This window comes from Phragmites australis, chromosome 13 (assembly GCF_958298935.1).
Source record: "Phragmites australis chromosome 13, lpPhrAust1.1, whole genome shotgun sequence".
NCBI classification, from domain to species: domain Eukaryota; kingdom Viridiplantae; phylum Streptophyta; class Magnoliopsida; order Poales; family Poaceae; genus Phragmites; species Phragmites australis.
Genome location: NC_084933.1, coordinates 3,756,189 through 3,828,277, shown reverse-complemented (window position 1 = coordinate 3,828,277; position 72,089 = coordinate 3,756,189). Strand labels below are relative to the sequence as shown.

Here is a 72,089-nt window from a genome sequence, read left to right as displayed (position 1 = left end):
TATAGGTGGAGTTGTTATGCACTAGGGTGAACTTGAGCACGTTGGTAGCTACCCACATAGTAAACCATATAGAGGGGTCATACTCATGGACACAAGGTGCACTATTGTTTGAAGGACCGAAACTTTGTTTACTCTCACTTTATATAGTAGAGATAATAATTTTATGCATAACATTAAATGTTTTCGATTTTGTAATTGTAGCTTCAACCTGATAGTCATTGGCATTTGGTGTGAGCTCTTAGTGCGGTATGCGGTAAGCTTGCAATCTGCGGTAAATAATAAAAAACATGTTATTATTGGGACCATGCTAAAATTCAATAAGAGACACAGTGAGTGATTACTCGTTATCATTTTTAAGTAATATGCCGCAGTTTCTACTTAAATAATTGCATAGTAACTAAGAAAGTTCACTTTATGACAATGTGTTTGGAGACTTCAGATCACACGATATTTGCATTCAATCAAAATCATCTTGAAAGTTGTGAACTGCAGGGTGAGTAGTTCTAGAACCATCTAAAAAATTTTGTACATAAACATAATTACTGAAATAGAAATTATCAACTAACCCTATAGTATAGTTAATTTAAATGTCTTTGTTCGGATTGTGCAGCCTTCCAGCAGTCGTTAGTCATGGGCAATAGGGACCTCAAACGCATCATGGGCAATAGGGACCTCAAATTCATTTGTTGAAAAAGGTGGGCGTACCTAGCAACAGTGGTATGACCTACGTTGGAGACTTATAGCTACAAGTTAATCTCGAAGGATAGTTTTGTAACAGATAATGCTAGATAGTGCTAATGATTGTAGTTTACAATCGGACATGCTATTTTGTATTTGTTTTCTTGGACATTTGCTTCATCATGATTTCTATATTATTTTTTTGTTGTGTTGGGGGAAATACCCCAGCCCACAGGCATTACCAAGGAGTTGCCATCTAGCGCTGCTCCGAAGCCCTAAGGCTCCGGGTTCCCCACAAAGACTATAACTCATGGAGGCCGTAAGGGCTCGTCAGGCCGTTCCTTCTCTAGGCAGGGGAGGCAACTAACCTCCAGAGGAAATATCAGCAAAGAAAGAACACCCCCAACAATCATCTGACACGAAGTGACCGCAGTTAATGCCAGTGCAAGTGGAGGCTATCCTAACACCCGGGATAGTGCGTTGCTGTAATTAACAACTAGCTCAACATTGCACCCTTATGGTTGCTTGCACCATTGTATTTGCCATAATAGATAATATCTTCTAGGTAGGGGTAAGTATACTTTTACCAGGACTCGGGCTATGTAAGTTTGACCGATCTTGGGTCCTTGCAGTACGGTGTAACTTGTACCGTCATCTCTGTAGGGGCATATTTATACGTTTACACCCTGAATGGCACTATAAATACAGACCCCTGGCCACCAGACCAGGGGGACAAAATCTTTTGACGATCAATACACAAGGTGTTTCTTCCTCTCCACTTCTTCTCCAAGCTTGAGCCATTCGTGTGAGTGTGCTGTTGTCGTACTTGTTCGTGGAAGAGATTTCTTCCACCATTAGCGCGCCATCTGTGGGGATTGAACTTAGAAGTATAAAGAGAGGTAGGATACCATAAAAGACCGCCAAGGTGCTAGCCCTAGTAGCCGTCACCATTGCCACACCCATGAAGAAATATGCATGGCAGCTACGACCAAGCACACCATGTGCCCCCGCCAGCTGCGCAGCTGGGCGGAACGGTGACCCTCCGGCCAACGATGACCTAATCGATTGGGTTGGCACAGAGGTCCAGGCAGGCGCGGAGTCCTTCCAATAGTGGTGTGGCAAAGACCTTGCCGCACCACGGGAGGTTACGGCCGAGACTGCAGCCACATAGGCTGCTCTCCAATGGTTCTGGGTTCTCGAACCCAAGGGTATTCATGCCTGAGCCCAGCTCTAAGGCATCTCTTCTGACAACACCTGGGACACCCTTACCAAACTAACATCTTCAGAGAGTCTAGCTGCCCAGCATCCTCCTCAACCCCCTCCGGCGGATGAGGATTCCATGGGGGCCAGGACTCTGGGCGCGCAAACCCCGCCAACGCCATTGGCACAGCAATCGTGATGTCGGAAGCGTGAAAGAGGCTCCGAGTTCATCCCGGTCGAGAAATATTTAGACAAAAGCTACACAAAGGTGAGCTTGATCTTCTCAACCTTGTCATGTCTTCTCGCTTCATTAACCTTCCACTTGCCAACTTCTGGGCTTTTTGGTTTGATCATCCTTGGCTTAGAATTGTGATCATGCCCCTCGGTAGCTAAAGTGTGCACCACAATCTTGATTAATTTTTTTACCTTCAGGAGTTTCTCAAGTAACACTTTTCTTACCAAGCTTTTGTTTTCCCCCAAAAGCTTAGGTTCTTCACCAACGATTACATTCTTTTCTTTAGTTGATTTGACTTGATTTGGCCGAACTAGGACGCTCTTGTCTTGGAAATCGACCACATTAACAGGGAACGGTTGCTTGTCTACTTGTATCTCTGCAAATTTCAATCGTCCTTCATTCACGGCCGATTGAATCTGTCGATGCAATCGTTGGTTTCATGAGAATAAGAATTGTGCTATTTACAGTAAGCTCATCTCTTTAATTCATCTAGTGGTGGAATTACATGACCATGCTACAGCTTAATCTGTTTTTCTTGCAGCAAGTAATAAAAAATTCTATCACACTTTGCTACATCAAAACTAAATTCGACTTCTTGTTTATTTTTGAGAGGTATTGGCTTAAGAGCAGAGCAAACAAATGGTTTAGACTTAGAAGACCAATCCCATTCGGCTACACACACATCAACATCATCATCATCTGAAGTTTCGGATTCATATTCAAGTATGTGAACATTAGAACAATCGACTCGGACTTTGTAATTTGACCTCTAAAAACTCCTAGACTCCTTAGCATGGCTCTCTTGAGCCAGAGTTTCTTTGTAACACTTGACTAACATCTAGGAAATCATGATTCTCTAGCTTTTCTTTAAGTGAGAGAGCAAACCAGAATAAGCTAGATCTACAAAGTCTCTGTCAGATATTGTCACATTAAAACATCTGTTCCTTGTATATCGAAACCATCGAATATAATCAGTGATAGGCTCATTGTGTTTTTGTTTAACCGATATTAAATGTGGCAATCTAAGCTCCGTATCCCTAGTATAAAAATACTCATGGTATTTTTGTTCTAATTGAGACCATGTATAAATAGAATTAGGTGCCAAAGCAGTAAACCAAGTAAATGCAGGACCGAAAAATGATAAAGGAAAAAAATCTCAGTTTTAATGCATTGCTAGTACTAGCTTCACCACACTGCAAAATAAATTGACCAACATGCTATAAAGTGGTTCTACCATCATCTCCAGTGAACTTAATAAATTCAGGCACACTAAACCCTCTAGGATACTGAACATTTTCATAGAAATCAGGGTAAGTTCTTTGATATGCACGTGCTCTACCTTTGGGCTCTATTCCAAACTGCTCTCTCAAAGTATTAATCACTTGCTCTTTAACATTTTCAGGCCCTATATATGGCTCGGTCGTAGGCTGAGTAGATGCTCCATCAACTAGTTGTTGTGGCCTAAAAACATTGGGTTGTGGTGTTTCATAGGCATCTATAGTATGGTTCGGCTGTGCATATGTTATAGGTTTCTAGGGATGGCAACAGGGCCAATCCCCACCGGGGAATGCTTTCCTATCCCTATCCCCATTTAGCTGTTAGGGGAAGTTTTCTCCCATCCCCATCCCCACGGAGAATTTTGCAAGGATCGAGTCCCCAATGAGGATATAAAATTGAATCATAGTTGATTATTTCTATATATAAACATTAGTATAAATAAGTAATTTATTGATGCATACAAGGGTAATTGATACAAGATGGGTTAAATATCGTAGGTTAGACAAAAAAAATAAGAGTAATTTATTATTTCCCCTACATAATGTAATGTTTGTACATTTATATACTAAGAAAAACATGTATATGTGTGATATCGGGGAGCGGGTAGCATCATTAAGATGATACAATTTTTCAGCTCCTACAAAAATGGTCTCACCTGAACAATCCCAAGCAATAACAGTACCACATTCTCACTAGAAGAGATTTGATGTTCCATGACAACCGGATGATTTTGTCATTTTATCTAAGATTTAACATCAATGTTCAGTGGACAGGTTATCTTATGACTAAAATGAATCATCATCTAAAATATATCTTTTTATGACAAACAATTTTGTCATGAGTATAACAAGAACATCCATTACAGAATTGCTCAATGAAAGACCACAAAAGCACACAATATTAATGCTAGAAAATGCTATCCCACACAAACCACTACACCAAGCATCTCATTAAAGATCAATATCAGTCGGAAGCTTTTATAACATCATCTAGAGAGTGCAATGCTCTCACAGAAGTAACGACACTACATGATTCAAAATCTATCCAACAATACCACAATACAAAATATAATTATGTTCATGTCCTATCAAGTAGTCAGGAAGATCAGCTAGAACCTATGATCAGCTCATGATAAGATGAAGAATTGCATCAGTTTTAGCTTGCTTCCTCCTCAAAAATTCCATCACTCTTCGTACTTCCAAGTTAACTCCTTTAATTCTTCAACGTGCTTCTTTAACTTTGTTCGTTGGCCAAGAACTGAAATGTGCAAGGAAATTATTTGTGGTCTAATATAACCAACATGGTTACAAAGTGAAATTTTGTTTACGTTTTTCCCGTGGAATCTCGCCTTGAAACCAGCCTTCAGCATTATCACTAACTTGTTTAGGAACTTTCGCAACTAGAATTCCACTTGTTTGTATCATTAGTTGGGTGACACCTAGGAGCAATTTGAGAAATCATGAAGCCTACATAACTCATACAAATAGATACACATTAGTTTCAATCATCACACAAGAACCAAATTGAAAAGGTAAATTGAAGTGCCAGCTGACTAGATTTAGTAAGTTGTATTGAATAAAAAAAATCAAGTAACCCAATACCTTGAGAAAGACAGGAAAACATAAGCTTCCAAAAATGCAATACTGAACATTATAACAGTACATGATCACCATTTCAAAACTGGATTGATTGAATCAAACTTTATTATGTCCATGTGAGGTACAAGCATAATCTACGCATGCAGTGGACTTGGATGCGTCTATCTGCTCAGGACATGTAATTTTGTATTAGTTAGGATAGAGATGTGTTTTCAGAATGACTGAAGGGCTGCATAAAAGATAAATTCAATTATTCAAGAATAATACAGCATGAACATCTGCACCGCATTTAAGGAAGCACCTACAAGGCAGATGTACATACCATCAGCTTGTGGTTCTGCTGCAAATCATTAAGTAGGAGAGAAACTACGATAACTGAAAATAGGATAAAACTCAGGAATACAAACCATTCAAAACAAGCTTCTACAATGATTAGTCGTTGTATTGCAATTCATTAACTGTGTGTTGATTGATCGATCCATTAATGCTAGCGTCCACTATTGTTCCCTCAATATCGGTTCTAACCCATTGTTGATTATTCTTTGTATTATTGAACATCTCCCCAAGGTGTGAGACATGGAATGGCTCAGTTTTGATATCATCTTCCCATTCATCATTGCCAGTGTCATATGTGCCTTTTGGTTTCATCTTCATCACCACAGACCACCTAGGATTTGTTAGGTCCTCAACATAAAAGACCTGATCAGCTTGGTTAGGAAGCATGGAAGGTTCATGCCCAATCTTTTCTCTTGTATGTATCAGATGCGAGAAAATGACAAGTGTGAAGCCATACTTGTATTTTTTTTATTCCTTTTCCAGAGAGAACATCAATCCATTCACATTTAAAATGTATCACTGGAAATTTTCCAGAGTAGTTGAGCTCAATAATATCGATTATCCTCCAATAGTAAGTCACATCACTTAAAATTGGTCTGGCATCACTTGCACTAGCATAGATGGATGTTTTTGCAGTTATCACTACTCCTCTATTTTGCGTCACTCCATCCAACAGTTTTGGCCTAAAACGGAAGCCTCAACTGTTGAAAGCACGATATCTTTTTGCTGCTTCAACTGGGCCACGAGCTAGCCATATAATACTATCTTTAATACTGTGAATTCTATTTTCCCTCTCCAACTGCATTATCTATACAGGTATAACAAATTTAGGCGGATACTTGAAAGATACATGGAAAGGATGTGACATATGGCACTTACATGACCTCTAAACCATTCATGGACCTTCTCATTTTGGATTTGCTCAACTTTATGGCTATCTTGATGCCCATTGTGCTTAGCAGTGGTGTCTTCCGCATGAGCTCTGTAATGTATCTTATAAAAAAAATTGATGTCATCAAAAAGTTGAATTTTTTTTATGAGTTTGTGATATTACCGAAGATGCACAATGGCATCCGTACAATTAAATAGCACATATCTATATGCTTGTACTTTAGCCAAGCCTCTTATAACATAACTACTTGGCTTTCCAAGTGGCTTTCCCAAATGAGGAAAAAGAGTTGATCCCTGTCCATTACAACATTCAAGTGACTCATCATTATCATCATTCCATGAAAGCCTATTGTGGATGGTCTAAAAACCTTTAAGAAATCTTGAACAAAGTGTCATGCACTCTTTTGCCAAAAATGCTTCAGCAATACATCCCTCGGGATGAGCTTTATTACACACATATGACTTCAACTCACCCAGATACCTGCATAGATCAACATTGCAAAAAGAACACGTTAAACCATAATGTACTGTAATAGATAAAAAAAACATAGCTCTACATTTTGTAAGGCAAAACATACCTTTCCGCAAAATACATGGACCGGTAACAGACAGGACCGCCTATTTTTGCCTTAGTTGCTAAGTGAATAACCAGATGCACTATACCAGTAAAGAATCCAGGCGGAAATATCATCTCCATTTGACATAATGTCATTATAATTCATTCATCTATGTAGAGAACTTTTGCCCTTATTTCTCTAAAATATCGACATATATCAAATAGGACAGATGTAACATTTTCGGGCAAAACACCTCGCAAAGCAAGTGGTAGAAGTTGTTGCATTAGAATATGGCAGTCATGACTTTCTAGGCTTGAAATTTTCCCTTGAGCAACATTTACACATATGGAGATGTTACTAGAATAGCCATCTGGAGCTTTTATATCATGAAGGACTTTACAAAACTGTTGCTTCTCTTCTTTAGACTAATAGTACTTATTATTAGCCCCTTTTTGCTGATGTTGGTCTGACCTGATGTTCATTTCTTGCAAATCTTGCTGTGCTTGTAGATTGTCCTTCGTTTTTCCCTCAAATCCTAAAAGTGTCCCATATATATTTTCACAAACATTTTTCTCTATATGCATAACATCTAGATTGTGTCGGAGCAAATTGAAGTCCCAGTAAGGCAAGAAAAATAGGCCACTAACATGCTTCCAGGTTTTTGACTTCTCAAAATCACTATTTGATTTTATCTTATACAAAATAGATACTCTGGAATAGGTAATAGGTTTTGATCGATGCTCTTCAGTTCCATCAAATGAGTTAGCGTCATTGCAGAACTCATGGTCAGCAGGTAGACATCGTCGGTGTCCCATGAAACATTGCTTGTAGCCATGATTCAAGCATTTAGAACATGTTTCTTCATCGCAAAACACACAACAAAACTAACCATTAATGCTGAACCCTACTAATATCCCAAGCCTAGGGTAGTCGCTAACAATATGCAATGCTATAGCATGAATTGGAACACCTCATCTCGAGATGAATCATATGTAGGCATACCAACCTCAAACAACTCATTTAGGTCATCATTAATTAGCTCCATAAATATATGGTAGTCCTTTCCTGGGTATGATGGACCAGAAATTATTAGAGTTAACATAAGAGAAGAAGCTTTCATGCATAACCATGGAGAAAGGTTGTACGGTACTAAGACAACGGGCCAGCAAATGTAGGTTGAACTCAACATCCCAAATGGGTTAAACCCATCACTAGCAATTCCAAATCTCATGTTTTGAGGATCTGATGCAAAGTTTGGGTATCAGGAATCAACGCCTTTCCAGGCCTCTGAATTAGTTGAATGACGCAATGCCCCATCCTTTATACGCCCCTCATCATGCCATCTTGATGACTTAGCTATTTCTTTGTGCATAAAAAATCTCTTAAGCCTAGGTCTGATTGGAAAGTAGCGTAATACCTTATTTGGGGTTGCCTTTCTTTTTTTTCCTTCTTTGTCAAGGTTGTTTTATCTGCCTTATTTTCCACCTTGAAGCTCCATATTTTGAACATAAGTCATCATCTTGCTTGTCTTCCCTATAGAGCTGACAATTATTTGGGCAAACATGAATTTTCTCATAACTAAGACCAAGCTTTCCAATGATCTTCCTACCCTCTAGAAATGTTCTTGGTATAATCGTGCCGCTTGGGAGCGCTAGTTGCAAAAATTCTATCAAATCTTTAAATAATTTATTGCTCCACTTGTTAGTGGACTTTACATGAAACAAGAGCACAAGAAAAGAAAGTTTTGATAGTTCACAACCATTCCATGACGGTTCATCAACATCTCTAAGCAAATCATAGAAAGCTTGTGTTTTTGCATCTGATCCAGCTTTAGAAGAATTTGGGGCATCAGGTTCATTCGTTAGAGGTCCACTGTCTACGATTCCAAAAGCCTCGTGGACTAGCTGGTGCATATTATTAATGATGGTTGTTCTGTGTGACTCTTTATTAGTAGAGATATATGATGGTGTTTCCCCATAGGAACCCCAAATAGTATATCCAAGCAGCATTCCATCACACACTAAGTGTTGACACACTTTGTCTCGCTTTTATAACCATCTATTGACACACTTGATACACAGACACCGAATCTTGGCATCATACTTTTTCCCCTATATGCAAACTCAAGAAAACTATTTACCCCAGCTATGTAGTCATCACTTGGTATAGGAGAAAGAAGCAGCTACGTAATAGCTTTTAAGTCCATTCGTTAACTATAAACCAAAAATAATAGTACTTCATTAGTTCAAATGCTAGCCATTCGAATTTGTAACGGAGATTGTTGTGCCATTTCAAGTTTCAACAAACACATAAAGCAAAACAAGGGAATAATCATCAACGTAACTATAGCTGTGATACCACAAATGCAAATATATTTCGCCAGTGTGCGCATAGTATAACATAATTAAATAAATCCATGCAATTATTTTTATCTTAACAACAAATTGTCTACAAACTGCACATCTAAATCTGAAATAGCAAGTGCGACTATGCCTATCGGCAATCAAGTTTATGTCATTTAAGCACGGTAATATCTTACTCTAGTATCGAGATATTACATTTTCTTATAAATGATGATATACGATTCAAATAATAGGACGAAAAATATTTCCGTGCAACAAGATGATGGACAAAATTTGCATGATAATTTCCTTATAAGTAATTCAATATCGACGCCACATGTGCTATCTGACAGGATCAACAAATAAGACATCTTAGTATGCAAGCTTAAGAAAACCATGTACCCCATCCAAATAGTCATCATTGGGTTTAGGAGAAATCAATAACTTTTAATAGTTTTTAAGTCCTTAGATTCATTATGTATGAGAAAATAATGAGTGCAAGCTTAAGTCTGTATGCATACGCAACAGTGCTCGGAAGAAGAACTAAAAGTTTATAACAAGAACATCCCCATATTGTCTGCTATACCTCACAGTTTTGATCTGAAGAAAATATTTAAGATTACCTTGGTAAAGGTCCTGCAAAAAATATCGTAATAATATTCACGTCCAAATTTTCCAGGACCGCTTCTATGTCAAAATTAACTTCTCTGCAATCAGTTGAAGTTGTATTTTGCAAACATGGTCTTAACATAATATCAAGTGCATGTGTTCTGCATTCCTACATTAGAGCAGTGTCCAGGAGGAGAGTTAGAAGTTCAGAGCAAGAACAACCTCTTAAATTTGGTATGAATAAAAAAGGAGTAAAGATCGGACTCATAGCACTCGCCCAGATTACAACCAAAATTCTCCAGTGATATTGCAGTCCACGTGTTTTCCAGCAGCTTGCTGATCAAAATAACCTTCGTGTCATCAGCTATCCTAGGCACACAAATCCACGAAAGTTGTACCGTTCACTTAGAATAAGAAGAATATGATTTAAGACGAAATTAGATGTCATTGATGTAGCAATCTTAACATCTGAGGAGCAAATTAGAAAGCAGTAGAGAGAGGGAGAAGTGTGAAGGAGAAATTATTGAGGGATTATTGAAGCAGAAGAGAGGGAGATCATAGGCAAAAAAATTTGCAATCAGCAGTATAGCACAGTTGCATAAATAATCTGAAAATTATGATTTATATGCATAGAGTCCCTTCACAAGTTCACCTTATTGCCTACTTTTATTGGTTCCAAAAGTGACTAAGTGAATGATTACAATACTGATTCACAACATTCACAAAGAAGTCAAGAACCCAGTGCAACAAATCTTAAATCCTAACTTGAGCTAGTATATAAGCTATGTAAAATCAGGCTAAACAAACATGTATTTGGGCTCTCTAAACATTAATGAGCTAGCTTATTCCGAAACACACAGTCTCTACTCCTTTAAACCACGACTTTTGTCGTGCGTCGCGCGTCGCGAGCAAACATAAAGCGCCCCTCGTCATCACACGTCGTCGGGCCAAATTTTTTGAAACTGGGTCGTCGGGCCCAACCCACCACACCACCACTCCGAGTCCTCCGAGCCCCCTAAGCCGCAGCCGTCCGCCAACCCTCTCACGCAAGAGCCACCGATCCCCTCGTGCCACAGCCGCCTGCCAGCCCTCCCACAAAGGCGCCACAACCGCCCCGCGTCCTCTGCAGCTCCCACGCACGTCGCCCACGTCCCCTTCCGGCTGCAGCTCCCACGCACGCCGCCATGGCCGCCGCACTCTCCCACGCCATGGCTGCCGCCACAACTACCGCGATCTCCCATGCCATGGCCGCCGCCACGTCGATCCATGCCCTCCTTCTCCCCCTCGCAACGCCGGTGTTCCACTGGTGGTGCTAAACGCCGGCGACGGCGGGGCGGTCCAAGGCGAGCAGATGGTTGCCCAGGAAACTTGACTAGGAGAGTTGTATGGTCAATAACCGCCATGCACACAGCACGTCTCCAGCTCCTGCAGCAATTGCTTGTCTTCGTGGCAACCGCCGAACCCTATGCAGTAAAAGAAGGTTTGCCCGCTCCTTCCATTCTATGCCACGGTCCTCTCTCTTACACCTGCTTCCACTCTACTACTGGTCGTGGAGGGTAGGTCGCCGGGGAGTAGAGAAGGGTCACCGAGGAGGAGGAGGGGAGAAGGGTAGCAACCGAGTTGGGGAGTCCATGCTCTCTTTCCAGTCACCACCAAGTTGGGAGCCTTCGTCGCTTGCTTACTGGCTCGCAAGATTACAAGTCAATCTCTATGTTCTGGTACGATTGCTTGCTCCTTTGTTTTCTCCCTTCTGTATTTGGCATTAAATATCAAGAACTTTTCTAGCTAGAGCATTGATGCTTGACTAAAGACTATCTAGGCCTAGGAGCTAGAGTTGGATTACACTATTATCAAGTGCTGATGCTTGTAACATTAGATTTATAGGGTCTTCATGCAGTCTGATTGATTTTCAGTTATAACCATTGGTTAGCACTTCATACTTTCTATGGTTTAATTTCATTTTTTCAGTCATGAGATGGGAGTAATTGGTACTACTATATTTCTAATGGATTTTGGTGCCACTCCAATTTGGTTTTTGTTGCGGAATAGAGACATGAACGTGCTGGATTCGTAGAAAAATATCTTTTTTCTTTTTGTAAAAGTTCATTAAACATCTGAATGGGTATGGTAGCTGTCAACTCTCCTGCATGTTTTCATTGAAAGACATGAACTTAATGTTCTGCTTCATCTCTCAAGCTATAATTTTTTTAGCACATCCATGCTTCACTCTGAACTATGTTCATCTAAATTTCTTAACTCTGAACAATCATAATGTCCAATAATAAGAGAAACTGGATTGTATTAAGGTCATTGAATTTTCCGTCTCGTATTCTGATTCATGTTCTCCGTCCAGTTGGAGTGAATCATTTTAGCTTCATCCACATATAACAAGCAAGTAGTTAATGCTTTAATTTTGTACATAGTTTCATTCAGTATTGTGTTCGAAATTTGCGAGGCGCAAATCAAATAATGAATTTGTAAGAACACTTTGGCCACCAAATTGCAGGTTTTCATATCCATGTAAGAACACTGTATAAGAATGTGAGCTTTTAATTGATGTCAATGTTCATTTTACATGCAAGTGCCCCTTCAAAAATCTGGATAGCTTGAATGTCTAATAAAATCTCGAAACAATTACAAAACAAAAGCATTCTATTAGACATGCATGTATGTATCTGGATAGCTTGAGGACCATTCATGGCTACTTGATTTGATATTTCATCTTATTCCTAGGTGATATGCATGTCTGCTAATGTGCTCTTTCCCTACTTTGTCGTGAACCATTGAGCTCAAAAGGTGAGTCAAATTTTTTACATTTAGCTGATTATATATCATTAGTAATCTCAAAGTAGAATAGTGTGAATTGTTGCCTATCTTAGTTAGCATCAAAAGGAGGATGATATGATGTTACATTTCTTGTTCTTCCTCCTTGCTATGCTTAGAATTGGGTTAACATGTTTAGGTTGAGGACTTTTGAATTGATCATATTTTTGTAATTGTTTTGAGATTTTAACCTATATTTGTTTCAAAACATAAGCATTCTATTAGATGGAATATACCAACTAGGACTTGTCGTCATTGTATTTTCTGATTTGCGTACAAATGAATAATTCATTTGTAAGTCATGGGTGCTATGACCTTTTGTCATATTATTCAATCACTTGATCATCAGGACCTACCATCTGTCAACTTATTCAACAAAATTTTTTTGTTGAATAAGTTGACAAATGAAAATTGAAAAACAAAAATAATTTAGTCTTATTAGGTACCCGTGCGTTGCAATAAAAATACATAATCTCTTCAAAATAATCATATTTTGCATACTAACCATGTGTCGAATATTTGAATTTGCAAAAATGGAACATGTGAAGCATTCCAACATTTTGTCGAACCCAAACGTGAGATTAATTTCCATTTATATTCTATACATGCAAACAAATATCATCCAAAGGATACCCTCAAATGAATTGCTATTAGGATCCCTAAAATGAATGCTACTAAGTAGTTCAGTTTCAACCCTGAAGCTATCCAATAGAGCCAACAAAAAAAAAACAAAATTTAGCGAACTTTTCAACATCAAGACAATTGACAGAGATCGTTTGATACGATTAGAAACCAAACCGAAGTCACTTGGTAAGCTAAATTGTCCACAGAGAAGTGCTAGTTACTGAAGCCGTCACTACATTAAGCAGTTCTGTAGGTATCTCAACTCAGATGACAATCAAATGAAAAAATCAAAACAAAGATTCAACCAAGGGCTAAATTGATTCTTATCCCCTAATCATATAACTTGGAACAGTGAAACCATTCACTTCAATGCATATGTTAAACTAATGCAGAACATACCGCTGTGATATGACAAATCATCTTTGACATCTGACTTAAGCTAAAGAAATTTATACAATGAAAGAATGGCAGATGAAATATCCTCAATCAAAATTGTCAGAATGAATACACTACTAAGGTTCAACCATGATTTGTAGGATTTTGACAAGGTATATGGTCCCTTCTATGACCTACCTAGGTACCATCACCTAGGCAGGTGAACTTTGCAGAGCTGAGAAGTACCAAGGCAAGGCCACCCCGTCGAAAGAATTAATACACCAAAAGTGCCACCAGCTTTCCCCCCAAAAAGGGGTGATCTGCAGCTTATTGCTCAGGGAAACATCTTGCCTTATCCTCAAGTCATCCGCCTATTTTTCATATCTCATTCACTTTCCGATCGCATAAATAGTCATTGAGATCAAAAAAAAAAGTGAGAATGTTGTAACAGCTAGCATATAAGAATGTGGTTATATATATAAGGCAACGACCCGAAAATAAAAAAAAGAAAGTGTGCTAAGTTTAAATTGTGTCTTACCAAAATCTGTAGACCAAAATATGACAGAATAAGAGAGATCAGCTCAAATGAGCTATTGGATAAATAAAAAAGGGGTAAGAACATATAAGTTCTAAGGGAACTGAATGCTACCTTAGTGCTGGCATTTGTTAGAAATAACATTATGAGAGGATTAGGCACATCGCTTAGTAATTTTGGGGCGGCATAAAAAATTGAGTCCTTGCTGTTAAGCTTTCTGAGCTACTCTTTCATGAAATAGGATATATAGAAAATTTGTTAACACAATTCAATAGAATGAGGTATGATTTAGAAAATGATAAAATCATAATACTTTTGGATAGGTGGCATAATCCAAAGCAGTACTACTTACGGTTTGACCAACCCAGCCCTCAACTTTCCATTAGGCAGAATAATGTGCAGACTCGGGCCATGTATATATAGTGACTCCAAGCTAATTAACCAAACGTGTAAAATCGATTTTACCTTAACATAGTTCAACTCATCACTGTTTTTGTAAGGATCGTGATTACAAGATAAATAGAAGAAAAAAATGCTAAGTTCAAGGTATCCAGTGCCTACCAATTTAAAAGAAAATCGGCATAACCAGAAAACTGATAAAGTGTTAGAGGAAGCAATAGTATGACAGTTAAAACTTAAAAGTGCAAAACAAAAGCACATAAAGAACTAAAAGATCCAGGGAGTTTTTTTAATATGAATATTGCAAGTGGTTGGCTACTAAAAAACAAAATACATATTCTTCTACATCTACCAAAAGAACTTCTTATAACTTGCATAAAAGATTGTAGTACTGATTATAAATTAAACTTTGAAAATAGTATCCACATCATGAAAGAATTTTAAATTAGCTAACTTAAACAGAGTGAGTATGCAGAGCTTTCATATACTGCAGAAGAAACAGACTTCATTCTTGTACTAACACCTCCAGAAGTAGGTTGTATCCATTATTAAGAAGAGCAATGAAACTTTGACTATACTGTACAAGAAACATTGTACTTATCAAATCCTTGTACACGAAATAGGAAATATTGTGTTAACACAAACAACTACTACCTGATTTATGTGCATTCCATTTCCGGCACAAACTACAATGATGAACTAACAATTTATGTGTATTCCATTTTCGGCACACTAAATTTAGGCGTGGCAATAAAGAAAATGAGAAATCTATAATAATGAACAGACAATTTATGTGTGAATCATTTTTGACACTTTGGTTTATCAGCCTATGGTGATAAACTGAATACAATGTTACAGGAAGAACAAATGTTTTTGCATCACCCATGAGTAACAAAGCATTGGGTACATAAGCCAATCAATTTTGAAAACACATATGTACAGCAATGGCATACGAATGACTCTTTGCAAGTTTTCCTTGTGGATCACTATAACAAAATAGAGTTTCAAATAAACAGTATGTTGCCATAGGTATTCAATCTGAGAACAGTACAAATCGCATCTGGGATCTCTCTTGATGCACACATCAAGATTGTACTTGCAACTTTTCTATATGAGCAGTTCAATCAATTTTGCTGTACTAAAACAATCTGAAAACAAGAACAAAAATTGGAAAACATATGTACAATGTGTGTCAGTTGGTTTTTTAGAGAGATGTTGAGACTTTGCTTCCAACCAAATATATTTTAACAAAGGTTTCACTTTCCTGAACCATCACCTTGTGCTGCTAGCTCAATGGCGCCAATTAATGTTACCCGAAAGAGAACTTACGCAGACTTCTCCCACCGCCCAGTGGTTTCTAGGTGAGTTCAAATTCACCTGTCAAATTTAAACTAAAATGATTTGTTAAGAAATAAAGATAAAATATTTTTTATGATATAGATTCAAATTATTCGATGACATTGAAATTTTGGACTTGGAGACATCATGGAGTGTCATTGTTATGATACATGTCAAGTTCCCGGTCCAGCCTCGTCATCGTGATAGCCAACACTTTATCCTCATGGATACCTGTGTAAGTTGCTTGTATTAATTAATGGATAGAGAATAACAATCGTGTTATAAGAAAATTTCATCACTACATAACATTGGTTGTTATTAAATTTTAAAGGGGTCCAAAAAAGAAGCAATTGCATCGAACAACAACGTTGAAAGATTCAATTCTTTACTCGCTAAAGGATGTGTTTATACCCTATATGAAGTGAGATTCGATCCTAACTGGGAGGAGGCGGTGCAATTTCAGAATATTGGGCATCGATATGAGTGTGTCTTGAACGATCGCACTAGGCACTACAAGGGTTAAGGGTTTTGTGGCGAAAATATTCATCACAAAAGGCTTTTTTTGTCACAAAGCAGTGTTTGTGACGATATTTTCGTTCGCCACTAGTCGCCACAAATACTCAAGTCACAAATAATATAGTGATGATTTTTTATTCCATACAAATAACTGTGCTCATTAGTGATGAATGGAACTCTCACTACTGGTCTATCCATTTGTGACGATATTCGTGGTAACAAAATCGTATATATTAGTGATGAAAGTTTCCATCACTTGTGATGATTTTAGTGGCAAAACTTGTCATCACTTATATTTTTATTAGTGACGATATTTTTGGTAACAAAATCGTATAAATTAGTGATGAAAGTTGCCATCACTTATGAAGATTTTAGTGGCAAAACTTGTCATCACTTATATTTTTATCAGTGACGACATTTGTGGTAACAAAATCATATAGATTAGTGATGAAAGTTGCCGTCACTTATGATAATTTTAGTGGCAAAACTTGTCATCACTTATATTTTTATTAGTGATGATAGCAGTTCTCACGGCATCACGTTATTTATCACAATTTAATCGTCACAATTATTATAGTAATAGTGATGACATATATGGTTACTACAAAGTAAATATTAATGACAACAATTTCTTCGCTATATGAGTTTATTGTGGCAATATTTCCTGTCACACATAGACAACTATTTGTGGCAATTAAAGAGATGTGATGTGAGGATAATTTCATCACAGGAACACTAAGTTATTTGTGACAAAAATAATTTTTGTTATGACAATTGTTGTCACAAGGTAAGAATTGCATTAGTGTGGAATATTTTTTGAGACTAGAGATTTTATCACTAATATAGTTATTACCTACTTATGACAAACAATTTATCGTAATTATTCATATCACAGACAAAAATAGCGTAACAAAAATACTCTATGACAATATCATTCTTACAAATGTGCACCACGTGCCATAACACATTTTGCAATCAAGCGATACATAAAGTTGAAGAAAAACAGACTTCTAATAAATAAGTCTCATGCTGAGATAGATTGATCCATTTGAAAAATGGACTGTAACACTAACAACCCTCAAAATAACTCTCAAGACACGTATTTTAAAAGCTCGAAATGATGACTAAAACCACCGATGAAAATTCAATAAACTCTAAACTAAATGTGCACAGCACGTCTCTTGGATATCAAATTGATGCATGGACTTCATGAGTACTACCCTTGGCTATCCGCATTGCCCTGTAAAACAATACAATACACATTGTTCAGTATGCAATTATAGGAAGAGAAACTATATAATAGTATAAATTAAAGTCATGTACATAAATCATACTTAGCTGATTTGTCCATTCGATGAAGGCTGCAAAAATGAATTTATGCGTGTAAGAAAATCAGCCATTTGTTGATCAAGTTGCTGCCTTACTAGACGTGCAACCTCTCCACTTTGGGTATCTCGCAAAGAATTCAGCTCATCACGCTGGGACTGCTGCTCTTCTTGTAATTGTGCATTTGATTGAACCATTGCGCAGACTTGGGCTTCCATGACCTGTGCACATTGTTCAGCAGCCTGAGCACGTTGCTCAGCAACCTCGGCACGCTCTTGAGCAGCAGCTGCACGCTGGTCCAAAGCCTCGATTTGCTCACGTAATTTGATCATTTCTTCACCCACTCGGTTGACAGCACGAATACCAACACCACGTGAATGGTTTGGTTTTCTGCCAAGGACTAGTGCAAAGTGCTCAACCATAGGCACATGGGCAGAAGAAATTTGTTCTTCATGTGTCTGTGCAACTTCATGTAGTTTAGTCAGCAATTTATGATATAAACAAGGTAAGTATGTAGTCTGTGCTACAAAATATTAAAAGAATATTTGGAAATTCCATCTCCATTTTAGAACAATAGTTCTGACCACTGATTCGAAAAGAAAGGAAGCCCTGATATCCAAATTGATAGGCAGAAATCAATCATTTCAAAGAACAAAGAGCATATCCGAATTTTGGGATACTTTACACAACACAAAGATCACAAATACAGTAGCATCAGCAACCAAATCAATAGCTAGTACTCCAATAAAAAGTAGCAGAAGAGGCGTACCAATGTTTCTTCACCACTTGGAACAGACCAAGTCCCATCAGCCTTTTGATATGTTACCCTCCAAACCTGCATAGCAGTAGGTAACTTTTAAGTTGGACTATGATACGCTATACCCATGCTACAAGGTTCAAGATTAATAATTTTATCAGAGCAGGTATGATGCAACAAATATGTTCTACCCAATTTCTGACATCGACTCCTTGTCACATGCATCTACGATATATAGCAAAATCTAACAGATTGACCAACTATTCACCAAAAGATAGGAGAGATATGATAAATGTTTGCATGGTGCTTACCTGATGCTTCCTACGTAACACTCGCAGAACTCTGATTGATCGTTTGTGATTTCAACCACGCGACACTCCGAAGTGTCGTTTTCTAAATACAGATGACAATGTATCGTAATGAGTATGATGACATACCATGAAGGATACTCTGTAGTGTATGAACAAAGTGGAGATGCAATGCATGATGGCACGAGTGTTAAAGCATTAATGATTTCTTAAGTGAGATTAGTGTTTAATCATTTACTAATTTTTTGAATTAATTAAGCTTAAACAAAGCTTAATTTTAATTAGAAAGTAAATTATGCTTAGCATGAGGGTAAATATTTTTAATGAACATGACATAAAACATGAAGATTAACAAAATCATTTTCATCAATTTTGGTTAATTATGGATTTACCAATAATTAATTATGGATTAATGAATCTTAAAACATATTTTATTAATTAAATAAATCTCCGTACATATTTCATAGTTCTTAGTATTTTTAACATGAAGAAGAGTATGATAATACAAAGCCAATAAAATTGGTTTCACAATTTTTGGAGCAATATTCAATTTTCCATGCATTTTCCAAATTATCGATTGAACAATAAATCAATTTTTGCATTTCTCCTATTTAACCGAATTAAGAAGCCCTAAATACCTTTTACACCCAGGGCGAGGCTAGCCACGGCAGCTGACAGCGGGCCCGAGCGCTTTGCCTGTGGTCAAACGGCTTGGAGGCCATGGCTAGCACCTCGTCAGCGTACAAGCTATCACACCGACGACGAACGGTGGCGGGTTTTGGCCGGCCGAGGACACCAATAGAACAAGCGCGACACGAAGAACCCATCTAGGGCACAAGTGGACGACAGCACAGTGGCGCAACGGTCTGACGCACCGGTGGGAAACGGCAACCCAATCGGCCTGGCCGAAGGTACCTATGGCATCTACTGGAGTATGCGTATCCAATGGCACACCTATTGGCCAATGAGCCCGGATGCAGCTTGGTCGGATACGTGACTAGGCGGATGGCGGTGCATGCTCGCACGAGAGGCGCATCGGCCACGGGCTAAGCCCAAATTGACATGCGCGAAAGGTAGAGGGGGCATGCGGAAGCTCACCGTGCTGCGCATTCGAAAGATAGAGCCACGAAGAGATGGCGCGATGATGGGGTGGAGAAGAGGCCGCCACAGATAAAAAGGATGGCGACATGAGCTCAAAACCAGTGGGGAAGCGCGTCGATTCAGCCAGCGAGGGCAGCTGGACCTTCCTCCTTGCTCCGCGGGGCTCGAGCTCGAGGGGTTTCGTTGGAGGCGTGGTGGATTTGGTCGACGGTGGCGTGTGCGTGTGCTCTGCTTTTGCTTGGCCAAGTGAGAGACGGAGTAAAGAGAGAGGAGTGAGGGGGAGAGTGAGAGAGAGACCAAGGGGGAGGGGACAAGGGCGGCAACCGACATCCCTGGAAGTCACTCTGTGGCGTGACTCAACGGCGTGGCGCGTTGGCTGACCTCCAAAGTCCACAACGGCGGCGGCAGAGAGCAAAGAGGTTGAGAGAGCGAGGGGATGACGAGTGGGGCCAGATGAATAGTGACCGATGTGAGAGAAAAAGATTTTCCTCCTCTGTTCTGGTCCAAAGTATGCCTTCCCAAGGTCAAAAAAATTGTGGACCAATTTTTGTGTGAAACTATAAATAATGCGCAACCCATTTTAATTGGTTTGACCTAAAAAGGACGAGTCGAAATTAAATGAAAATTCACCAAAGTTGCATCCTTTTCAAACTTGTTTCAATTTTAAGCTACAATTTAATTCCCAAAAAATAATAAAGAATCATTAATTTTCTTCATATCACATGGACAAATTTCTAAAATTATTTCCTACTCTAAGTTGCATAGCAAATTGTGAGTTCCTTCACCATGCATCACATATTATTAAATTTAACAATTTATGTTTAAATTTAAATGCACTCACATATTTACTCGAAACTTCAATTATGATGATAATGATGCTTATTTATGTTTAATGACAGTTTAAGGATTTTGGGCTATCACAAAACTCCCCCCTCCCTCCCTTAAAAAGAATCTTGTCCCGAGATTTGGGTGAGGGTCGGAAAGTGTCTTTCATTCAACCTCCCTTAAACCAGCCAAGCGACTATATATAGGCCACACTCCAAAATATGACCGTTTCTGTTGATTTGACACCTCTGCGACACTAGTGGTCAGACCGTAGTTCAACTGGCAGTCAGGCCGCCAGCCATTCAACGACTATAAAGTCATGATGATGAATTCTGACATAGGTTGATGGTCAGACCTCGAGCAGTAAATAGAGTGCCAAAAACTCTCTGTTCCCGAGTTGTCAGATCGGCCATGCCTGGTGATTAGACCGTGAGTAGAGCATAGAGTGCCAAAACTCTCTATTTCCGAACGATCTGACCGGCCATGCTATAGGAGGATACTGATTAGAGGGGGTGAATAGAGGATTTTAAAACTAATTGCTAAGCGATCAACCAAACTTGCGGAAACAAACTAAAGATCACTAGAGAAATATGAAAACAACTAAGAGCTATATCAAGATTTGCAATCCTAGGGTGACATGCAACAATTTATATTCTAGGAAGATAAATTGCATAAAGTAAATTACATGAAAGTAAATAGCTCAAAGGATAACACACAAAATTTATCCCGTGGTATCGGTGATTTGCCGATCACCTCTAATCCACATTGAGGTGAGTTCAAGCTTCTAACAGTTTTTTTATCAAGTATCCAATTCTCACACGAGAAAGGGCCCACACTAAGCAACTTGATCTTAAACCAGCATAGAACAAGAACTACTCAATACCTCAATTTCACTAGAGTAGCACTTTGCCTATCCGGTAGGCGTGCTCAAATCCTCTCACAATCAGCGTCGTGGCTCCTTCACAATCTTCTTTGAAGGGCTCAATAGCATATCAATCTCCAAGCCATCTAGGAGACGACAACCTCCAAGAGTAACAAGTCAATGATGCTTGCTTGAAGGATCACTAGTGCCCCAATACTCAAACTCTTCAAAATTATACACTAGATACTCTCACACTCTTAAAAATGCAACCACTAAGCCAAGAGAGAGAAGGAATGCAAGAGCTCAAATGAGTTGTAATGAAGTGCTAGCGCCCTCCCTTGAACCAGCCAAACGACTATATATAGGCCACACTCCAAAATATGATTGTTTCTGTTGATTTGACACTTCTGCGACATTGGCAGTCAGACCGCCAGTCAACTGGCAGTCAGGCTGCAAGCCATTGAACGGCTATAAAGGCATGACGATTACTTCTGACACAGGCTGACGGTCAGACCGCCAACCCTTTCGCTCAGACCATGAGCAGGGAACAGAGTGTCAAAACTCTCTATTCTCAGGCGTTCAAACTGGCCATGCCCAATGATCAGACCGCCAGCCAGAGCAGAGGGTCTGAACCCCTATGTTCCTTGGCGGTCAGACTAGACCGTGCCACGGTCAGATTGGGACTGAGGTTCGAACACATTGCAAACATAGTTATACAGCGATCAGACCGCTAAGGCCCTTCGATCAGACCGCGATACTTGAAACTTGAACATAACAGTCTTTTCTATACAGCGGTCAGACCGGACATTCCGGTGGTCAGACCGCCACAACTCATAAACACTAAAAGACCGTCTTTCTTTGGTTTTTCTCAAACTAAATTTTTCACTCTATATGAAATGCAAGTTTGAGCAATTTTAACATTTTAGATGTCTCAAGTAAACGCACATTACCCCTTCTTAATAGTATGACACTTACCTATCAATCCGATCACCGGCAAAAGAAAATGCCCTACAATTATACCTTTGCCTTGAGCTAGCCATTTTCATATTTTCCACACATGCTTCTTCTAGTTTCGCAACATCTTTATGACTAACATTTTTCATAACTCAAATAAACATGTTAGTCCACAAATTTCTTATTGTTATTAATTACCAAAACACAAAATAGGGGCCTAGATACGCTTTGCCCCTTTTTGGTAATTGATGACAATAATACTAAAAGTGATGTGAATTAAGTTTTAAGCCCACTTTTAGCACATGGCAATAGAAGACTTGGTGGTGAGTTTCCATAGCAAGAATTTCAAGAATATGAAATGAAAGAATATAAATGCTATCAAAACTCATATTAAGGTAAGCTCCCCTGCATATGTGCCCAGAATTAAAGAGAAGATATATGGCACAAGTTATAGATTTTAATAAAAAAAATTAGCGAAGTTTACCTTGATTTCTTGGATCTGAGGAAAAGGATATAATCAATGAGATTTCTAATACAAATATATCATTCAAAACATTTTCCTCAAGACATCCAACGAGGTTAGAACATATAGATAGAGAATAATATGGAAATAAACAAATAAATATAATTCATTATATTACAATACTTAAACATAGTCCATCACATAATTCTCATGCAACCAAAAACCAAATAAAGATGCAACATAGTTTATCACATTATATGTAGGATAGAGTCTTATGCATAGAAAAGATGAAGAGATAGATTATCTCTCGCTCTCCCTCTTTCTCACTTCTTCCAACTTCTCCCCCTTTGACATCAAGTACCAAAAAGATCTAATCATCCTGAGGAGAAGCTGGAGGAGGCCTTGGATAGATATTGTAAAAGTGATCGGAGCAAGTGTTGAACCGTTGCTGAAGATTTTGCTGTCCAAGAGACAAAATATTAAACATTTCATTCTAATCTTGGTTCTGAGCATACAAAGTTGCAATATCTTCATGAGCGAGAGCTATGGCCTGCTGAGTAGGCTGATATATGTCTGCTCAAAGTTCGCCTGAAAAGTATCTAAGCTCTGTTGAAAACCCTATTGAATAGATGTCATATATGGATCAAAGAAACCAGCTGGAGGTGTCCACTGAGGGGGAACTAGATCTAGAGCTGGCTGAGCCTAAGGAGGAACATAATGCTGAGGTTTCTCATCTTTACCTCCTTGAGTTGTAGGAAAACTCTGACTCCCTTGATCTCAATGAAGAATGCGGGAATTCAATTTGAAAGGCTTGTATCCCATATGTTTTATATCACAAGATGTTTGGCGAAAATTTGATTTATCAAGTAAAGTAGAGATTTGGAGTTATGTTTACTCTGATATCATCAATAGTCCTCAATATATGCTTGATCACATCAATTTTCCTCCTGTTCATGACATGATTGATGATATTCTAATAATAATCCCGACTAGCATCACTGTTTCCACTTTTTGGAGCAAAAGTAACTCACACTATTTTCTTCATAGTTGCAGGTAGCACTTTTAACACAGTCACTATCCCAAAGGTGATTTTGGAGACAACACCCAAATGCTCATAAAAAATGCTCCAAACATTCTGTGACAAGCAATCTTTATCATTTATATCAATAGAGCTATAAACCATATCATAAAAGATTATCATAGCACTTGCAAAATCCCTTAAGGAAGCTTCAAATTTTCTAGACCCTATCATCCACTCAATTTTCTGAGACTCATAAGAAATTTCAACTGTTGCATAGAATTACCTGATGATAGTTGCATTCCAATCACATTTGAAGCTCACAAACTCATGAAGACCTAACTCTTAAAAGATATCAGCTAAATCATCCATGCTAGGCCGACTTCTCACATACGCCCAATCAATCTACTTTTGTTTATAGATTTTTTGTATTCAGAAGATGACCATACAAAGCATCTTATTGAACCATAGTGTGAAATATGGTTGAATAGCATCATTATCTAGAGCATACTGATAAGTGTTTCTAGCTCTAGTATATTCAGTTGAAGTCCAAGATTTTCTATACCCAACATAAGTTTGATAATTAATTTCAAGATCCTCATCACCGACATCTTCCATGTCATGATTAATATTACCAATAAAAGACGAGGTTTCCTCACCAATATCCTGAGAAGGCATCCAATCGGGGTCCCGATGATCATCTTCAGAATCCAATTCTGCCGATCTTTTCTTAGTCTTACCCCGACCGGCCATAATCTTTTCTAACCATCTCCCAAGGCCACTTCCACTTCCATTGATCATAAGAGATATCACAGGTAATTAGATCAAAGAAAAGGAACTGTGCATGATGAAACAGTGAGAGAAAAGATTCTACCACTGCTAGCGGTTAGACCGACACAAGCCGCAGAATCGAATTCCTTGCTCATAATGTGGAAGACATGGCCGCTGGCGGTCAAACTCATTTTGTGCCAACTACATTATTATATCTTAGTCTTTCTACCAATTCTCATACATTATTACAGGTGAAGTTGTTTAAATCTTCATACATTGCATTTATCCAATTTGGATCATTTAGAGCTTTTTCTATATGGTTAGACTCGATAGAATATAAAAAAAGAGTAGTGTTCACAAAATAAAGCAATACGAGAACAAGTTTAAACACCCTTACTAAGATCACCAATAATTTGATCAATGGGATGCTCCTTGGCAATGGCATGGTGAACTTTTGGATGAACTACCGGCACTTGCGATGGAGTTGATGAAGTGGTAGCTTGTTGTGATTGATCAGCCATGTCTTCCACATTATAAGCTTGAACTTGATCATTTGTAGTGGAAGTAGATGGAATAGCCTGAATTGTGATAGATGGATCATTCTTCTGTTCATCTTCCTTTTTTGCTTAATGTCACATATTGATATATTTTTTATAGCACTTCTCAAACCATCATTACATATATCATCCAAATTTTTCTTACTCTTTTTAGAGCCATTAGTTTTATCAAATTCAACATCATGTGTCTCTTCAACCAAATCAAAATTTTGGTTGTAGACATGATAAGCTTTACTGTGAGAAAAATAATCAAGTAAAAAACCTTCATCAGATTTTCTTTGGAATTTTGATAAACAAGTACCTTTCTTTAGAATGTAGCATTTGCATCCAAATACCCGAAAATATGAGATATTTGGTTTTCTTCCAATAAGAAACTCATATGGAGTATTCTACAACAACCGGTGACAATATAACCTATTTGATGAGTGACACGCTGTATTGATAGCTTCGACCCAAAAATTATCCGAAATATCATATTCTGAAAACATTGATCTTGTCATATCAATAAGAGTCTGATTCTTCCTTTCAACTACTCTATTTTGCTCCGGACTATATTTGATCGATATTCATGTTTGATACTCTTTTCTTGAAAAAAAATCCCAACCTTTGTGTTCTTGAATTCGGAGCCATTGTCACTTCTCACTTTCTTGACCTTGAACTCAAATTCATTTTTGACCCTTTTAGCAAAGCTTTTGAAGGTGTTAAATACAATAGTCTTATCATGTAAAAAAATACCCAAGTATATCTAGAGAAATCATCAACGATGATAAGACAAGAGCCATTACCTCTAATACTTACATATGTGGTTGGACCGAATAGATCCACGTGTAGTAATTTCAAAGATCTTGAAGTTGATATGGATCTTTTGTATAGATGTGAATTTTTCACTTATTTTCCGGCTTGACAAGCGCTATATAGCTTGTTCTTCTTAAATTTCACTTCCTTACAACTGATCATACTTTGATAAACGATTTAATTGATTCATATCAACATGACCAAGCCTCCTATACCAAAGATAACCTTTTGATGACTTTGTAAACAAATATGTGCTTAGGCTTGCATCATTAGAAGATAAATCAACTAAATATAGATTATTATATTTAAATCCTTTGAAAACTACACTATTATCTTTTATGCTAGATATTATCATATCATTTGAAAAAAAAAGTACATGAAAGATCAAGATTACATAATTGAGCAACAGATAATAAATTAAAATTCAGAGATTCAACTAGTAAGATATTTGAGATATACAAATTATTTCAGATAGCAATTTTACCTAATCTTTTTATCTTTTCTTTGCTATTATCTCTAAATGTTATTTTGTCATATTCCGATTCATCGTTGCTCATAGAAGTGAACATACTTTGATATCAGATCATATGTTGAGTGCATCCAATATCTAGCACCCAATGTATCATACTAGACTTGTAGTTCACGTACAAAACAAATTTAAGCTTTTTTGGATACCTAAACTTGTTTGGATCCTTGATGTTAGTTACCAAGGCTTTAGGCACCAAAATGACATTCTTTTTAGCACCAATTATAACAGTGCCAACAAATCTAGATTTAACACTACTATTAGAATATCTCTTAACAACATAGCATGAATCAAAAGATGCATATGAATTATCCTTAATATTTTTGTAATTTTTTTCAACATACCCGGTTTTCTTGCATTTTATGCAATAACCACTACCTTTCACAAAAGTGGTTTTGTGATGAATAAATATTTCTTACCCTTCTTAGGAACATACCCAATGTCTTCCTTCGTGATGAAGAACCTTTAACTATCCAAAACTTGTCTAAGTTTGAATTCTCTAACATAGCATCTTATATCATTGGTTAGTTTTTCAACCTTTTCTTTTAACATGATATTTTCATCTATAATCAAGACATCATTGCAAGATATAGCTTTGGAAAAAGTAAGCAAATCATCATGCGAGGTAGATGAACACATAAGAGATGAAGTAGATATATCATCAACAATATTGCAAGATATGCTCATATCTACTTTTGTTTTGTTGGTTTCATGATGAATAAGAGAGTCATGAGCTTTCTTAAGCATCTGAAGAGTTTTTTTTAGACCTTGATGAGATATTTTTAGCTCCTCATAGGATTCTTGAAGAGATGTGTGTCTTCTCTTCAATTTCTTAAACTTTGCTCTTTCTTTGCTAACGAAGTTATCAAAACTATTTGTTAACTCAACTAGATCATCATATGAATATTCATCTTCATCACATAATACCTTATAGTCTCCTTTTGCCATGAGGCAATAAGGTGTGGAGAAGAGTGAAGATGCCTCCTTGATGGCTACACCGGCAAGACTGTTCTGAGATGACTTCTTATCATCGGAGTCGGAGCTTGAGCTTGCATCCGAATCCCACTCAACATAGCATACTTAGTCATCTTTCTTCTTCTTGTAGTATTTCTTGAATAACTTCTTGGTATTACTCTCCTTCTTCATCTTGGTATACTTTTCTTTCTTGTTCTTACAATTTATGGCAATATGTCTCTTTTCGCCACATTTAAAGAATCTTCTTTCTTCGAAAAAATTTCCTTTGGAAGATTGTCTCTTCTTGCTATATCCACTTGATATCTCTTCTTCTTCATGAATTTCTTGAATCTTCTTACAAAAAGAGCCATTTCTTTATCATCTTTATCTTCATTATCACTTTCTTCATGATCATCTTTGTCTCTTGATGATTGAGCCTTGAATGAAATATTTTTTCTTCTTGGCATCGGTAGTTTTATCTTAAAGATCTTTTTGTGATTTCTTGAAAATGTCATAAGTGAGAATTTCACTAAAGATTTGCATTGGAGTTGTATCCTTTAAATTTATCCTCACAAGCAAAGTTACGATAGTATCATATTTGTTAGGCAAAGCTCTAAGAAATTCATCAGAGAAATCAACATCGGAAACATCCATACCAAGTCTCTTGAGCACATTTATTATATTATTTAAATAATTGAACATTTCTTCAATGCTTTTATTTGGTAATATAGTAAATTTCTCAAGTTACCCTTTGTAAAAAAAAAGCTTTCCATCCTTAACTAGGGTTGTGCCTTCATAAATTTTTTTTACCCTTTCCCAAATTTTATGAGCGATCTTAAATTTGCAAATACGATTAAACTCATTAAGATCTAAAGCACCATAAAGAAGATTCATAGCTTGAGCATTTGTAAGAGTATTATCCTTATCTTAAACGATAAGATTAGTAGGATCAAGAATTACATAATCTTTATCCATTATATCTCATAACTTACCGCTTATAGCCTTAAGATAGACGATTATTCTAGCCTTTCAATAGGCATAATTTGACCCCTCAAAGAATAGAGGCTTCCCCATATTGACATAAGCGTCACTAGTCATAATCCTACTCGGGGATAGTTAAATCCGCTATAAAAAGGAGCCATATGCTCTTATATCACTTGTAGGATCTATGATACCGACTAGAGGGGGTGAGTAGGTGGTTTTAAAACTAATTGCTAAGCGATCAAGAAAACTTATGGAAATAAACTAAAGATCACTAGAACAACAAGAAACAACTAAGAGCTATGTCAAGGTTTGCAATCCTAGTGACATGTAACAATTTATATTCTAGGAAGATAAATTGTATAAGGTAAATTGCATGAAAGTAAATAAATCAACAATAAAGTAAATAGCTCAAGAGATGACACTCAAAGTTTATCCGATGGTATCAAAGATTTGTCGATTATCCCTAATCCATGTTGAGGAGAGTTCAAGCTTCTAACCACTTCTCTATCAAGTATCCAATTCTCATATAGAGAAAGGGTTAACATCGAGCAACTTAATCTTAAACTAGAATAGAACAATAAACTGCTCATTATCTCGATTCAACTAGAGTAGCACTTTACCACTCTAGCAAGTCATGCTCAAAGCCTCTCACAATCACCGTTGTGGCTCCTTCACAATCTTCTTTGAATACAATATTTTTCTTCTTGGCATCAGTAGTTTTACCATAAAGATCTTTTTGTGACTTCTTAAAAATGTCATGAGTAAGAATTTCACTAAAGATTTGCATTGGAGTTGTATCCTTTAAATTTATCCTCATAAGCAAAGTTACGATAGTGTCATATTTGTTAGGCAAAGCTCTAAGAAATTTATGAGGGAAATCAACATCGGAAATATACATACCAAGTCCCTTGAGCTCATTTATTAGGTTGTTTAAACGATTGAACATTTCTTTAATGCTTTTGTTTGGTAATATAGTAAATTTCTCAAGTTACCCTTTGTTAAAAGAAAAAGCTTTCCATCCTTAACAAGGGTTGTGCCTTCATAAAAAAATTTAGCCTTTCCCAAATTTCATGAGCGATTTTAAGTTTGCAAATACGATTAAACTCATTAAGATCTAACACACCATAAAGAAGATTCATAACTTAAGCATTTGAAGGGCTCAACAGCGCAACAACCTCCAAACCGTCTAGGAGGTGGCAACCTCCAAGAGTAACAAATCGATGACACTTGCTTGAAGGATCACTAGTGCCTCAATGCTTAAACTCTTCAAAATTATACACTAGTTGCTCTCATACTCTCAAGTATGCAACCACTAAGCCAAGAGAGGGAGAGAAGGAGGGCAAGAGCGGTGTCAAATCAACAGAAACAATCACATTTTGGAGTGTGATCTATGTATTGTGTTGAAGTGCTAAAGACATCCCTTGAACTAGCCAAACGACTATATATAGACCACACTCTAAAATGTGATTGTTTCTGTTGATTTGACACCTTTGCGACACTGGCAGTCAGACCATAGTTCAACTGGCGGTCAGATCGCCGGCCGTTCAACAAATTTAAAGTCATGATGATGACTTCTAACACAGGCTAGTGGTCAGACCGCCAACCCTCTCGGTCAGATCACGAGCAAGGAATAGAGTGCCAAAAGCTCTCTGTTCCTAGGTGGTCAGACCGGCCATGCCCCGCGGTCAGACCGTGAGTAGGGAACAAAGTGCCAAAACTCTATTCCCGGGCGATTAGATCAGCCATGCTCGACGGTCAGACCGTAAGTAGGGAACAAATTGTCAAAACTCTTTATTCCCGAGCGGTCAGATCGGCCATGCCCGACGATCAGACCACCAACCAGAGCAGAGGGTCTGAAACCCTCTGTTCCTTAGCGGTTAGACCGGGCCGCACCACGGTCAGATCGGTACTGAGGTCCGAACACATCTCAAACATGATTATTCGTCGGTCAGACTGCGACACTTGAAACTTGAACAAAACAACCTTTGCTATACAGCGATCAGATCGTCCGTTCCGGCGGTCAGACTGTCACAACTCAGAAACACCCAAAAAGTCGATTCTCTCAAACTAATTTTTTTTTAGCATCTCTCTCAAACTAATTTTCTCACTCTATATGAAATGCAAGTTTGAGCAATCATAAAACTATAGATGTATCAAGTAAACGCATATCGACCTGTCTTAATAATACAATACTTATCCTATCAATCCGATCAATTTTCCTCTCTAATCTCCCTTGATCGGCGAGAGAAAATATTCTACAATTATACCTTTGCCTTGAGCTAGCCATTTTCATATTTTCTACACATGCTTTTTCTAACTTCGCAATATCTTTGTGACTAACCTTTTCATAATTCAAATAAATATATTAGTCTATAAATTTCTTATTGTCATTAATTACCAAAGCACGAATTAGAGACCTAGATTCTTCATGGGGCACTTATAAATAATGAAGAACCTAAAAGGAATTAGAAGATTTGGAAGATAATAACACCGTTAAAGATAAAGATATTTCTTTATGGGTTCTTCTAACAAAGGATAATATAATCCAGAGACAATGAGAGGTAGTTAAAAGTGTTGCTTTTGTTAAAAAAAACGATTAAACATCTCTTTTTTGATTGTTGATTTGCAAGATCTGTATGATTTATCATTCAAGTGCTTTTTAACCTTTAACCATCAAGAAGTGTTCAAAATATATTTTGCAATTGGTTTCATAGGATTAGTAAGCTATGGAAAGATAAAATAATGGTCGCAATAACAGCGTTTTATTGGACGTTATGACTAAAAAAATAATATGATTTTTAATAAAATAAAAATTAATTTTTATTTGCAGGTTATCTATATATGTATACGATTGCTTCATATACGAACTATGTTGCAGTGACAGAAACACCAACATATGATGACGCTAATATGTACTGTTATGATACCAGTGATAAAAAGATCTTTACCTATGTTTAGACAACAACTTAGAGATTTCAGATTAAAGATCTAAGATAGACTGCGAGTTAGTCATTTTTTCTTTCTTTTTATTAATGCGTATATCCGTAAACTTTTATATATTTATATCATTCTACGTAAAGTTAAGGTCAATAAAACTTTCTTTTAAAAAACAAGGGCAGTACTGTTCCAACCGTTGGACGGAGCACGCAGAATATCACCGGTCGCTGCCCCCCTCGACCTCGTCTCCTCTACCCGGCCGCCGTCCGGTCCCTCCCTCTCCTCTCTCCGGCGGAGGCCACTCCTCTGTCTGCAGCCGCTTCCACAGCGCCACTCCCCTTCCTCACTAGGTCCGATGGAGTTGAGGTCCATCAATCCGAACGTGGATGGATTGGTTTTGCTTTCTTGGTGGTAGGTAATCCTAGCTTTCTTGGATGGATTCCGTAACCAAATGCTGTTTCTTCTCTCCATTCCATTCAGTTGATTGTGGATTTTGGTCTGCCGTGGTGCCCTACTAATCCAGTCAAATCCATCCCATTTATGGTTCGATTAGGTCTTCTTCATTGTGCAAGATGCCAAGATCGACGCCGGTTAACACCGATGGACTTCATCGTACCCAGTTAAGGCACGGATGCGGTTTAGTTTTCAACAATTTTGGGGGTTGAACCGAACCCTCGGAAATCGTTTTGTTCCTTGCCAGAAGGTATTCTTTCGATGCTATTGCTTGGTTCGTTACCCTAGTTTCGTTTGATCCTTTTGTTTGGTTTGCGATCATCGCAGGACTGTATTTTTTATAGGTGATTGTCCGAGCTGTTAGTCCCCCCTGATTTTGCCGCATTTGTAGTGGAAAGTTGTCTATCAGCCCGAAAAGAATGATGTGTTCGGCATGTAGCTGTCATTAAAATGGCCCCTTAGTTGCACATCTATACTTTTGCTCTTCAACGAAAGGAAAGGAATAAATTGCTTCATGGCGACCCTTTCAACAACCGACGTGAAAGATTTGAGTCTTGTAGTTTTACCATTAAAGTTTCTAGTTTCGTCTGTGGCATTGTTACACATTTGTGCAAGGGAACTCGATCTCTAGGTTGAAAGAGGTCGACATCTCAATTGAGTGGGTACTCGTACTCCTAGTCCAAAGGGCCTAACTTTCTTGTACTGCACTAGTACTCTATTGTACGCACCCTCTCCATGGTTGACCACAGCTCGCCGATTTGGCATTCATGTTTGCAGAAATTTTCTAGCAACAGCCTATTCTGATAGGAATGAACAACTGAACGTACCTGTCCTAGTGCATCTAATGCTCTGAAGCCAAAACATCATGTAGTCTACTCTACATCCACAAGGGATAACTAATGGACAAACAACTCGTGTGGTATAAAAGGGTGAGCCTGTAGTTATTAGTTATTTCTTCTGGAGAAACAATGTTTTATGCTCTAGTGTCACATCCTTAACAAGTAATGGGACCATCTTCCACGCACATGCACATATGGCCCTGCCGAGCTTGATTAAAAATCATGCTATAGTACTGCTGTAGCAGACAAGGGTTAGCAGCCAGTACGTAGCAACTGTTGTGGCACTTTGTATACTTGTGACGCTGTGGTACCATAGCATGCATTGTGTAGCGGACTAGCGGGTACTAGAGTAGAAATACACAATTCAGGTTTGCATATATGGGATATATCTTAGGTTCCTGGTCAATTTTGGTTTCAAATGCTTCAGGGCTTGAGACATGCACAACGAGTAATCATAATGTACTACAAGTTATTACACATCAAAGTTGATTTATCAGCTTTGTAGTTATGAGAAGTGCTTCTGAGCATGTGGTTCTGGCTATATTAATACCCCATTGTTATGTTTCTGCTAAAGACTCTTTTAAACATTGTTCCTGGATCATAATTGAACTCAATCCTTACTTGGAATTATTGCAAAATACTACAGCTAATTCATCTTGGAAGTACTTTATAGGATTACATGCAGATAACATACTTGCGCCTTTCACAGGAACTTATCATTGTGTGAAGGAGGTGGAGAGGTAAGTGGAGGTGGTGCATTTATTCCCGTTGTGATTCTTCAATTGATAGGGAAGACGTAAACTGATGTGTCATGGTGGTTCTGTTGCTCTGCAGCAACCTGTATGGGGAGGCGAACTATTGGACGAGTTGGGGTTTCTTATCTTAAGAGCTTGATAACTTCCAATAATTTTAGTTGGCAAGTAAATCTCCTTGATTGTTCTTGTGGCTTTTTTATGGTGTTACTTTCTTAACTTAGACCATGTTATTGTGTTACCAAAAAAGAGGTTGCTGACTATTTAACATATATTTAGGTGGTAATAATTTAAATCTAAATCTCCAAACAGCTAATAATGGCAATATTCTTACAAGCATCCCTTAATTTCAATTTAAAGCTATCCACTTGATAATCCAATCATTTCAAAAGGGCCCCTGATTGATATCTATTTAGGAACCCCAATACATGTTTTCGGTGCACTCACAGATTCATTGCAACTGGCATCACTCCGAATTCACCAGGGCTCCATTTTGTTTTACTTTTACACTGGTGCATTTATTCCCGTTGTGATTCTTCAATTGAACGACTGATAAATATGTCCGGCCAACTGGATCCGGGCCCCCTTCCCCACTAGGGCGCATTCGCACACACCATTTGGACTTGACCTAGCGTGGACCAGAAGTCCCGGAAGCCAAGCCCGAAATCCTCCCATTCCCCAACGACTTCATCACCGCTGCTCTTCGACCAGGGCCTATCAAGAGAGCCAGTGATCTCTTTCTGCTACTGGAGATCTATACGAAGTAATACTTCTTATTCGGTAAGCACTACCTTTGATCAGTTCCATTTTGCCCTATTTTTTTCCCCAGGAGCAGCCAGTCAGATCTGCCTGCAGGATCCAATCCAGTTCTTGGATAATTTCATTGGTACAATTTCGATTGATGCTATTGACGAAATCTGTGCATAAGATCCTCTTACAGGAACCTTTGCTCTTGTGCGTGCAGATTTTGGTGGGGTCCTGTGAACCCACAGGAACCGAAGTGTTCGTCGGCAAGGATGTCTCGCCTAACTTTACCAGATGATGTTGCAACGTACGCCACTAACCTTTCCTTTAAATTCTTATGCTATGCGTCTTTTGCTTTGGCATCTGTGTGACCCCTCTCTTTGCGAACTGTATGTCTAGGGTTTTGTGGTACATAGGTTTGCTTTAGTATTTTCATGAGCATTTGTGGGTGTAATGGTCTAGGATTTTGTGGTACATAGGTTTGCTATTGAATTTTTGTATGTGATTAAGTTTCTTTATACATATGCGACATGTCTAGTGGATGCCCAGATAGGTTTCTAATTCTTGGGATGATATTCTAGTTGTTTTTATGCAAGTGGTATTTGTACTTTGTATACAGGAATACTGGATGCATATATGGTTCTAGTTCATCTTCAGACCAGATATGTCATCAGCAATCAAGTGATGAGTTGTCTCTGGATTCTGCTGAAGAAAGTCTTGCCTTGTATTGCCAGCCTGTTATACTATATGGCAGTATTCAGCAACGAGCCAATCAAAATGTAAAGTTCATCCTAAAACTATAACCCCTTCTTTTAACATGGCATACATTTAAACATAGGCATTGCCACTCAAGGGTAACCTTAATTCTGTAGGTGCTTTTCTGTATCACTGATAAGTCAAATTTTGCAGCCATCTTTTCTTCAAAGAAACCTTCATTACAAGATACATGCAAAGCAAAAGAAGAGGTAACATCTCGTCAACAGTTCAAAATTTCAATAATTTAACCCTACAGGTATTATTTCGCATTCAGCAGACCATTTTAGAGTGGTTTGCCATTCTTATTCTATTCAGAGATTTAATATTCGATGTCTTTTTTCTTGACATTTTGGTAGAATGTTAGATACGATTTGTAAATAACATAAGTAAGAGATGACACCTGGTTACACAGTTTGCACTAGAACTTTTAGTGGGTACCATTGTTGGCAATTGATATATCCATTATGTGGCGCAACTTCGACTCTACAACAACACAAGTTGAAAAACAGTCAATATTGTTTTGATTCAATGTGATTGTTCTGATTAGAAAAACATGCTATTTTATATTTTTGAAAAAGAAAAGCATTTATGTTTGTGATATAGCAGGCATGGCCACCATGTTTCCTTTTGCACAAAACGGTACCAACAACTATAATACTTTTGTTGTTCTTATTTTGATCCACATAATTAACTCTTAGATTGAGAAAATGGATGCATTTTTTTTCAATGCTCCACACAAAGATAAGAGCTATTTTCTCTCTCTAATAAATAGCATATATATTATGTATTCTACAAAATTTACCTTGCTATTTTTTGTTTATAGTTGAAACATATGCATTTTCATAAATGAGTGCAAATGTGTTTTGAACATTGGAATGGATCAAAACTCAAAAGTTGGACATTTAGAAATTTTCATCTCTGTCCGTTTTAGCTTGGGTCCATCCCCCCCCCCCCCCTCCTTAGAAGCAGTTGCAACAGTTGAAGGCTAATTTGTTCATTTCAGAAGTTTGCATCTAAGATGATCATCACTCGAAATTTGAGGACTAAAATAAAATTATCTCTTCACGAATACACAGGGGTGTTGCTATTTGACTTGACTTTTTTTTTTGTGAAAATTTTCACATCATAGATCTTGTATACATAATGTTCTGTACTAGTGCCTTATCTCTATAGGAAGTTAGGAACTAATAAGGGCTTTTGACCGAGTTCTAATTCCATGGCTTGTAGAATCTATGACTTAATTTAATTTGACTTGGAGCCATTTTGCGTGGGAAAGTTGAGTACCTTTTGTTGTTCTGGATGCCCCATCAGCTAAGGCAAGTAAATCAACAAAAAAAATTCCACAAAACTACAACTTATTTTGCCATTCAAGATTAAAACCTAAGGTTGTAAAGATGAATCCAGTTTCAAGAAGAGACTCTGGAATAACAATCCAAATGGTAGTATACCTGTCATCAATTTGTTGTTAGAGGCTAGGGCTACATGATTGCAGCTTCTCCATACCAGAAATGGGATGATAGCTTGGCCAAAGAAGGGCTAAGAAGTTATTTAAGTTTGATTGTTTTGTGTTTCGTGATAAACTACTGACATGATTGAAACATGTTCGTTGCAAATACTGACCTTCACCTGTGCTCATGAAAATAGGATTCAGATAACCTTATCACTGTCTGGAGGTACAAATGCTGAATTGCAAGCTCATAATATCTTTCCACTCTATGCTCTGTTTGCTAGACCTATTACTGCTGTTTTGCCTGGAGGGGTAAGTCTATCCTTCTTCAATTCAGGCAACTGAAATTTTATGTCATCCAAATGGTCTATTTCTTATTTATTGCATATCATTGCAGCATTCTCCACTATATCAGTTCAGTCGGGCTTGTTTGATGACTTGTTTTAATGAATCTGGAAGTAACACCCACACTGAAGCCACATTCATCATTCCTGACCTGAAGACTTCAGCTAGCATTATCCTTGTTAGCTGTGGTATATTGTTCATCCTATGTGATTAGTTGTGCATTGTGTTTCTATGATGTCATCAAATTTGATTATGTTTTTCTTTCATTTCTTAAGGACAACTTGGACAAACTCTTGATGAAAATAACTGCTCCAAGAACCATTTGGAGAACTCTTCTCTTCAAAGTAAGTTTATGGTTGTCATTTTGTGGCAGATACAGAATAGTTACTACAATATATTGCTTCCTTAATGTTGTCTTTATCCAAGGTCTGTCTTAGTGCTCTTGTTTCTGTACTGTGTATGGATTCTACTGTCTCACATTATTCTGTATCCAGCACACCACACAACACACACCCTGGAAACTACCTGCAGCGTGGTAAACAGCAAACATGAACTTGTGAATCCTTCTCTTTAATGTGGAATGATGGGGATGGCCAGTCTGTTGTAATTTTACTCCAAAAAAGAGGACTAATGAGCACTATATTTATCGGTGGATAACTAGTTTACAAAATGCCTTGCCGTGATAGCCATGGCTAGAATTAGCCCCGTTTGTCTTCCTTTATGATTTATTGTGGTTAAGGTGATCAAGGGAATGAAATATCATGAGAAACTGCGTAAGTATCTTTTAACCAGGATAGGCATGTCGCTAAGCCCTTTAGATTGTGAGTGGTTTAAAATCTTCCTCTTGTTGATGGGGGTCCTCATCATTATAGCTTCCACTCTTAGCAAATATATTATAAAATGTCTTTCAAAATTAAGCATAGTCACAGATATTGTATCTTAGAAAGAAACTATAGATTTGTAGCTTTATTGAATGAACAATTTTGTGTGATGCATTTTAACAGGGCTTGAAGGGAAATGTTTCTGGGGTAAGATACCAATTGGTTTACTTCGTTCATCATTGGAGAATTGCGTGGATTTAAGCTTAGGACGTACTAAGGAGTTTGGTTTGACAGTTATTATGAACCCAGGCTTCATAGAGGTATGCAACAAAGTCCTTAAAGTATATATTGCATATTCTAAAATCAGTTTTGAGACTTGAGAGTGCATTTCCCACTGTTGCCGCTACATAACCTGTTTTTTGTACCATGGCATCGCACATGGGAGGTCTGGGTGTACACCCCCACCCACCCAGGTTCATGCCCTCTTCAGCTCAAAATTGGCGCCTATTTTCGTAATATAAAATACCTAGTTCCTTAGTCCTAGGTAGCCTTGTCTTTTTTTTGGGTGTAACTTTCTCAATCTTTTCCTTTACGTATCTCTCCGTTCCACTATGCTCATTGCTTTCTATGGTAACATTATGCTGACCCTATTCTTTTTTTTGTTGTTAATTGTTAATTTGTTATGCATGCAGCCAAAATTTCTGGAGCAGGACAATTGCTTGACATTTTGTTCTCGTAAGTTTAATGCTGCGGTAAGGTTCTTCCTACTCATCTGTTTCTTGTTGAATCTCTTTATTGCTTTTTCTGTGGTTAATATTGCCGATGGAGTACAGTAACACCTACAGTTACAAGCTACTTACTGTAGTTTTGATGAGATTGTTATGCTTTGTTGTTCCAGTGTTCATATGAATTACAAGTAAGCGTATACGCGCAAGAGGCTGGTGCAAGAGACATGTTTAAATCTCCTTATAATTTTTACTTATATAATGATGTCCCACCTTCCTCTTTACTGCGTATCATGAGGTAACAGTAACTCAGTCCATATAGCTTGTTTTCTGTAATTATTTGAGTTTTTTTCATTCTTCAATCTTGTTATGCTCTTTGCATGTTACCTGTCATTATATGAATGCTTGTTCTTAATGCTTACGCATTCTATCCCCAAATGTGATACTTTATTTGCTTTTTTAAATATAATGAGAAGGGACTGCTGATCATTACCAAGTCCTTAGTTAGTTTAACTGAAAAAATGCATGCTGTGACTAGGTTGAGTATACTGCAGGAGATTGCACTCATGAAAGGTGCTGATGTGAAAGTGTGATAATTTCTTCTCTATGCTGTGATTGTGAGTCTTTGATTAGGTTGAGTATGCTGCAATAACATGCTAATACCAGCTGATAAAATCTGCTTTAGAGATACAAACCAATATTTTGTTCATACTTGGGAACTGGGCTCTAGATTTTGGATAGAGCTCTTAATTAGCCTTTTGGGGTCCAACGGAAGCTGATCTTGACCAAATCTCCTAGTCCTAGGGTTTCCCTCCTATACCTCCATATATAGTGCCCATTGGGCCTCAATGTGATCAATCTATCATTTGTCTAATCTACACAAAGATAACATGGCATCAAAGCCTGGTTAGGGTTAGGTTAATCCACCCACGATCCATCTTCTTCTGTCACCGCCGCTGTATTGTCTTCGTTCGTCTTTGGCCATTCCTGTCGTGGCTCGTCGACGCGCATCTTGCTGCCGTCGCGGCTGTCCTTCATCCGCTCGTCCGTTGCGGGTGCTCTGCATCGCCATCCACCGCCGTTCGTCCGTTGCGACTCTTCTCCAGTCATCGGTCCTCCAGTCGTCGTCACTTCCCCGTCTTCCATCACGGCGCATCGGCTGCCCATCATCCATCGCCCGTTGGGATTCACCCACCCAACACGCATCGCTCGTCCATACCACCACCGGGATCCGTCTCACGCTGTCTTCATGCTAGGATCCACCCTCCATCGCTGTCTGTGGCGGTCGTCCTCTGACGCGCCGTTCACCGCTGCACGCCACCGCGCCGTCCTCCACCGCACACCATTACGTATCACTAGCCCACCGTCCGTCGTCCGCTTGCCCGCCATCGCATTTATCCGTCGTCAGCCGCTAGCTCCCCGTCCGCCCGGCGTTCGATCCCGCTGCCTCCCCGTGCGTCTTCTGCATCTTCGAGTTCTGTGGAGATCCACTCGTTGGAGATAGGGGCCTGGAACCACAAGGAGCGCAGGTGGGAGAACGACGCTCGGGTTCATCGTCCAGTCCCAGGGCCGCCTCCATTTCCTCAACACTGCAGTATGACAACATGAAACTATATGTTTGGGAGCTCGACGATAGTGGCTTATGGGCCAAGAAGCACATCATCGACCTCCATCTCACCTTCGTACTCCGCTTCTATATATCACAATTCCCCTTTGCTGTTACAGTCCACTGAGTCCAATTCCTTTTTTTACTAGTAGCTCCAATATGTTGAGTCATGTTTCCGCTGTGTCCATCGCTGCTAGTGGTTGTTGCTTGCCGCTTCGAGGTTGTCTTTGTTGTTGCTATCCATATCCTAGCTGCATGTTGCTGCTAGCATCTTAGTCAGTCTTTGTTTTAGTTATGTCCATTCAAGTCTGTTGCACTCCTTCAGTTCGTCTTAGCAGTGCATGTCCACAAATTCTGTCAGTCAGTCGTTTACCTCTTTTTATTTGTGGTCAGCTAAGTCCTGTCGATTTGGCTAATCCCATCATCGTTGCCGTTGATGCGACCTTGCCTTGGTCCTTTCGTAGCCGTCTTGCTACACATCATGACTAATGGCCCCTTCGTCGTCATCACGATTTTGTCTCACTGGTTGCCATCTTAGCAGTGACTTCTCTATTCTCCCTTCGGCTTGATTTGATATATTCTCGTCATGTTCAAAGTCTCCAAAGTAAGATTCATATTTGAGGTATTTGCTAAAGTATGGGTCGTGAAGGCAGTACCCTCTTGTGGAGTGTTCAAGAGTTGCATGCTTCGACGACATCTTTGATATCGAACTTCGGGTGCATCATTTTTTTTAGGTCTAATGCTTAGTGACAACTCTTCAAATGCAACGTTATTGTATTCATGTTGCATTTTGGGGGGGGGGGGGTGTTGGAAACTCTTCAAATGCAACGTTATTGCATTCATGTTGCATTTGAGGGGGGGGGGGGGGTTGGACTCGGATCCTGCGAGAGGTGGGTTGATAGAGCACACACTAGACATATGAATTTTTCTCGCTGGCAACAACTTCTGATGTTTATTCAAACACCCAAAAGCCTATAGCTGCTAACAGTTTCTAACGGATTACATCGGATGAAGGACATTCGGTGCTTCCATCTGACGAAGCACATTCGGTGCTTTTCTTGTTGCCAACAGCTTTTGATATTTATTAAAACATCCAAAAGCCTATAGGTGTTGATAGCCTCTAAAGGGATGAAGCTCATCCCAAGCTTCCATCTGGTGCATTCGGCACATCTTACCCGGGGGGGGGGGTCACCCTATATTTATAGGCCAGCAACCGGCTCGCTGTAGATGAAGCACGTTGAGTTCTACAGTAGCAGCGTACTGTTCATACAATAGCTGTGTACTGGTGCAAACAGTAACACACCAGGATTATCCTAACAGGGGGTGTTAAGGGTATAATAGTCAAGGGTATTAGAGTATTCTCCTAGTCCTAGGGTTTCTCTCGTGTACCTCTATATATATAGTGTTCATTGAGCCTCAGTGTGATCAATCAATCATTTGTGCAATCTATACAAAGTTAACAACATCCACACCCTCAACCAACTGAGTTAGGCTTAGTTCCTATCTCCTTTCTTTATCAAATACATTGGCACATTGATGTACCTAACTTCACTGTGAGAAGTTCCTCTCCCACAGGTTAAGAGTTGGAAATGTGCTCTTTAACTACAAGCACGACAACAATATTTGCAAGACAGAAGGTACACACACAAGCCAAGAATTTTGTTACCTATATTTAGTTTGGTTGACGGAAGCCACCTTGGTTTCTTTTCAATTTAGCTGTCACTTGTTTGCACTGACATTTGTTTCGAGGTGCCGCACATCGCTTACTGACATTTGTTATTCGAGATAGTTTTTTTCTGGTTCTTAAACCTTTGCTTATGTTACGGTGCTTTTTACATTGATTCATTCTTACCAGTCACTGAAGATTTTTCCTGCCCCTTTTGCTTGGTAAAGTGTGGAAGCTTCACGGTAAAGTTTGGAGTGAAGTTTCTTTTCTGTTATGTTCTTCTTTCACCCGTTTCTACTTAGGGCGTCCTAAGGATTATGTCTCCTACGTTAGTATTAAAAGCAAATAACCTTTTTTAATGATAAAAGCAAATAACTGTTAATTATTTTGTTCAGCCACATTGCTATCTTCTCTTTCCTAGCGAGGAATTTGAGATTGTGTCTTTGTCCACACCTTCACCTCACCTTTATAATAAAAGAAGCAGTAGCCATTTTTACTCTCTTTCCAAGTCATAACTAACATAGTTATTTTTGTGATGCTAGGGTTTGGAATATCACTTACCCTCATCACATGACCTATTCAACTTTGAGTTCTGGGTTCGTAAACCCCTGGAATTAATCTTCTTTAAACACACTCATAGTTCGATAATTAATCTTTTTTGTTCTTTACAGGTATCTGAGAAGGAACAGGGTGTTAATGTTCAGCTGAAGTATCGTACCTGGACAAATGAGGTAAATTAGTGATAAAGAACATCAAATGCATGTTGCCATCTAGTGACCGGGAGATTAATGAAACTGTTGTATATAGATACTTTGTGCCACACTCAGGGCTTTACAAGTCTTCTTATTTACAATGTCACCCAGTTCCTCCTAGGTCGGTCGAGTTTTTTAAGTTAAACATACCCCTTAGTGTTCTGCTAGTTTCAACTCTTCTAGCTCTGTTTCATTCTCACTTTCTTTGGATGCAAAAGTCAAGGGTCCAACCAAACCCAGTTAAGTTTGAAACATTTTAGCTCTTAAATTTCTGGAAAAAACTAATGATCCCTGTTATCTCCAGCTTTTTCCTGCAGGAGTTGATCCAAGACTTAGAACATTTACCTACTTGTATGCTCGTTCTCCCTTACCTTTTACAATTCTAAATTCTGTATACAATTTCATATTGCCTAACTATGTTCCATCAGCTCAAAGCATGAGAAGCATGGAAGATTAGTAACAAGAGCTGAGATGATCGTTCCGTCAAAAGCAACTGAGGTGATCAGGCACGAACATGTACTTACTACGGGATCAAAATCACCTGAAGAAGCCCAGGCAGGCTTTGAAGACCGCTTTGTGCAAAAGGAAAATGGTACATTTCTAATCTTTTTCTCTTAGCCTGTGGAAGAAACATCTGTTATGAGTACTATTAATAGTTTTGGTTTCCATATTTGTGGATCTAGCTAGGGAGTCCTCATGTACTCTTATCTAGGACTAGTAGTCTTCTTATATCTGATGTATTTGGCCCTTTGCTGCTGTTAAAAGGACAGCCGCAACATCCAAACAGCATTGACTCCAAATTTTCCAAACATATACTATGTCTCTTTTGTGTTTTGTCCCGTGTTAAGTGGGTTGTACACTCCGAATCTGTCACTTCTGTCTTATTGGATTTGTACTTGTATGTTCATATTAACAGACTGAAATGTCTACCTGTCCTTGAGTTATATTTATTTCTTCTCCTTTTCTTTCTCAACCTCAGTTTGATAGTTCTTTGTTGAACAGTTTTAGTTTAGGAGTGAGTATAACTTAAAACTGCATATTTATTCCATGTTGAGTCTTGACATATATACAAGAATAGATTGGCCACATGGGGCATGGTAGCTATACATACACTACACATATACTCAACAAACAGTAGTAAAATTTGCATAAAAGTTTTCTTGAACACTTGATGCACACTGCTAGAAGCTGTAAAAGTTGAACGCTTCAATCTTTTTATGGTGTAGCTTTTGGAGAAAGCTTGTGAAATAGACTCAATACTATCAGAAGACTGGTTGTTTGTATACTTGTGACGATCATTCCGCTGGCATGTTGAGAAAAACTCATGTGACTTGTCGGCTTCAGCCTTTCATTTACTTATGTTTCCTTGCCTTGGTACTAACTGAGATGTATAATCCCTAAAACTATTGCATATTGCACAAAGGGATAACTACCGTGTAGAGGAAGGCTATGTTAGGAATAGCAACTTGTATTCTCTGGCGACTATAGGTCAGTATATATACATGTGTATGTGGAAATATGCAAAAAAAACCCTTATAAGACGAGGATATTACACAAAAGGCAATATATATCTAACACCCCCCAAACTCATGGGGGATCAAGCACAATGAGTTTGGAGAGATAGAACCTGTGCTGAGATGTACTCCATGCCTTCGTGAAAAAATCAGCCAAGTGAAGCTCTGAAGGAACATTCTGAAGAGCAATAACTTCATCATGTACATATGTCCTTGTGTAAGAAGTATCAACACAAATATGCTTAGTGAGCTCATGCTTCACTAGATCTCGAGCAATATTGATAGCACCTGTACTGTCGGAGTAAACAGGAGTAGGTGCAGCGGATGAAACACCAAAATCCTCGCAACTCAGCCTCAGCCTCTGCTGTCAACAATGGTATGGCTCGCAACTTAGCCTCTGAATTGGAACGAGAAATTGTGGTCTGCTTTTTAGTCTTCCAAACAATAAGAGAACTACCAAGGAAACACAGTAGGTAGAAAGAGACCGGCGATCAGAAGGATCACAAGCCCAAGTAGCGTCAAAATAAGCACAGAGCTATAAAGAGATGGAACGTGGAAAGAAGAGAAGACGAGAGATAGCCCTCGAAGATAGCGCAAAACATGAAGAAGATGACTATAGTGAAGCTGAGTAGGAGCAAAAATGAACTGACTGAGAATATGCGCTACACGAGAAATATCAGGATGCGTGATACCAAGGTAAACAAGACTCCCAACAAGATGACAGTAGCAGGTGAGATCTGCAAGAGGCTCACCATTAGTGGACCGAAGATGAAGGTTAAGCTCCATGGGAGTCTCAACAATGTGCTCAACAGTGAGAGAAGCACGATCAAGAGGTCCTGAATATATTTCTCTTGAGTCAGAAAGAAATCCTCATATGTAGAAGAAATCTCAATCTCAAGAAAGTAACAAAGAGGATCTAGATCGGACATAAGAAACTGCTCATTGAGACGAGCCTTGATAAAAGCAATATACTCAGAATCATCTCTTGTAATGATCATGTCATCAACATACAAGAGAAGAGTCCGACCATAAGAAAGTATGAACAAAAAGCGCAGGATCATGAGCACTAGCAGAAAGACCAGAGGTGACGGGGCGGATCCGGCCGGAGTGGTGGCGGCTATGGTCGTGGCGAGCTTGGCGACTGCGGTGGCAGCGGAGAGGGCAGGGACGGTCGGAGGGAAACCGGATCCAGCCGGGAGGAAGCTGACCAGTGAAGAGGAAGGAGAAAACTGGCGAGGAGAGAAAGAATGGTAGGTGGACTAGGGTTGGGACGAGTTGCTGAGTCCCGAAGGAAAACCTAGATCTGATACATGTACATGTGGCAATATGCAAAGAACCCCTTATAAGATAGGGATATTACACAAAAGTCAATATATAACAGGATGAATGAAATGGCTTGAAGAGGATTAGGATATTAGATGGGGGAGGTATACTTTAGACTGATGATGAATATAATTTTTGGGACAGCAAAGACTGATTCTTTATAGAGGCATTGCTATCTGGCTATCCCCTTTTACAGCAACTGACTTAACCCCCAAGAAACAATATCTAAAACTAATGGAAGTTGTCTCCAATTTCCTACTAATATCATGCAGGTGGATCCTGCGAAAATAGCATGTGACTGTTATAGTACCACATTAACACAGCACATACTTTTATCCTGATGTTTCCGATTGTTTTCAGGGATTTTCCTGATGTTGCCTAAACTTTTCAGGGATTTCTGTGGCAGACGCGTCAATTGATCCTGCCCATTCATTACATGGTGGCAATCTTTCACCACCAAGACTACTACAGTTTGGAAAGACCAGGAAGCTATCTGTTGATCGATCGGACCCCAGAAAGTTGGTCCCTTCTGTTTTTGCTCTTGATACCACCTTACTCGGTTAATTGTTTCTTTAGTCATTTTTAATATGAGTTGTTAAATTAACTCGTTGCTTGTTTGTGTTTATATCATCTGGCAGTCAGCAACTCCTGCAAAAACGTCAGTTCTTCCATTCTCATAAAGGACAGGTGATTGAAAATTGTGCACCTCTTTTGATCTTTTCATCTATCTTTGTCTTCAACGTTTTAGTAGGGCAACATTCAGTAGTGGTGGCCAACTGTCACGGATTTGTGGTGGTGGGTGTGAACGAATTGTGTAATTATGGGTGAAGGGAGGTCTAGTGGGAGGGGGACTGGTTTATTTCTTGCTTGTCATCAACTGATGCACCATCTATCTTTCAGTAGAGGCACCCTAACACGATGATCTAACCATAACGAAAGAATCTACCGAAGGGTTATCTCCAACTGTTGGTTGGTGCGAGATGAGCTGCTGTTCGGCTTGCCATGACATCAGCATTGTCCAGTCATTTTTTCAAAACTGCTGACAGTTCTCATAGCTGAATCAAGGTTTTCTCAAAGGAACCCAAGTTTTCCCTTAACCTGGGAGAACATAATAAGCTTTAATCTAGAAATGCAGAGTTAACAAAATCATGCAAATATTAATACAAACAGTTCATGATTGAAACAAATGATTTGTTTTGGTTATAGGATGTTGTGTCCTTTTTCATTTTGTTGCTAACTTTGTATGTTGGTTAACGAAATAGGAAACTTTCCAGATAGAAAAGTAATGAGATTTACATACAATTTTTCTTTTTCTGAACAAAAGGTTAACCTGTTGAGATAGCCAAAGTGACAAAATAGCCTTTTCAAAAAAAAAAAAGTTAAATTTGTATCATTTGGTTTGTCAACTGCAGATTAGGTGGTTTACTAGGATGATTTCTTTTGTAGTCTGTGTCGTATATGATTTAAATGTTTTGGTATCTGTTTGGTGGAGTGGAGTATGCAAGCTTACTAGCATTCAGTTATAACTACCAGGTGTCTAGATGGCATACCAGATACTAGTTAATACCACATTTTCACCAATGATTAACCACTTTGATGGGAAGGCCTGATATAATGTTGGAGGAAGTATGCGAAAATGTTTGCAAAGCTAGCTGACTTCATTTTTATCTTCATGGCCAAAATAATCCATTTCCCACTTTCCAGCTTTAGTTTTATACTCTTCTATAAAAAAACTCAAACCACGGGGAGAAGATGTCCCCTGACTTTGTCTTAAGAGAGGGGAGTATTAAACCCTTTAGGGAGGTACTCATACGACCTACGACCTGCGAGCACCCGGGTTCGAGCCCAGGTGGGCGGCCTCTCAACTGGAAGCTCTACCAACCAAGCTATTGCTCAGTTTGCTATACTCTTCTTATTGGTAGTTTAATTAGTTGCCCTTAAGCTTTGGTTCCTGTTATCTTGCTATTTACGGTCTCCTACATAATTCATGCCTACATTTGAAATCTAGCTTAACCACAGCGTTATACTCATTGCAGCAAATGGCATTTGAAGAAGTTCTCTCAGATCACGATAGTGAAGATGAAGTTGATGATGATGTTGCTGACTTTGAAGATAGAAGGGTAAGATGTGATAATCTTTTTCCTCTGCTCTTGCACAACCATGGAATATGCGCAGTCTGCTACCTTGGCTTGATCCCTGTATTCGCTGCCAAGCAGTTTAATACTTGTTATTTTAACGTTCTGACTAAATGCAGATGCTTGGTAGTTTCATTAACATTGCGAAAGATGACAAGCGTATGATGCATATGTGGAATTCATTTGTTCGGAGACAAAGGTCAGGTTTATCCCCACAAATTTCCTCTGTATTTCTGGCTATCATGGTAAATACTAAATAGGAGTGATTTCACTTGTTGCTGTTGATGGACTAACTCAAATTGTCTGTACTCCAATGGCATATTTTAGCCTTTTTGCTTGGTATGAAGCAACCATTGCCAGGGATGGGAAAAACAGAACTGCACTGTTTTCTATGAAGGATAGATAGAATTTGAAGAAGCATTTTTCTTCCAAGTTTGTTGAGTTAGACTGTCTGACTAAATGACGATTCTTACAGGCTTTGGCATCATTATAGAATCATTTCATAATCTTAGTTTTTTCCTTCTGGGCCTAGAATTAGTATAAGGAACTGGCTAGTAACCATGTAGATAGCTGTCAATAATCAGGTTTAGATTAGGTTCAGTTTGTTTGCTAGGGTTTAGAAAATTTGACACCCTATTGCTGGAAATTAATTTATGTACTTGCATTATTCACTAATGTGATATTATAACAAACAAGCATGGGTAGTTTGTTGAGTTATGTAGAAAAAAGTATCCAGTTAATGAAAACTTAGTACTATACCGCTATAAATTCCCAAAATTGCCACTTTATGATTTGATAGAGCATATTCTTCAATGTCACCGTAATAATACTAGTGCAAATAGCTGCCATTACAGTATTTCAAATTATGGATCTCGAACTATAAGCGATGTGATTTGTGCTTCATTAAACGCCACTCGAAACTTCTTTTTCTTTAGCCTATAGCAGACTTTTCAATCAGAACGAAATGATGTGCTCCATTCTGTTGTTTTGACTACATATGTAGTCATCCTAATCAATCTTTTTTCCTGGCACTATAATTTAGTTTGTCAGAGTTACTAGATCTTTATTTGCTGTCATTAACCTATATGTTTCAATCCTCTTACCGAAAGTGGAAGGGTAATTGCAGGGTGTTAGCTGATAGTCATATACCATGGGCATGTGAAGCATTCTCTCAGCTTCATGGAGAGCTATTTGTACAAAACCCTTCTCTACTACGGTGAGTGACTGCTTTAGGAGTTTATACCTCTCCTGGAAACATGTTTGGGGTTTGTCTGCATTTTCATGTGTGGTTACCTATTTGTTTGGCAATTTTCTTGCTTGATAAACAGGTGCTGGAGGCTTCTTATGATCAAACTCTGGAACCATAATCTGCTAGATGCGCGCACCATGAACACCTGCAGTATAATTCTCGATGGCTTCAAAAACGGTGGCTCAGATCCCAAGTGAAGGTCGATATGTTGAAAACATTGGCCAACTTTATGTCGTGAATAATTCTGAGGCAAGAACCATAGAATGATGTTGCCATTGTTTTTTCTTTAAGAACTCATCGCAGTCCTGCAATCTTTTTGAAACAAAATAGTCTCGTTTCAGTCCCTAACTACAATAATATGGGTGACATTCCGCTCCAGTGAAAAAATATTCTGGATGACATGAGTTTAACATTAATTTTGTTTGTTATTCAGCGACATGGACATCTCATTTCCTTCAGTGTATTCTTTATCCAGCGTCATGGGCTCATGGTGCTCCCTTTATGGTTTGCGAAATTGCATGAATCTGTTAGTCTCATAGACAGCTTTCCTATCTTTTTTCATGCAGATGAAAAAGAGCTTTTGGAAGAGGATTGCTGTAGGAAATTTTATGATACATGAAAAAGAGCTTTTGGAAGAGGATTGCTGTAGGAAATTTTATGATATAATTACTTCGAACCTAAACTAAATCTTGAACATTCCGGATCACATTTGTAGCAATGAATTCGCAAGTGGTAGCTCGAGTTTCCAACCCCATGGGCCTAAGGAGGGATGAAAGAAAGAATATAGAGCACAATTCACGCCGTGATATGTCAAAGATACTATGCGCCACATGTGAAATTCCCCAATTTCAAGGCAATCCATTAGCTCGGCAACACGTGCTAAGCCGTTATTAGTCTCTAACCCGAGGCTCCATCGATGAGACGAACACGAGGGTTGGGTTGGACAACATGCCAGCAACAATGAACTGGTTTGGTGTTAGTGCACAACACATTGCCCAAGTCGAACAGCATCAGTGACTTAACTGCAGCAGCGGCTTCTCTTGCCGGTCTATTTTTTTTTTCTTTGCCCTTGCACTATCTCCAATTCTGTGCACAAGTCAATGGATGGTAAGTTATGCTGTCAATTTAATAATGTGATCCTAGCTGTGTCTGTTCCACATATGCTGATGCTGCTCAGATCCGGTATTAGGTGAGTTGATGAGGTCAATGTTTAGAATCAGCACCTTATCACCTTCTGTAGTATTAATATTACCCTGAGGCAAAATCACACTGTTTAATAATCTGAAGAGTGTTTATCACAGATTCAAGCAACATATCGGGACCAAATCGAACGTAACTATCTAGGCTCCATTTGCAGCGCAAGAATTTCACAGGAAACTTTACAAAACTGTTATGCACAAGATTGATTGCACGCAAAGTCAGAATGGATCAATTGAAGCATCTGACCTCTTAGCCCAACTAAGCTGCGAATCTTTTTTTTGAAATAATATTATTTTATTAGAAAATTGTAAAAATAATATTTAAAATAGAAAAGTCGTAAAAATATGTGCTAGTTGGCACTCCAATTACCGACTAGCCTTCTATCGGTAATCGGAGTGCTGACCGATCCCTTATCGGCAACCGGATAGCCGGTATGTAATTCCCCAGCGACCTATCGGTACTCCAATTGCCGACAAGTCATTTGTCTTGCAAACGATATTCAAAGAAAAATTTTATAACTTTTTCATATGATCTTAGACGGAAATGATATTTATATGAAAATTGTACACATCGACGATATCTACGACTCTTTAGTTGAGTACTTTTCCATTTGAATCAGTTTAGATGTCAAAAAATGGTTATAAGTTTCAGATATGTAAAACTAGATCTGAAATTTATAGCCACTTTGTTTTGGCATCCAAACTGATTTAAATGGAGAAGTGTTCAACTGTAAAATTGTAGATATCATCGATAGCTATAATTTTTATATAATGATCATCCCCATCATAGATAATATGAAAAAGTTACGATTTTTTTAATATCGTTTATGAGACATAGGACGTGTCAGCAATTGGTGTGCCGACAAATCTCCACATATGTGTCAAATGGGATGTCGGCACTCTAATTACTGATAGGTGGCTAGTCGATAATTGAAGTGCCGACTGTTACATATTTTTGCAAATTTCTTATTTTGAATAATATGTTTACAATTTTTCAATAAAATAGTATTATTTAAAAAATTCACTAAGCTGCAGTCTGGCTACGCTAAAAACTAGTGATGTTATTGTTCTGGCTCCTTTTATTTTCCTCTTTTTTGTGCGGGGAGGCATAATTTGGAGAGTCAAATTGTTCTTTCGAGAATTCTGAAGCTATAGTTTAGGCGAACCTATATGGAGCCGAGAGATGCGCTAGACTTCAGATGGATTCAAAATTTTCTTTAGACCATCCTTAACCATTTTTCTTTCATTTCGATTTTCTTTCTCGTTCTCATTCCCTTTATTTTTCTTGATTTCGAATAGTTTCTCTTCGAAGGGATTCGTAAAGGGAAAGAAAAGAGAATCACTTTATGAAAGAAATAACATTGAGAATTCCTTCGTGAAAGGTATCATGAAGGAAAATTGTTAGTGCGCTGAAGAGAATGAAAATTCCTTTGTAAAGAAATTCTAAGTCGCGAAAGGAATCCGTTACATACGATCTTATCAGTATTCAAGTAAACCTCGGGACCATTCTGGATCCGCTACTTATTTGGGCAGTAGGTTTTGCTGTAACAATTTTTCAATAGCCTTTTGAGGTAAATAAAAAAATCTACCGCGAGTCAGTTGCATTGGTGTGATGTACATGTTGGACAATCGGATGGTTGTGATTACGGAATTGCAAGACCAAATGAGCCGATGAAAAGAAGTCTGGAATTAAGAACAATTTTGTTGAGTTCAGGAATAGAAATGATCAGAATAGAAGAACTTAGAATGCAGAGTGGGTTGCGAAGTTAAAAAGAAAAAGACATCAAGTCCAAGTTGCACAATTAGGCCATATATATATAGCTGGCCATTGGCCATGAAAATTTCATCCACGCTGAACTTTGCTCATCTACAGCACACAAGACTTCAAGTTGCTTAGAAGCAGCTGCTACTTCATGTATGGATACAAGGTTTAGACGCTTGCACATAATTTTTTATTGTTTGGCTGAAAAAATGTTTGTACCAAATTGGCCATAGTATGAGAGGTGGGAGCCATGTCTTAGCGTCACATTGGCTCTATAACAAAAAAGTAATCATCTTTCATTATCATTGAGAATCTCTCATGATTTGAAACCCTTCATTGAGGCAAAAATATATATATATATATATATAATAATAAGATGATGCCAAAATTCCACCTCTGGACATGGAAGAGAGAGGTTGGATGGAGATCAGGGGAGTGAAGCAGCTGCTTACACTTACACCATCTCCACTAGCAGGCTACTAGTACACACCAACACACCAACACACCACACCACACACTAAAGTATTGTTGCAGCTTCAAGGACAGGCAACAGCCGTAGCTGCCTCTCCCTTTAAAAAATAGGAGTGGGGCGCAAGCAAGCCAACCATCCAACCTCTGACCGGAACAAACTATTTTACACGGTATCAAATGATTAAACATCAATCATTTCCTTTCATTGTCTTTCATTGGCATTTTGAATCTGGATTATTACGTACATAATTAAAGGGGTGGATGGAGTGTGGTAGAGTTGAGGAAGTCATTGTACTGAATACTTACCTATAGTGAAAAGGAGACAGCTAAGTAGATGCAAGGTGTCATGTGCAACAATATGCGCAACAATATATGTGAAACCAATCGAGATTCGTATAGCAAACCTAGCATGAATAGTTTAGAAAGAAAACAAAACAAGAATTAATTTATCAGTGATATCCATTTATATGTGATCTAATCCAAATTGGAGTGATAGAAAACTTAATTAATTTTTTATCCTCTATATGATCTAGCTAATCAATACCTAGTTTCGTATAGACAAGAATGCGGAGTAAGGAAAAACATAAGATAACCAAAGGAAAAACATAACGTAATAAAGTCATAAAGTAGAAAAGACAATAGATCTTTTTGAGCTTCGTTTAATGTTTGCGTTTATTTGTTTTCCGAAATTAAGTAAGGAGTTTAAAGAAAAGTTGATGAAAAAAAAAAGTCCTAGTATTGAAAGATAAGTGTAGATCTCTCTTTTAAAAGTTGAAATCATTTCCTTTTCACTTCAAGCCTCCATCCCACGGGATCAGGTTCTTGTGCAGTCATAGTAGCGACTGCAACTTAAGCACTGTAGCATGAATTACTTAGTAGATGCTTTGGTTCGTTTGCGGAGCCAAGATCCGATATAGTCGCTTAAGGCGTAGGAGCGACTGCACCGGATCCTAATGCATGTCCCATGTTTCGTCTCCTCAAATATTCCTTCCAACTCTTTATGTCCAAGCAATGCACTGATAAGCTAATTTCACTTCTAGTGAACAGTAGATTGATATGCTAGCCTAATTTTTATTGTAGTTGTTCAAGGATGGAATCATGGCTTCAACCACTTCCCACTAGCTTATGCTTGAGCTAATCACATAGATGTCATATAAAGAGAAAAAAAAAACTTCAGCTCCCAGATCAGAAAAGGAATTTTTGTCATTCAAATAGGGGAAGTTATTTATAGTCCTGTCACGAATTAGCCAACCTAAATTTATGGCACTGCAAAAATTAATTTTTTTTAGGGAATTCTTTTATACCAGTTCTTAACATTATTCCTTTCATCAAGTGACACTCCTTTCACGACGAAAATCTTTCAGTGGCCCGGGTTGTTTCAGTTCTTAACATTATTCTCGGTCTTCCTTCGTGGTCGTCTTAGGCCAAAGGATAGGTATAAACTTTGTGGAGGGGCGGTTTGTAGCTACCATCAAACAAGCCAAAATACTACTGACAAAAGTCCACACCAGAGTATTGCATACTCTTCTTCAACGATTAGACATCGGTATGCTCGAAGAACTACTAGACCAATGTGTCTTCCTCCGTTCCATTGTTTGCTTGTTTGGAGAATGGTATCTCCTTGTGGACTCAATAAGGACAGAAAAGGATTGGATGGCAGAAACTCCAACACACACCAATTCATCGTAATCTTCATCTGTCGATGACACATTGGCCCTGAGCTGCTGGCTGAGCACGACATCGATCTGCATATTGCCAAGGGAACGGAAACCATTGGTGAATACATATGCATGCATAGATGTATTCTCCTCGGATGCATGGTCAATTTGTGCTACGAATTTTGGATGGAGCAACGAACTTGTGCGCGGCAATTTACAGGGGAGACAATTGTAGTGCAGTGGCAATTAAAGATGCTCAATGAAGGACTGCATTGGACAGTAGTAATGTGCAGCTACACCTGATTAGACACTCACTTTCGATAGTCCAAAGTCCTAACGCTTTTAGTTAGCCGCTCACTCACTAGCTAGTTAGGTGTCAGTCGTCTTTGCATGCATATATACCAGGACACAAAAGATAACATAAAAGCTATACCCCGGTACCCGTAAGCAATCATGCAATATAAGAAATTCAGTTATTAAGTAATAATAGATATAAACACTATATAAAAAAGTCATTAGTGATGGACGATAACCGGTATTAATAACGGGTTCCGTACCCGTCATTCTGATCGCGTTACTGATAGGTTATTTGTGACAGGTGACGATCTCTCACTAATGAGATCATTAGTGACGGGTCATAACCGTGACCTGTCACTAATATTTAGTCATTAGTGATGGATCGTAACCGTGATCTGTTACTATTGACTGAACGCTAGTAACGGGTTATAATCACCAATGCACATTTTTTGTATTTTTGGAAAAAAATCTTCTGAGCCATCCCAATGTAGCCCCATCCCATATGCCTCACAAGGCACACTTTTTTCATATTGTTTTCAAGTTTGCGTTCTATAGGAATCGAACCCGCGACCTCCTCCTTACGTGTATAGCCACCTTACCACCTCTATTATCACGTAGTTGTGAAAGAAACAGGATATTTTATCCTTTTAACCTTCTTTGCCGAAGGTTATTAGTGACGTGTCATAACCATAACCCGTCACTAATGACTAATTTTGCCAAATTTCGTCGAGGGTTATAATTTGATAGGTGACCCGGAGTGTATTCGGTAAAATAAGTATAACTTTTTGCATACGAACTCCGATGTTGATGTTTTTTTTTACTCTACGGGCATCTTAAAAAAAGTTACATGCATTTCTCCCTCACTTTGTCAGGTTCGGAGAATTTTTCGAGGACAAAAACGGCTTAGAAGATTGAGTTCTCATCCTGAAAGTTTCTGCACCATTTTCGGAACACGTGTTTGTGTCTATAGCCGTCACAACTTATATCAAACTTGAGTAGAAATGTACAATGGTTCCTATTCTAGTGTTGCTGATGTGAGAAAAAATTAGAGAAAAATGAAATAAAAATAAAAAATATTTGCGAATACCGTCATTAGTGATTGAAGCTAGTCATTACTAACGGATTACAAATTGACTTATCACTAATGACTAGCATATGGCGACCTGTCACAAATGAGAGTAGATCATTAGTGATGGGTAAGTTGTGACCCGTCACTAATGACTGGTGTAGGATGATCCGTTACTAATGACCTTATCATTAGTGATGGGTCACAACTTGACCCGTTACTAATGACTAGCCTAGAACGATCTGTCACTTATGAACTAATCATTAGTGACAAGTCACAATTTAACCTGTCACTATTATCATCAGATAATCCGTCTCTTATGACCACTCATTAGTGATATGTCTATATCTGATCCTGATCAGAAGGAATATTAGTGATACGTTCTTATTAGACACACTCATAAGTAACGGGTCTATATCTAGTTCCGATCAGAAGGGATATTAGTGATACTTCTTTATTAGACTCATCAACAATAGGATATTAGTGATATGTGTTAAGTAGCTATTATTAATATAATATCTTATTTGCTAGTTTTTTATGTAGTGAAATGTCCTACTTAGAAAACAAGAATTTTCCTCGTAAATGGGAGAAAAATGTATATTCTCAAGTGGAAAGCGTAAGGAAAATCCTTTAGACGGTGGTGAATAATCGTCGACTTTCGCTAAGATGCGGATCGCCGGGCCTTCGCCCAGCGAAACCCGAAACATTTTTCAGCTCCCTTCACCCCCATGGCCCCATGGTGATGGTAGCAGACCCCCTCCCCAACCAATCCAGTGATGTTGGCCACTAGTTTATTGCCACATTGCCAGCCAGCCCATATGTCAACCTCCTCCACCTCCCCTTGCCATCTCTTGTTGACAATCCACTTTATCATCTCTCTCTCTCTCCCCATGGTGTCATTAGCATCACATCACCCATTCACAGGCAGCAAGGCAGATCACAGGCTCACAGCTGCCTGCAATACCATCCCTTCCCTTCTCCTCAAGCATCACCAACCTTCCAGCTTCCCACTTCCACACACACTCCACCTTGTCTTCTCCCTTCTCCTCCGATCGATCGGTCCCATGGGCGGCGGCGTCCAAGAAGAGGAGGCCGGCAAGCCGCCGCTGGTGCCGGCGGTGGTGGTCAAGGGGAAGCGCAGCAAGAGGCAGCGCGTGCACGCGCCGCCGGTGGTGTTGACGGCGGAGTGGTCGTCGTCCGCGGCGTCCGCGACGGCGCCCGCCGGGGAGGATTCCGGGACGTCGCGGTCGGTGGACGAGGCCGCTTCCACCGGGTGCGTCACCGAGGAGGAGGACATGGCGCTCTGCCTCATGCTCCTCGCGCGCGGCGAGCCGGCGGCGGCGTCGGCCAAGGATGGGGAGCTGGTGGTGGCCAAGGAGGCCAGGTTCCGCAGCCGGCGCCCGGCCGAAGGAGCCACCGCCGGTGAGTTTGTCTACGAGTGCAAGACGTGCAACAAGTGTTTCCCGTCCTTCCAGGCGCTCGGCGGCCACCGCACCAGTCACAAGAAGCCCCGCCTGCTTCCGCCAGCTCCAACGCCGCAGCTGTCCGAGGAAAAGAAGCCGACCGCTGCTGACACGGTGGCGCCGTCGCTTCCTTCTCAACCGCTGCCCCCGGCGCAAGCGACCGCCGATGCAACAGTGCTCGCGATCCCGGTCCCGGTGGTGCCAAAGCAAGAACCTGACCTGGGCACCGCCTCTGCCATCACCGTCGCCACGAGCAGCAGCTCGAAGCACCTGAGGGTGCACGAGTGCTCCATCTGCGGCGCCGAGTTCGCGTCGGGGCAGGCGCTCGGCGGGCACATGCGGCGGCACCGGCCGCTCGTGCCGGCGGCGACCGCGCGGGATGACGCGCCCAGGAAGGAGAAGAGCCTCCTTGAGCTGGACCTCAACATGCCCGCCCCCTGCGACGAGGCGGAGACATCGCCACCGGCGCCTTTCGCTTTCGCCGTCGCGGAGAGGGCGACCGCGCCGCTGCTCTTCCCGTCGGCGGCGGTGGCGTCGGCCTTGGTTGACTGCCATTACTAGTAACCACCGATAGCTCCTCTGCTTCTCATCTGATACATAATTACATACACACCACTTCTATTTGTTGTCTAAATATTTTCTCTTTTTTTTGGCTATTTTGATTCCATTATTTGTTCAAATGATTGAAATTTGGAATGGGCGATTTGAATTATTGGTACAAAAATATGCTTGAGATATGACCCAGTGTGATTAATTCTATTAATTAATTTATTAGTTCAGATTTTTCATGTGCATCCCATTTTCCCTCTTACAAGTGATCGATTCACCTATCAAAAGGTGTATTCTTTTTTAAATGATCAATTACTATGTTGTAATTTTTTTTAAATATATATTGATTTCATAAAGATATGATCAGCATTGGCAGTGTGTGATCAGTATGAGCTGATGATGAGTGCAATGGAGTGTGTGTAGTGGCAAGCAAGTAAGAGAGAGAGAGGATAGAGCTGGAAAAGGTGAGTCTAGCTAGGCATTGGGCTCACGTAAAGGGAGTGATCTCTCTCTCTAGGTGTGTGTGCTATTCTGTGATCACTCTCTTTCTCTCTCATCAACTCGGTCCCTCACTCCCTCCGTCTACATCATCCGTCATCTAATCTTTTTGGGGAGTTAGCTTGGGTTTGGTTTGGTCATTGCTCTACCACCAAGAAAAGGCTTCCTTGCTTCCATTGGGTTGGTTCCTTGGCAAGTCGGAAGCACGCCACCCAACTCAACTCTTCAATGCCAAATTTGGTGAGATTCTCGCACACTAGCTCACATGATTGACCTAGCTGAGCTAGTGCCGGAGTGTTATATATTATCACACCGAATGATCCGGGAATTTCTCATGAGCTCAATTGTAGTGTTGAGTGTGTGGTGTATAGTAGAATGTGTGGGAGTGAAAAAAGATGAGCCGGTAGTAGTTGCCTCAAAAGGTGAATAATTAGATAAATGATTAGAAAGAGGAGTAGGTGTAACACCTTGAAGACCATAATAAATCTGTAGTGTTACAAATCTACTATAACCTCGTCGAACCTTAAGTGATATCTACAAATCACAACCAATAGCTCATCATACAATAATACCATTTAAACAACCAAATACAATCAGCCTTAAACAAACAGATCCATACAATAAAAAATGCAACCCCAAACTCATCCTAACAGTGCAATTGTGGCAATTTTTATTGTTAGCAAAATTTTAGAATAGGTGTGGTGCGGGTGTAGAAAATCAGGGATGGTGTCAGCTCGTGCGGTGGGGCAACATGCTAACGAACCGGGCCAGCCAGCCAGCCAGGCCCCTGCTGCTGCCTAAGTCCCTGACCCTGAGTGAGAGGCCCCACCAACTCCTAACCTCCAATGCTCCAACCATCTCATACACCTGGATGGTATTGGCCCTCCTGTCTCTTTGCCTTGCAATTTTCATCTTGAATTTATCAACACTTTCCTTCATTTTTGTTTCAATCGTACTCATATTCAACAACAACAATAATAAAGCATTTGTCCTAAACAAGTTAAGATAAGTTAAAAATGAATTCAGATGATCCAACTAAAAAATAATAAAAAATAATAATAATTATAAATGTACTGGTAATAGTAAAAAATAAAAGTAACAATGATACAAAGAAACTGATGCATAGGTTATGGTTCTGATACGTGGATTACTAATTTTCACACGCTTCTATTCGTAGATAGTTCTTTATAGATAATTCATTCATTCAACTCTCTTTTTACCGACTCCTTCCATATTAGGTTTGGTCGACCTACCTCTCTTCACATTATCAGCGCGTCTCTATATCCCGTTATGCACAGGTGACCTTGAAAGCCTTCGTTGGATATATCCAAACCATCTCAACCGTTGTTGGACAAATTTTCTTCAATTGCCGCTACCTCTACCCTATCACATATATTATTATTTCGAATCCGATAATTTCTTATATGACTACAAATCTATCGCAACATATGCATCTCTACTACACTTAATTGTAGAACATGTCGCCTTTTAGTTGACCAACATTCAGCACCATACAACATCACGGGTCGAATCGATATCCTATAGAACTTACCTTTCAGCATTTGTAGCACCCTTTTGTCACAGAAGATATCAGAAGCTTGGCGCCATTTCATCCATCCGGCTTTGATTCTATAACTAATGTCATCATCAATATCACCATTTCTCTGTAGCATCGATCCCAAATATCGAAAGGTGTCCTTCTTGGGAACAACCTTCTTCTTCATGCATCACCGAAATAACACTATATACTCGGTTTTGATTCTACTAAGTCTAAAACCTTTTGATTCTAAAGTATATCTTCACAACTCTAATTTTCTATTAATCCCTATCATACTCTCGTTAACTAGCACCACCTTGTCAGTAAAGAGCATACACCAAAAGATATATCCCTGAATGACCCTTATGACCGCATTCATCACCGAAGCAAATAAATAAGAGCTGACCTTTGATGTAGTCCTATTTTAAACGAAAAGTCATCGGTGACACTTTTACTTGTCCGAACACTTGTCACAACGTTATTGTAAGTATATTTAATGAGGGTAATGTACTTTGTTGGATTTTGTGTTTCTCCAAGGCCCACCAATGATATTTCTCGGTATTTTGTCATAAGTTTTCTCCAAGCCGATAAATACAATATGCAAGTTATTCTTTTGTTCCCTATATCTCTCCATAAGTTGTCTTATCAACAAAATTGCTTCTATGATCGACCTCACATACATGAAACCAAATTAATTTTTGGTAATACACATCATTCTTCTTAAGCAATGATCAATAATTCTTTCCTATAACTTCATTGTATGGCTCATCACTTAATTCCAAGGTAATTAGTACAACTTTGAATATCTTTTTTATTCTTGAAGATTGGAACTAATATACTTTTCCTCCATTTTTCGGACATCTTTTTTGACCAAAAAATTAGGCTGATGAGCTTTGTTAGCCATGCTATCGCTATGTCTCAAAGACATCTTCACACCTCAATGGGGGTACTATCAGGACCTATCGCCTTGCCTCTTTTTATCTTTTTTTAAAGCTTCCTTAATCTCAGCTTTATGTATTATTCGTACAAATTGTCTGTTGATATCATCAAAAGATTCGTCTAGCTTAATAGTATAGCTCTCGTTCTCCCCATTGAACAGTTCATCGAAGAACTCTTACTATCTATTGTTGATCTCATCATCTCTCATCAGAAGTCAACTGATCCCATCTTTGATGTATTTGATTTAGTTGACATCCCTCATCTTCTGTTCATAGATCTTATAGATATTATTTTCTTCTTCCTTTGTGTGCTCAACCACTGATAATATTCAGATTAGTGCGAGTAATAATATTCCAATATTGTCGCGACTTATCACGTATGATGGCGCGGCTTACCATGTCATGTACTTTTATTTTCGAGGACACAAGCAAACCTTTCGCACAATTTTTAATTAGATACCTAGGGCCTGGTCATTACATTTTCTTTGAGAACTCTGGAACTCTAGGGTTGGATAGAATTGTCCAGAATTTGCAATATATAACCCCGGGTAAGTCTTCAAATGGTTGGAGTAGTATGATCCTCTAAATTAACGAAAAGTAAACTGTCTCAACAAGCATTTGGGTAGTTGTTTAACTACTAATAATGCGTTTGGTCAGCATCACTTCACCTTCCCAACCATACGCACACCTCAATCGTACCACCACCATAAGCCTATGCTCCAACTGTACACGGAGCTAAAAAGAAAAACATGCGAACACGCACAACACCTTGGTATGAAATCTTCATAATTAATTTTCAGTAGGCCTTCATTTTCATTAACCGATTAAGAAATCGATCTGCATCCCTGTCATATTTCAATGTGAATTATCCGTATCGTGGTTAGCAAACGATCATTAATTGTTCGATAAGACTTTCATTTTTGTTTTTTTTTTAAATTTGATATGTGCTATGTATTCATATATAGCACATATCAAGCCCTTTTGGAATGCTGGATTTTTATTTCCTCAATTCTCACAGGTACTGGACGGTTTCATTAGAAAATTCTGTAGGATTCTTATAAAATTATTACGCTTTAAATGGTTCTGAAGTGCAGAGAAAACCAATGATACGCTAACAAATGGGTTTACAAATGTTTGAAGGAATTAGCTAAAATATAATGCTGACCATGTTTGATTTGCTTATGTGCTGTGTTATATAAAATACATAAATAGGATAACTATAAACTGACATGAGATTTTGTAACAGAAGCTTCGTGCTAACTGATGTACTGTCGACCCAACTGAAGAGAAAATAAACAATGTGATACGACTAATTGATCTTTTTTCTTCAATAGAGAGATGACCAAATGATTGGTACCAGCAACTACTTCAACAGTGGCACACTCCAAATGATAGTCATGGAGATTCATATATGAACTTAACACACACATATACACACACGGCAAGTCTATTCTCAAACTTGCGCTGCACCGCTGCGGCACACCGAGCTAGCATCTTCATGCGCGCATCCCAGCTGAGTTTTCCGTGAGTTAACAAACCAAGAGAATCAATCTATTGATACCACGTATACATCTAAACCCACTCACCAGAGCAAGCATGTGGGGTTTCTTTTTTATTCAAATTGTTAAAATGAAATATCTCTAGAACTACAGATCTGATTTTTTATCCGTTTAAAGCATATTGTTGAAAGTAATACGCTTAACAAAATGATATCTATTAAGGCTATATTTTGATGAAGTTTTAGGATCGTTGTACAGTTGCAACATGGTAGACATCTAGTTTCGCTTTGTGCTATGCTGCAGTTACAACTTAGGTTGTAATTATGATTTAGAGACAATTGAGTTATAATATGCTGAATAACATAGTTACATCATGGTAGACACTCTAGTTATGATAATACAATTATCGACTAAGTACTAGTTACAACACAGTAGACACTCTAGTTACAACATGCTGAACAATATAGTTACAACATGCTGAATAATATAGTCGCAATATTATACAGTGAGTATCAATTACAACATGGTAGACACTCTAGTTACAATATGGTAGACAATATAGTTACAACATGTATTGACGAGTGTGGACTAGCTACAACATGATATACACTCTAGTTACAACATGCTAAACAATATAATTATAACATTGACAATTGCAATATGATCACAATTAGTTACAATCAGTCAGTTTAAACAGGTAAATTGCAATCTCACTATGCATATAGTTATAACTGCTATGCCTATAGTTGCAATATGTAGTTGCAATCACTATATGGTGGTAATTACTTCAAAGGTTGTCAAAATATATCCATGATAGATCTAGTTTTGTTAAGCATATTTTTTTAAAGTAAGATACTTCAAGTGGTTCATCAATCGAAGTTACGGTTTAAGAGAAACATTATTTCAAAAATTAGAATGAAAGTATTAGACAGTCGAGTTACAACATGCTGAACATCATAGTTACATAGAGACAGTGGAGTTACAACATGCTGAACATCATAGTTACACAGAGACAGTCGAGTTACAACATACTGAACAATATAGTTATAATATGGTAGGCAGTCTAGTTAAGCCAATATAGTTACAATATATTAGACACCATAGTTATGATAATGTAATTATCGAGTGAGTACTAGTTACAACATGGTAGACATTCTAGTTATGACATGGTAAATACTCTAGTTGCAACATGATAGTCGAGTGTGGACTAGTTACAACATGGTAGACATTTTAGTTATAACATGCTAAACAATATAGTTACAACATGCTGAATAATATAGTTACAACATTACTGATTGCAATATGGTCATAATTAGTTACAATTAGTCAGTTTGGACAGGTAAGTTGTAATCTCACTATGCATATAGTTGTAACTGCTCTATGCCTATAGTTGCAACAGGTAGTTGCAATCACTATATGATTGTAATTATTTTAAAGTTTGTCAAAACATATCCATGATGGATCTAGTTTTGTTAAGCATACTTTTTTAAGTAAGATGTTTCAAGTGGTTCATCAATCGGAGTTATGGTTTAGGAGAAATTATTTCAAAAATTAGAACGAGAGTATTAGACAGTCGAGTTACAACATGCTGAACATCATAGTTACATAGAGACAATCGAGTTACAACATGCTGAACAACATAGTTATAACATGATAGACACTCTAGTTACGACAATATAGTTACAACATATTAGACACTCTAGCTACGACAATATAATTGTCGAGTGAGTACTAGTTACAACACGATAGATACACTAGTTATAACATGATAAACACTTTAGTTATAACATGATAGTCGAGTATGAACTAGTTACAACATGATAGATATTCTAGTTACAACATGCTAAACAATATAGTTACAACATGCTAAATAATATAGTTATAATATTGCCAATTGCAATATGGTCGCAATATTATCGAGTGAGTATTAGTTACAATATGATAGACACTCTAGTTACAATATGGTGAACACTTTAGTTACAACACAGTAGACAATATAGTTATAACATGTATTGTCGAGTGTGAACTAGCTACAACATAGTATACACTCTAGTTAGAACAAGTTGAACAATATAGTTACAACATTGCAGATTGCAATATGGTCGCAATTAGTTACAATCAGTCAGTCTGGACAGGTAAGTTGCAATCTCACTATGTATATAGTTGTAACTGCTCTATGCCTATAGTTACAACGGGTAGTTGGTAATCGCTATATAATTGTAATTATTTCAAAGTTTGTTAAAATATATCCATGATTGATCTAGTTTTGTTAAGCATACTTTTTTTAAAGTAAGATGCTTCAAGTGGCTCATCAATCGGAGTTACAGTTTAGGAGAAAAATTGTTTAAAAAATTAGAACGAGAGAGGAGGTGGGATGGCGGGGTTCCTTTGACCAGCCTTTGACCATGCATGTGGTTGGGGAGAAAAGTGGCTCGCTGGATTTGGCGCGAGGAGAAACTTGGTTCGCTGAGTTGGCTAAGCGCACAATACACACACACACACACATATTCCTAATAACTAAGCATCAAAATAAAGTGTTCACTACATAAAAATAGAAAAAGAAGACACGAAATGAGTGTCGGGTCATAACATGACCCGTCATTGATGATAAAAATAACGGGTCATAGTTGTGAACCATCACTTATAATTTATCATAAGTGACGGGTCATCCTATATCAGTCATAGGTGATGGGTTGTAGTTGTGACCTGTCACCTATTACGACTCATAAGTGACGGGTCATCCTAGCTAGTCATTGGTGATGGGTCACAACTTGACCCGTCACCAGTAACTAACTTATCAGTGATGGGTCATCCTAACCAGTCATTAGTGACGGGTCAAGTTGTGACCTATCACCAATGACTCGATCAATATATAGAGCTATCGTTTCATATATTGTGTGTATATATACCATAGGTATTCATATACTTAGGTTTATGTAGATATATATACACAATATTTATGGTTGTTTTTATAAATGTACACGATCGATATATAGAGCTATCATTTCATGTGGTGCAAAAGTGCGTATACTCCTGGTTTATACAATGTGTGTGTATATGTATAGTAGTATAAACATATACTCATATATATATATATTATATATGTGTGTGTGTGTGTATTCTATGTTATTTTCTCTATTCATCAGGGGTGTATATATATATATATAATATACAGCCTAAGGAATATATATATGTATATGATGCTAAAAACTTTTATTTTTCTTTTATTTTTCTCTTATTTTTTCTCACCTGAGCAGCACTAGAATAGGAATACAATTTTGCTCAAGTTTGATGTAAGGGGTGACGGCTATGGACACAAACGCGCGTTCCGAAAATAGTGCAGAAACTTCTGGGGGCGAGAACTCAATCTTCCAAGTTGTTTTTGGCATCAAAAAATTCGCCGAAACCGACGTTGTAGATGCTCGTAGAGTCAAAAAGTATCAAAATCGGAGTCCATATGCAAAAGTTATGCCCTTTTTACTAAAAGCACTTCGGATCAACATTTCGGGAAAAACGTCATTGGTGATGGGTCATAACTGTGACCTGTCACCTATGACTTAAAGTGACGGGTCACAGTTATAACCCGTCACATACGACCTTTGGCCATTAGGTTAAAAGGATAGCATATCCAGTTTCTATCACAAGCATATGATAGCTGAGATGGTAAGGGAGTCGCACTCGTGGCCTTGGGCGCCGGTTCGAGTCCCATGAACGCAAAGATCAAAATATGTTTGAAAATGATGTTGATTGGGCATATGTGATAGGCCTATATTAGGTGGCTCTCGGGTGATTTTTTTTTTTGACTTTTTTCGTGTCAAAAACCAGAAAAAATGTTCGTTAGACATAAGTGATGAGTTATAACTGTGATCCGTCACTTATAACTTGTAATAAGTGATAGGTCATAGTTATGATCCGTTACTTATGATCTTAATAAGTGATGGGTAAAATTACCAATGACATCATTAGTGACGAGTCCTTACCCATCACTTATGACTTGTCATCAATGACGTGTTCAGGTGACGAGTGTTCCTGTCACCTATAACGATTATGATCCATCACTTTTTAGCTTTTTTTACGTAGTGGTTTTTAATCATTTTTAAGTGCTTCTCTAGGGAGTAAATGTTAGGTGATTTAGAGAGAATAAGGCCATAATGGCACATGGAGCTCTCGATTGCCCTATGTTTCTTAATTCACAAGCACTTCATCTCAAAAATAAAAAAGACATCACAATCACTTCATCCATCAGTCCCCTCGTTCGTCTCAGATACATGCACATGCAAGCTGTACGTATAGATTTCACCTGCTCTACTCGTAATTATACTCTCAAGAGAGTTGATCTTGAACTCGTAATAAAAAACTAGTCTTCCATCTCTATCTAGTGATCAACAACGACAACAATGGACTAATAATTTTCTTCAAATATACACGTCCCTAAAAATAATATTAAGGTATTAATTCTTCGCTTGTCCGGGTGTTTATGGCGTGCTTCCATTCTCTTTTATGTACGAAATGAGGCGGAACTCGTGCCCCGTTTTAAAAGGAATGAACCGAGCATAGTTCGTGCATTCAAATTAAGTTGCCCGTGAACTGAAGAACATTTGACAAAAATGTGTGGCATCATCAAGCTTCTAATATTATTTGACCTCGGGCCAGATGAGATCAACATCGATCCTTTTATTTAAGTTTGAGATACTCTGTTACATAATATATTTCAGCATCACAATCCTTTGAGTGTCGATCTTATCTCTCTGTATATTGTTCTGCTATATACAAAAGGAACTCATGTTGCTTTCTCTTACACTTACAGCGTCGTCAAAGAGTTCCGTGCATGCAACTTTCAGTAAGATATGTACTTTCGAATTGATGACACACATATATAAATTTCAGTAAGATATGTGCACAGAGAGAGAGAGAGAGATGGGATTCCTAACGATATAAGTGAGTGTGATGGTGTGTGTTTAGCTCAAGTTGAGTAGTTGCTAGACTAGAGCCACCAACTAATTAAGAAAGGAGAGGGAGGTGTGTGCGGCTTGAGAGAGAGAAAGAGAGAGAGGAGCTGGAGCAGCAGCCACAGGAGGAGTGGTAGTGGAGTGCTTCACACTCTCAGCAAAGTGGACTTCACTTCCAGTGGCATTAAAGCAGCGGTCACACTCCCCTGGTAGTTAGAGGTCGTTGGAACCTACTGTCCTGTGTGGCCCGCAACTAACTGCCCCTGCCCCTTCCGAGCATCCGTGCCGCGTTGAAAATGCTATGCACACACCTTGCTTATTTGGCACACATAAAGCAAGGTCTGCACTGAATATCATATATGATTCAGTTGTACTGAATGTTAATGTAGTTGTACTTACATTAGGTTCATAATATGTGATTGTCTCAAGGAGACCTTAGATTCGTGGCAACAGTCAGCGATTCAAAGGTGGCACATATTTCAAACCGTTATAGTCATAAAATATTCACGGATTTCATTTAGTAAAATGGAATATTTCTATTTTTCATTTTTCACTCCTGGAAAAGGACAATAGGCGAGGAGTGAAAAATGCAGTTTTTTTGTGTGCAGGGAGTGAAAAATGTAGTTTTTATGCGATTGTGACAAAGGTCAAAAACGTTTGACAGTGCCTAGAGTGTTGTTCTTATTTTCCAAATAAAATGGAAGCACTCACATAAATCGGTATTTAATTAAGATATGGTTGAATCAAGGCATTCGATCGGATATGTGGTGGCAGTAGAACTTATACTGTAGCAATAACAGTAATTGTTCTAGAATATGTACTACTACTGTTTGTAAAATATCATAGACCGACATGGTCAGGATATTTGATTGATGCTGTAGCATATTTCGGTAACCATGTATAGTAGGAGTCGTGATCCTAGCAATCGTGTTCATTGTTGTAATCGGGAGATATCCCTTGCCATGTATTGTAACCTATTATAAATAGATGACAACCTGGTTTGGGTTTTGTGTGGTAACTCATCCTATTTATCTTGGCATCAGAGCCACGATCTGCTTCCTCTCCGAATCCCATCCACCATGACTTCTACTAGCTCCCCCATCTCCCAAACCTCCGGTGCCATCGTCTCCACTACTGGTGTCACCTTGCCCGCCGCCTCTTCCTTCAGCGGATCTATCACCGTGCACCTAAACCGCACCAACTTCCTACTCTGGAAAGCCCAAGTCATGCCGGTGTTGTCCGGGGCCAACTACTTCTGCTACCTGGATGGATCCATCGTCGCCCCAGTGTGCATGATCACTGAGGGCACAAGTGACACCGCACGCCAGGTGATCAATCCGGCATGGCTCACCTAGTACCGCCAAGACCAGACGGTCCTTGGTATCCTCAATTCCTCCATGCATGAGGATGTCCTATGCCAGGTGATGGGCATCATGTTCTCTGCCCAGACCTAGGCAACCCTTCATGCCATGTTCGCGACGCAGAGTCGAGCAAGCACCATCAAAGTCCGCACTCAACTAGTGAACACGAAGAAGATGAAGGATCTCGTCGATTCCATGATGGCCATCGGCCATCCTCTGGCAGATGATGAGATAATCGGCTACATCATGGCCGATCTAGGGCCAGCATACGATGCTCTCATGGCATCTCTCACAGTCTTCAATGCCTCGGTAACCCTCACTGACTTCTATGCCATTCTTCTGACCTATGAGGCACGACACTCCACGTGCGGACCGACGACTTCACCTCCTCCACCAATAATGTAGTCCACTACAACAACAATCAAGCCCACAACACCAACGCTTGTTGCGAGGGCAATGGAAATCACGGTGGCGGGCGTGTGTCACACCCTGTTTTAACGGCCAAAACCAAGTGCGGCTTATATGTGCCTAGGAAATTTAACACACATAAGGACGTCATAGGTGAAGTAACAAAAGCAATATTTTATTTAATTAAACGTTCACTTCTTACAATAAAAGACTTCACCTAAGCAACCTCAAACTTAACCTAAATGACATCATCTAAACGACAGCAGCGGGACGAGAGCATTGGCGACCAAAACTCCACAGCACCGACTAGAAGACATGCTCCTTAGAACACCAGGTCGTTGTCTTGGAAATTCTTAAAGTCTTCTACTGAGCAGCATATATTTTTGTAAGAGAAAGCAAAGGTGAGCACATAATGTACTCAGTAAGTGTGGGAAAATAATGACATGTAGGCTTATATCAAGAATAGACTGACACAAGGTATTATTTGCGTAAATGCGAGTAATGAAAACACATTTGGACTCAAAAGCATTAGACAAGTATTAAATGAATGTAACCCAACAATCTATCATCTAGTATATAAGGTTCCCCACCATGCATACCACAACCGTCTAGTACTCCCTGTACTAAGACCAAAACCACACCATCTAGTACTCCCTATACCAGAACTAAAACCATCCACCCTCTAATCATGTGAGGATCCAACTCTCTCATATCCGTGAGCACGGTTGTTATAACAGTTTTACACTCTGCAGAGGTTGTCCAGCTTTACCCACGAGTCAGTGAATTCCATGTTGCCGTGTTTGTAAGACACTTAACACACGCCAGTGGTGTGCTGCCAAGAATCACTGTATGACACTTTTCACTAACCAGAGACTAATCCAGTGTGTGTCTGCCCACTAGGTTTCACCGTCAGGCTTTACGCAAGCAAAGCTTTTACCCAGAAGCCCCCTTTTGTGCTGACCCAATGCACACTGGACAGACTCTAATCAGTATGTTACGCCTTACTCATATCAGCCTCGTGGTTGGTATGTTACTTCTTGGGTTGTCGCTCCACGAACCGGTCCTTAATTAGGTTACTTGAGCAAATACTAATCCAACGTCATAACCATGACAACTATCACCAACATCCCTATGCTCAAGACCTAAGGTTCCATATTGCTAAATCATTATCATATTATCCATCATTACTGCATATGTTCATTAGTCAAAATTATGACACTTTCCAATATCCCAAAGCAAGCTACACAGTCTACCCATAAAAGACTCATAACCATAACCATCTAGGTTCCAAGGGATGATAAGGAAATATCTAGGGAAAACCCTAACATAGGTGACTACCCATCATATTGACAGACAATGCATGCAGTTTTGTAAAACAAAACATTTAAAAACGTAGGTTCAATATGATCAAGGACACTTGCCTTCTCCTTGCTGCTGCTCAGTGTATTCTTGCTCCTGGTCTTGCTGTTCTTCAAATTGATCCGGAACGTTATCGGCTAATCGCACAATCACCGGCAAACAAACAAACAAGATACACTAAGAACAGAGCACAAAATAAAAGAACAACGAGATAAAAACTAGCTAAAAAGAAAGAACACTGAAAAACGAATCCATCGGTGCAAGAATCGCTTAAATCGGACCTACGATGAAAAAGTTAGGGCTAAAACAAGTCTAGGGTTAAATCTGGAAAAAGAAAAGGGCTTATATTGAATTAACAGAAAGTTCAAGGACCTTTTTGTAAAAATAGAGGGACCTAAATGTAATTATGAAAAAGTATAGGGATCTAACTACAAAAAGATAGGGCTATTTTTGTTATTTCAGAAAAGTTCAGGGGCTAAACCGCAAAATTACCAATTAAAGAATTATCAGATTTATTTTTATACTGAAAAAGGCTTGAATTACTGACTGGGTAGCTCTGACTGACGTGGCATAGTGACAGGGGTGACACATCAGCAGAAAGGTTGAGGTGGCGGCTGAGGTGGCTGGGTGACATGGCATGGCTGCTGACTGGGTTAAGTGGCAACACGTGGCAGCTTCTGGTTGGTTGACCGAAGGGGTAAGAACAGATATAATCTGGGCCGAGGGCTTCGGATCCGACGGCTAGGAGGGTTTGGGCGACCGGAGAAGAACGGGACGGCGACGACCGAAGGAAAGCGGCGGCGCTCTCGCCGGAGACAAGCGCTAACCTCGTCGCTGGCCCCGAATCACGACGACAAGCGGCGGAATACGACGAGAAGGGAACAGCGAGCTCGTTTTGGGGCTTACCAAAGGCGGCGCGGCACGGGAAGGTGGTCGGCGACGGAAGGGGGCGGCGGCTGCTTCGGGAACTCATCGGAGAAGGCTCTCCGGCGGCGCAGAGACCAAAGCGATGACGGGAAATGCTTCTGTGGTGGCAGGCACTCGCAATGGTGGGCTCGGGATGCCCTGCGAGGCTCTGGAACGGCGTGGCGGCGAGCTCGGTCGAAGCGGCGGCGAGGGCGGCTCGGCAAGCTCTGAACTCGGCGTCTAAGGCTCGGGTTTTGGCGATTTCTGGTTGAGATGCATTCGGGGAGGGAGGCTCTACTTATACAGGCAGCTCGGGATGTCCAGGGCGACGGCGCAGCGAGATCAATTCGGACACGGCGGCGGGGAGTTGTATCCGAGCTCAATTCCGCGAATTCCTTAGAGATAAAGACGGCTAGAGATAGAGGGGATCCCGGGGATTTGATTTGGCGGCTTTCTAGAAGTTCTTGGGTTCGGGTTGTGGTCGGATTCGAACGGAAGACGGCGGCCGGCGCGTTCCCGTGACTGAGTCGGAGTCCGACCGAGGAAGAAGAAGGGCCTGACATGCGGGACCCGCATGTCGGCGGCTCGGTGAAGCGGCTCGGCGCGCAGGCTGGCGCGCGGATATGGGCTGAGGCAGGAAGACGGCCCGGGTGGGAGAGGAGGTCGGCGGCGGCTGGGCCGAGGCTGAGAAAGAGCTGGGCCGAAAAAGGAAAGAGCAGCCTGTGAAGAGTTTTAATCTTTTTCTTTTTCCTTTGAATTCAAAATCCAAATTCAAATTCAAAATCCAGGCAAAAACTCTTCAAATAAATTCATCAAAAATCAAATAAAAATACTATTTTCCTAATTCAGCATGAATGCAAAATATTCACTTATATCTTCTTTCATATAAAATAGGATTTTCTCTCTTTTAAAATATTTAAACTCATTTTGAACTTATCAAATTTTGAGAAATTTTAGAAATGGGAAAAAAATTAGGGTGTTACAGCGTGGGGGCGAACAGCCCCGGGGCCATGGACGCGGCCGTGGAGGCGGACGCTATCGGCCCGTGGGGGCTAGTGTGCCGCAATCGCTTCAACCATGCGTATCGGACTGAAGATCATCATCACACCGGCAACGCTACGACCACTCACGGATACTATGGCAATTCCAATTGGTACTTCAACACTGGCACCACCGATCACCTCACCGATGACCTCGATCGCCTAACCATCCATGAGCAGTACAATGGGAAGAATCAAGTGCAAGTAGCCAACGGCGTAGGTTTGCAAATTTTGTACACTGGACATTCTAAACTTTCTAGCTCTTCTTTAGCTCTTAAGAATATCCTTCACGTACCACAAATTCATAAACATCTTTTGTCTATTCATCGTCTTGTTTCCGATAATAACGTGTTTATCGAGTTTCCTCCTCATTCTTTCCTTGTAAAGGACCGAGCAACAAAGAAAATTCTTCTACAAGGTAGAAGCCATGGTGTACTATATCCTTTTCCCATCTGCCGATCGTCTGCATCATCTTTGAGTCATCAAGCCTTCTCAGGAGTTAAGCTCAAGTCGAGTCAATGACATCAATG

The 72,089-nt window shown here is 39.2% G+C and overlaps 3 protein-coding genes across 6 annotated transcripts; 2 read left to right on the top strand and 1 right to left on the bottom strand.

Moving 5' to 3' along the window:
• Positions 1 to 17,668: 17,668 nt before the first annotated feature.
• Positions 17,669 to 18,138, bottom strand: LOC133888401 (uncharacterized). The gene has a single exon (XM_062328623.1). The coding sequence runs from the start codon at positions 18,080 to 18,082 to the stop codon at positions 17,669 to 17,671; it is 414 nt and encodes a 137-aa protein (XP_062184607.1). The 5' UTR covers positions 18,083 to 18,138.
• Positions 18,139 to 31,648: 13,510 nt separating this feature from the next.
• Positions 31,649 to 49,037, top strand: LOC133887865 (polycomb group protein EMF2B-like). 4 transcript variants are annotated; one of them, XM_062327859.1, is made up of 26 exons: positions 31,649 to 31,883; positions 32,026 to 32,175; positions 33,474 to 33,504; positions 33,599 to 33,684; positions 33,966 to 34,296; positions 34,481 to 34,567; positions 34,880 to 35,039; positions 35,170 to 35,225; positions 36,661 to 36,775; positions 36,861 to 36,996; positions 37,084 to 37,152; positions 37,813 to 37,949; positions 38,322 to 38,381; positions 38,528 to 38,652; positions 41,536 to 41,597; positions 41,816 to 41,868; positions 42,169 to 42,222; positions 42,298 to 42,357; positions 42,683 to 42,729; positions 42,807 to 42,970; positions 45,607 to 45,733; positions 45,854 to 45,902; positions 47,252 to 47,335; positions 47,470 to 47,549; positions 48,477 to 48,566; positions 48,679 to 49,037. In XM_062327859.1, the coding sequence occupies exons 6-26, from the start codon at positions 34,533 to 34,535 to the stop codon at positions 48,794 to 48,796; spliced, it is 1,881 nt and encodes a 626-aa protein (XP_062183843.1). In that variant the 5' UTR covers positions 31,649 to 31,883; positions 32,026 to 32,175; positions 33,474 to 33,504; positions 33,599 to 33,684; positions 33,966 to 34,296; positions 34,481 to 34,532; the 3' UTR covers positions 48,797 to 49,037. The 4 variants fall into 4 exon arrangements, with proteins under 4 accessions (XP_062183843.1, XP_062183841.1, XP_062183842.1 ...); XM_062327857.1 differs by having other exon boundaries at positions 35,133 to 35,225; XM_062327858.1 differs by having other exon boundaries at positions 33,966 to 34,402; positions 35,133 to 35,225.
• Positions 49,038 to 55,828: 6,791 nt separating this feature from the next.
• Positions 55,829 to 57,252, top strand: LOC133887658 (zinc finger protein ZAT5-like). The gene has a single exon (XM_062327616.1). It carries the CDS (start codon positions 55,829 to 55,831, stop codon positions 57,074 to 57,076), a length of 1,248 nt encoding a protein of 415 aa, XP_062183600.1. The 3' UTR covers positions 57,077 to 57,252.
• Positions 57,253 to 72,089: the final 14,837 nt, after the last annotated feature.

Excerpts from the sequence above, each read along its gene's own strand:
- LOC133887658 (XM_062327616.1), top strand. The coding sequence starts at position 55,829 with ATGTTGGCCACTAGTTTATTGCCACATTGCCAGCCAGCCCATATGTCA.
- LOC133887865 (XM_062327857.1), top strand. Across the intron at positions 42,223-42,297 it reads TATTCAACTTTGAGTTCTGG|GTATCTGAGAAGGAACAGGG; the intron begins GTTCGTAAACCC and ends TGTTCTTTACAG. Across the intron at positions 47,336-47,469 it reads CTGACTTTGAAGATAGAAGG|ATGCTTGGTAGTTTCATTAA; the intron begins GTAAGATGTGAT and ends GACTAAATGCAG.
- LOC133888401 (XM_062328623.1), bottom strand. The coding sequence starts at position 18,082 with ATGGTTGAGCACTTTGCACTAGTCCTTGGCAGAAAACCAAACCATTCA.